General features: G+C 34.6%; 5 protein-coding genes, 3 long non-coding RNA genes and 1 pseudogene across 10 annotated transcripts; 1 reads left to right on the plus strand and 8 right to left on the minus strand.

The window, feature by feature from the left end:
- Positions 1-3,958: 3,958 nt before the first annotated feature.
- Positions 3,959-9,741, minus strand: LOC108834149 (CSC1-like protein At1g62320; annotated as a pseudogene).
- Positions 9,742-11,184: 1,443 nt separating this feature from the next.
- Positions 11,185-14,984, minus strand: LOC108815780 (K(+) efflux antiporter 5). Its single transcript, XM_018588273.2, has 19 exons — positions 14,825-14,984; positions 14,484-14,738; positions 14,322-14,389; positions 14,149-14,230; positions 13,937-14,074; positions 13,792-13,866; positions 13,612-13,683; positions 13,434-13,517; positions 13,289-13,357; positions 13,122-13,199; positions 12,921-13,009; positions 12,752-12,848; positions 12,624-12,677; positions 12,368-12,463; positions 12,081-12,269; positions 11,919-11,996; positions 11,776-11,820; positions 11,611-11,706; positions 11,185-11,528 (listed from the first exon to the last, which is right to left on the minus strand). The coding sequence occupies exons 1-19, from the start codon at positions 14,873-14,875 to the stop codon at positions 11,478-11,480; spliced, it is 1,767 nt and encodes a 588-aa protein (XP_018443775.2). The 5' UTR covers positions 14,876-14,984; the 3' UTR covers positions 11,185-11,477.
- Positions 14,985-25,582: 10,598 nt separating this feature from the next.
- On the minus strand, positions 25,583-26,840 carry LOC108839958 (uncharacterized). The gene is made up of 3 exons (XR_001947812.2): positions 26,346-26,840; positions 25,973-26,100; positions 25,583-25,899 (listed from the first exon to the last, which is right to left on the minus strand). It is a non-coding gene; the product is annotated as an uncharacterized LOC108839958 (long non-coding RNA).
- A 137-nt stretch (positions 26,841-26,977) lies between these two features.
- LOC108840956 (subtilisin-like protease SBT2.4) lies at positions 26,978-29,803 on the minus strand. The gene is made up of 5 exons (XM_057008133.1): positions 29,617-29,803; positions 28,325-28,692; positions 27,815-28,082; positions 27,467-27,739; positions 26,978-27,387 (listed from the first exon to the last, which is right to left on the minus strand). The coding sequence occupies exons 1-5, from the start codon at positions 29,801-29,803 to the stop codon at positions 26,978-26,980; spliced, it is 1,506 nt and encodes a 501-aa protein (XP_056864113.1).
- A 6,195-nt stretch (positions 29,804-35,998) lies between these two features.
- On the minus strand, positions 35,999-40,693 carry LOC108839771 (uncharacterized). 2 transcript variants are annotated; one of them, XR_008944297.1, is made up of 7 exons: positions 40,305-40,693; positions 40,002-40,226; positions 39,106-39,634; positions 37,682-39,036; positions 36,421-36,545; positions 36,241-36,331; positions 35,999-36,159 (listed from the first exon to the last, which is right to left on the minus strand). It is a non-coding gene; the product is annotated as an uncharacterized LOC108839771 (long non-coding RNA). The 2 variants fall into 2 exon arrangements; XR_001947752.2 differs by having other exon boundaries at positions 37,682-39,634.
- An 80-nt stretch (positions 40,694-40,773) lies between these two features.
- On the minus strand, positions 40,774-41,980 carry LOC108839772 (uncharacterized). Of its 2 annotated transcripts, XR_001947753.2 has the most exons (4): positions 41,569-41,980; positions 41,411-41,456; positions 41,040-41,150; positions 40,774-40,875 (listed from the first exon to the last, which is right to left on the minus strand). It is a non-coding gene; the product is annotated as an uncharacterized LOC108839772 (long non-coding RNA). The 2 variants fall into 2 exon arrangements; XR_008944298.1 differs by lacking the exon at positions 41,040-41,150 and having other exon boundaries at positions 41,569-41,979.
- A 7,980-nt stretch (positions 41,981-49,960) lies between these two features.
- Positions 49,961-50,836, minus strand: LOC130511234 (uncharacterized). Its single transcript, XM_057008134.1, has one exon. It carries the CDS (start codon positions 50,834-50,836, stop codon positions 49,961-49,963), a length of 876 nt encoding a protein of 291 aa, XP_056864114.1.
- An 11,414-nt stretch (positions 50,837-62,250) lies between these two features.
- On the minus strand, positions 62,251-64,192 carry LOC108841292 (peptidyl-prolyl cis-trans isomerase FKBP43-like). The gene is made up of 8 exons (XM_018614067.2): positions 64,070-64,192; positions 63,759-63,979; positions 63,447-63,569; positions 63,102-63,207; positions 62,916-63,003; positions 62,760-62,801; positions 62,640-62,688; positions 62,251-62,544 (listed from the first exon to the last, which is right to left on the minus strand). The coding sequence occupies exons 1-8, from the start codon at positions 64,100-64,102 to the stop codon at positions 62,463-62,465; spliced, it is 744 nt and encodes a 247-aa protein (XP_018469569.1). The 5' UTR covers positions 64,103-64,192; the 3' UTR covers positions 62,251-62,462.
- Positions 64,193-68,283: 4,091 nt separating this feature from the next.
- LOC108840148 (uncharacterized) lies at positions 68,284-69,162 on the plus strand. Its single transcript, XM_018612974.2, has one exon. The coding sequence runs from the start codon at positions 68,456-68,458 to the stop codon at positions 69,092-69,094; it is 639 nt and encodes a 212-aa protein (XP_018468476.1). The 5' UTR covers positions 68,284-68,455; the 3' UTR covers positions 69,095-69,162.
- The last annotated feature ends 2,927 nt before the right edge of the window (positions 69,163-72,089 follow it).

The following is a 72,089-nucleotide window of genomic DNA, read 5'->3' on the forward strand; positions in this document are numbered from 1 at the left end:
TAGCCGCCGGCGGCCACGGCCAGCACGGGGCTAGCCGCCCGGCGGCCACGGCCAGCACGTGCGCTAGCCGCCGGCGGCCACGGCCAGCACAGGGCTAGCCGCCCGGCAGCCACGGCCAGCACGGGCGCTAGCCGCCGCCGGCCACGGCCAGCACGGGGCTAGCCGCCCGGCGGCCACGGCCAGCACGGGCGCTAGCCGCCGGCGGCCACGGCCAGCACGGGGCTAGCCGCCCGGCGGCTACGGCCAAGGCCGGGGTTGGCTGCTCGGTTTCCTTCGGTTTACGGGTGTTCGTGTTCGTTTTTCGGAAGGTTTTTCGTATGACAAATAGACTTAGCCGTTGATTTCGAGATAACCGTTTTTGACCCCAACATGTCGTAATGTCAATCTATATATTCAATAATATATTAATATAGCATATATTTAACCTTCCTACTAAAGTCCTTTGAATTATTGAATGAAACTAGAATTTATTTCACATTACACTGTAAACGTAGTATACTATATCCACTATGTAGTATAGTATTATGAATGCATGTTATGTGTATGTGTGTGATGTGGCTTAATATTAGCCATGTTTAGTTTGACTGATGTGGTGTTACCTTCTTCCTTTCACCTGCTACCTGTATTAAAGAGGATCATAACCGGATAAAAAGAGACATAATTGTTAGTTATTTAATTATGTCAACATCATAGACATTCACTTAATTTCACTTATGATTTAGGTTATTCAGCAAATAAGCCCTTTAATTTTTAGCAAGATTCTTAGATTTCCATCACACGTTCATACCATAAAAAAAACTGAAATATTTTTCTTCAGCATTTGATCAAAAACAATTTTACTTCAGCAAACCAAAAACTTATTAATTGTGTTTGTAAAAGAGATTGATTACATTTTATATTGTTAAATTAACGTAGTTTAAAATAAAAATTGAGTAATTACATCCTATATACACAGAATAAAGATTAATTAGCTATGTGGTATGTGTACTGTTTTTATTTTAAATATACATGTCATACTTCTAAGTCTACATGTGTCTCTCTCTCCCCTCTCTCTCACCAACGCCATGGACGACGAAATCTAGATCGCATTCCTCTTCTAGCTCTGCTTCTTCTCCCGTTTCTTTCCAATAAAATTATAAAACTGAATGTATTTTCTTCTCCTAAAATAGTATAAGTGAGAAATCATTCTTAAGGAAAACAAAAATATGAATAATAATTATTTCTTTTTTATCAAAAACTCTTCGTTGTCAAGAGGGACTGTAATTACAAGTAGTACAACCAAACTAAAAATCACTTCTCTTTACTCTTTTTTTCTCCCAGATTTTCTCTTTTGCGATCATTATTTTTTTCAGTCTTTTTGATTTTTCCAGAGAATCATCTTTTATGTTCTCTCCTTTTCCCCAGATTCATCTCCTTTACAATCGTTTTATTAATATAGAAGCCAAATCACAGTGTCCGGCTTTGAAAGAGAGTAAGTTATATGCCGTAAGCTTTTTTCTTTCCCAAGATTTGTCATCTCAGTGTTTGGGTGACGTGACGGAACAGATGCGATTCAGTATTGTTGGTGGCCTTTATCTCTATATCGGTGGAGACTCTGGTCTGGCGGTACCCTATGAGCGCTCCGTCGTTCTGGTGGCTCGTCGGCGTTGGTTGTCACGGTTAGAGGGTGATGTCGACGCCGTCAGACTCTGCTGTTAGCCATGGGGGTGTTTGTCCCGATTGATGTGAGATCTTAGTTTTTCGATGGCGGCTTTCCGGATTGATGATCGATAGATTGATGAGGTGAGAGGACGTATAGAGGACAATGCAGTAACTTCTCACTCTTTCATTTAACCGGATACCTAATTAAAAAGTTTTTTGACTGGATTCCTAATTATCTTTTGTTTCTTGTATTTCCACCTAAATGACTCATAAAAATTTATGTTATATCATGGACAATTGTTTTACTGAAAAACTTAAACAAAGACATTAGACCTAATTAATATATTTAACCAAAAAAAATAGAGACTAAAAATATACTTGAAATGTAATATTATATATACATATTTTCTATAAGTATACTCATTACATATAGGATAACTAATTTTATAAGCTTAAAATTTAATTACTAAAATTTTTATATATATATATATAAATAAAAAATTGTTAAGGCAAGCGAATGAATCAAATGTTGTAGTACTCTTAATTGAAAAGGAAAATTCTTGTATACTTCTCTCCTTTTTCTTTTTAATTCTATATTTATTTAAATAACAAAAATTATTAAAAGACCTACGAACCACAAGAAATATACTTATTTACAACTTTTTTGATGAAATACTTATTTACAAATTTACCAGGCATACTATCCAAATCCAAACTGTGTCCACATGTTAAACTTGGATCCGGACATAAAAATCTAAATATCAACTAAGTATTTCAAGTTTTAATCATTCTTTCTATTTCTTCACTGAAACAAATCAATTTTATTTCCTTTCATCTTTTTATCACATGAGAAATGATAACCTTCAAATAAAAGACAAATCAAACTTTCCTCTAGAAAAAAAATAACGAAATAACAAATCACGAATTATCCATCGAAAGAGAAAAAAAATGAACCTATGTGGGTAAACCTTGATATAAATACAAAACTTCGTACAACTTAGTAAACTTTTGACTAGTTTAAATTGTATAACTTAGTAATACTTTGTGAATTTTATATTGATGACTTAATTTGATAGTTACGATACTATGAAGTGCTGCTTTTAAAGAGCAAAAATGAAACTATCTAACCTTTGATAGTGGAGATATGGAACAACGTGAGAAGGATGGTGGTTTAGGTAGGGGAGTGATGAAAAAAAGAGTGTGGATAAAGGTGTAGGAGAGAAGAATGGAAGAAGTAATATGGAAAAACCGTTGTGAGGATGAACAAAGAGAGAAAGAAGCAATAAAGAACAAATCAAGCATTGGCAATCAATACAAGTGGCAAAGAACCCACAATGAACTTTGTCAAAATTTCGTTTTTTATTTGTCAAATTTCGAAAACGTAAAAGAACCCACAATGAACTTACTTATAGAAGTTATGATTAATTGTACAACCAATATATCAGAAATACCAATTATAAATAGTTATACCATTTTCTTCATACCGAGTTTTACTACGTTTTCTAGTTGTTTAAATCAAAATACTAATCTGTTATAATTTTTTAATGATTATACCAGTGTTTGTGATTATCCAAATAGATCGAGATCCATTGTTCTTAATGCTCAATTAGTTAATTGTAAACATTAATTTAAAGTTAGAATTTCTAATTATCCACAAATGAATTAATGGAGAAAATGAATGCCAAATTGAATGGAGCTTGAACAAATCAAATATGAGTTGGAGATCTACAGTACAGAGAGAGAAGGGAAGAAGATAGAGCAGGAGAGAAAAGAGAAGAAGATAGAGTAAGAGAGATAATGATTTTGATTGGTTTAGCCAAAAGGGTAATTTAGATATTTATTACATTTTTAAAGAATATGAAAAATGAGGAGTATGTGAGAACCTCTGAATATTTTTTAATATTAGTAAATTTGGATTTTAATTTTTAGATTAAAAATATATAATTTTTTTCTACGCATAGTATAAGAAACCACCTAATAAGATATATTCTTTTGTCAGCTAACTTCAATTTTTTTTAAACTGTACATGTTAATATTTTTTAATCAATACGGTATTGCTTCTTCTACTCCAGTTTGGGTTTCTGAATGGTATCCTCTATAGATTAGATTTTATTTATTGTTCATTGTTGTCAAACCAAAAATCAACAAGGCCTTGCCATAACATTTTTTCATATTTTATATCCCAAAACAAGATTTCAACTACGTACTGTTCACATATTCAAATTAAAAAAAAAAATCTAAACTTAAAATGTTTAAACAAAAAAAAATTACAACATTACCATTGATGGGAAGATTTTTTTACTAAATTGGTCAAAAACATTTTATTCAATCGTGTATTGGTAATGACAACAAAGGCAAAAAAAACAATGACAAACATACAAAATATATAAAACCGTCCACAACAATCCAAACAAAAATATTTATGTGCATTAGTTTGTTTCTTCTATACTGAGAATAAAACAGTTTAGTGATTTATACTCATACATCAAGGATCTTGTTTTCCTTACCTGAGTCAAGTCCATTAGAAGGTACTACTGGTTGTGACAAGCCACTATTGCTGCTCATCACAATGTTTCTTCGAGACTGATGTTTGGTCGGTATAAATACACAATTTTCATCATCTGAATCCTCAATTAATTCCTCATGAAGGTCATCTTCATATTCTCTGTCTTTAAAAACTGGATGAATATATGCGTTTTTAAGAAACCTTTTCAGATTTAAGTTCGGTTCTCTTGATCGTTCCAATGAATCCTTAATCATAGTTTCCTGTAAACAGGTACTAACAAGATTAAATAACACATGTCAAACCGAAGCAAAATCAAACTAGATCCATCGTCAGTTTAAATAATGGGTATGCTATTTTATCTTGGTGATATTAGAAAAGTGAGCTGAAATGTTTTGCAAGCTATCATACTTACTTGCAAAGGGTTAATGACGAATGCCGATTCGTACCGGTCTTTACAAAACCGGTGGAAAACAATGGTGAGAATTGGTAGAACGACGAGGAAAGGTGTGGACTGAGCCTTTCCTTTTGTGCTCATTAATCCAATCAAAAGGATTTGTGAAATTATCAATGCCGATATTATACGTCCATGAACGTCTGGCCAATACGCAGCTGCGCACTCATACTTTTGATTGTACACATTTATGATCTGCAAGCAACCAGTCTAGCTAATAACTACACATAATGTACATTGGTTCAAATCGACAATCTTCAACAATCTTGAAATTACTTATCTTCTATCCTAATTTTCCTAATTCTAAAACTGAATAAATCATTGTTTTTAAGTAATGTGTTTTTCTCTTTTGATATCCAAAAATATCAATGGTTTGAGAAAAATACATATTTCTTGGACTTCAATTCACATTAGTTAGTCCAATGCGGATTCGCAATATACACACCTTACTCTCTAAATCAATAATCAGAAGTTTGTTGCCAAAAAAGAACTAATAATAATCATAAGTTTTTTTTTTGTTTTTAAAAGAAAAATTAAACATTACTTGTAATTTTCTAAAACCAGAAATCACAACTAAAGTACTAGGTGAAATTGTCCAAATACTAAAAAGAGTGTTTTTTCCTTTACCTGATGACGGAAGATGAGGTAAGCGAAACCAAAGAAAAAGATGATGAAAGGAAGTAGAACAGTGTGACAGGAGCATAGACAAGGCCGAGGAGGAAGTAGAGTTGAATCCGAGGCTCGTTTACATAGAAATCAATCTGTCCCGGATCCATTGCTTCTTCTCTATCTTTTTCTGTTTTCACCAATAACAAGTTCTTCAAATGAAAAATGATAAACGCTTTAAGCCTAAGAATCTCTCCCGCCACACCCGCCCAACCATCAACCATTATATACGTTATAAAGAATGTTGCCTTAATCGGAATCGCTACTCCAACCGTCCGTGGAATCCTAGAAACAAGAACATAAGAAGTTGAAAAACAAAAGTTCTTTAAGAGTGATATAAATTGTGGTTGAGGCTAGCAAGAGAGGTCGGCTTACTGATCCGCAGATTGTTTTAGGAAAGAATTTAGCTGTTCAAATGCAGATCCGGTGATTACACTACCGAGGAAAACATTCACAAGGTTGAATAGATAATATCTGAAAGCCGCTCTTCTCTCTAAGGATGAGATCGAAACAAACCCTTCGAATTTCGACATGATCATTAAAATCGTTGGCAGAAATAACAAAAAGAGCTTCAAGAAGATACCCGGAAGAAAACCTTGGATCACCGATTTAATAAACTTCCTGAACACATAAGATTTATCAAACATTTACCGAGGCACAATTCTCATTTTCAAATGCTAAGCAAGAAATATCGAAGAATTTACTTACTTTTCAACGAGGGGATTGAGGAATGGAGCATATTTTTTTATCCCTTCGATACTCGCAAGGAATTGCACAAATGCGATTGGGATGATGAAAAAGAAAGTGAGGAAGAAGAAGGCGACATGCATTAAAAGTCTCCTTACCGTGAGAGACACGTAAGGACTGGAAAGGTTTAGCCAATACACATCTCTTGCCTCAGGAGCCCATTCGGTTAACCACTCGGTTGGATTCTTTGTCTGTTGAGTCTGCGCACAAACTGCAGCTCCCCAACGCGTTTTAAACGAGACAAAAGCTGCAGGCATCACACCTTTCTCATCTTTCTTCACTCTCTTCCTTTCTTCCAGTATCTGTTGAAAAATCAAAGTTAGTATATTCAGTTAACTGAAAATAAGAAAACCAAGAACCGAATGAGAAACTGATGCAGCGCATCTTAACAATCAAGTCACGTCTCCAATTCTTTGATGTTAGAGTTAGGGTTCACGTGTTCACTAATTATTATGGGCTTTATTAATATTGTTTTGGGCTTTGCTTCATAATTAGATTAGGGTTTAATGTTGCCGTGACGTTTATTCAAGAAGGTCGTGATGTATTATTAAAAGCATCTTTTGACGTTTTAATAAAATACAGAGAGAAAGATTTATCTCTTTTGCCTTGTTCTTGGATAGAGATAGATTCTCAACAGTCTTAAGAAGGTAACTATTTTAGGTATTCTAAGAATCAATAGATTATCTGTATTCCGTAGCGGAAGGTATCAGAAACCTCTAGAAAAAGAAACAATACTTACTTGGCCGCTTAGTTTCTCGATCTCAGCTGTGAAATGATCCATTGCATCTACTTTCTTTCCCCATAGCCCGAGAAAGCCTAACTGCTATTAAAAAGATTTAGACAAATGGTATTTTACCTACACAGTGCTTAACTTTGGGTAAATATTTTACCTTTACCCTTGGCCTTTGTTCCTTGTTTCTTGTATTCTTCAAATGGTAGTAATCAAACCAGTTCTGCATTTTCTTCTTCTCTGCTACTAGTTCAGCCAATTTATTTGCATTGTAAACTACCTAATATATAATAAAAAGGGGGATTAACCTTAACCAAGAAAGTAGCGAAATATACAGAAATAACGATTGATTTCTTTAGAAAAATAAGCTAACTTGATTCATAAGATAATGCTCCGGGTGATTAACAATAAAGAACTGCTCCACGTTGTCACTAACTAACTCGTGTGAGTCCGGTGGTATATTCCTAACCAGAACCTGTCATAATGCAACCAATACTAAAAACTAAATTTTCTTATATATGTAAAGACCAAATATACTAATGAGAAGAAACATATATACCGTGAATTCATCTGCACGTCGATCTTCTGATTGGAAAAATGCTAACCTCATTGAAGCTATTTTCTCATATTCCTTCAATAAAACATAGCAAGTCCAGAATGTAAATGCGTACTCCATCATAAGATGAGCCCAAAACCTTTAACAAAACCAACATATTTTAACAGCTAGGGTTGTAAAATGTAGAAAATTATAAATTTTCTTTCTGTAACAAACCTGTCTGATCCACGCTCGACATTTGATATCGAAAGTTTATCAATATTGCTTGATTTTACATCACAAAGTTTTGCTAGCTGCAATCCATTGCTTGTCCAGTTGACGGGAACCAGAATCGACCATGAAAGTAATGCGATTGGGACAAAAATCTTAAGTCTGCAAAATAGTAGAAAACCATTAGAAACAAAGCTCAACAACGAGCGGAGATTAGGGATGATCGATGCCACACTATCTAGGGTTGGAATGCATCCATAAAAAGTGTAATGTTGATGAGCCGGTTGTAGCCGTAAATTTATTGTTGTAGTGATGATGTTATGCTGGTTGTAGCTGCAAGTTTTTTGTTGTAAATATTTTAAAATAATGTATACTAGGATAAGACTTTCGCTTACGCAAGATGAGCTTATATAATAAAAATTAAAAATATATAGTATTAAAAAGTTAAATATGTATATGTGTTTGAATTTTTTAATATGCATACAATTATGTTTTCTTTATATAATCATCTATATGTTGGGTTGAACATTTGTAATTGTAATTGTAATTGTGGACCGAAATCTATTTTAAATTTATGATGAACCTGATCGATTTGAGGTTAAATTTTTTATCACCCCTTTTATACCTATAAAAATCATAATGTAGTCATCAAGTAAAATTTTATTACAAAACAGGTTTTACAATTTTTTTTAATACTTTACTTTAACATCACTAAGAATCATTTTAATTGTTTTAGAACCAGCATCTTAATATTATTTCTGAAATCAAATTACTTTGACCTTAGTATTTCACATAGTTTTGAAAGGTTTCTACTGGACGTCTAAATTGATACAACCAATTTTCTTGCCTTAAGTTGTTAGTATATATATATATATATATATTTAATTTGAATATTTATTAAATAAAAATCCATATTAATACAATTTATGATCATTTATATCTTTTTATAACAAAACAAATTAAGTCATTGATCACAAAAATTTCAGAGTGAGATTTTAAAATTTCTAATAATTTATAGTCATTTAAAAAAAATTCAAAATATAACATATAAGAAAAAAAATCAAAATTTTCTTATTAGGTTAATGTGATTGTTTAATATCTTTTGATAATACAAAATTAAACAAAAAATAGACAGAATACAAATTTTTTTATCAAATATTTGTTATTCATAATCATTAATTGTCATATATACGTTAATCATATTAGGTAATTCCGTAATGTTCATTTAAATAAAATGTGAGACCTTACTTTAGTTAATAGGAGATATGATATCATATAGTTGGCATTCGATGTATCTAGTGAGATATACAAATCGAACTGGACCACCATATTTTTTGATTTGAATGTAATGATAACACATATGACTAATTGACTATCTAATTGATTGCCACATAAACAAGATGTCTTTTTTAATTATTACAAAATTGAGTTTACAATTTTTCAAATGTTTCTCTTTTAATATATAGGGGATGTATTTATATATAAAATAATTTTTATTAGTTAATTATATTAATAACCATTATTTATCAAGTTTACTATTACTTAATGTAATATGTAAATAACATTTACGTTATTCAAAAGAAAATAAAAAATCTCGTTATTTTTATGACTATATAGTAAAAAGAAATATTTAACAGATTAATTCTACGGTTAAAATAACATAGACATATGATTTTTGGTTAATACACATGGAATTTTGTTTGTTTTTTTTTATCTTTAGAAAAAAAATTACATTCTGAATATTAAAATCGGTAGAGGTCTGATGTAGACTTTAATTTTTTAAAATAAAATGATCGTAATTGGTTAGATTTGATAATTTAAAATATATGAAATTAACGAAATGAAATAAAATCCAACCATTCATGTAATAATATGTTGATTACCCTATCAAGTAAATCCTCAAGTAGACAGCAGAATCAAAACCAGCATGATCAATAAGTTCAGACTCTGGCATCTTTAGCGCAGCGGGCATCCAGTTCAAGAATCGTATGTAAGAACGAATATCCAAGTTCACTATTTTGCTCACGTAAGCACCTGGATTCACAAGATGGCTGCTTCTAAGACCTTTCAAGTACCACTTTGGGAAATAAATCCTATCATTGAATGGTTGGATCCTCAAGATTGCAAATAGCAAAAGGAATATCAAAGCAGTTATAATGTTAATCGCAGCTGCTACTCCAATATCTGCTAGTGTCGCCATCTCCTTAAAACTTTAATAAACTCTTATAATTTTTCTCCTCACCTGCAAAATCATGAGGGTTTAGACTATACATTCAAAGATTAAGTTTTCAAATTTTGACACAATATGAAGTATTATTCTTTAAATCAGAATATCTAAAGACTAAATCCGGATCCTGGAAAGATTTAATAATTTCAACATGGTATAAATAAATCAATCAAAAATACGCTATAGCAAAAAGAATAATTTCACCAAATTTTGACATATGGTACGAATATTATTTTTAAACTGAAATATCTAAAAAAAAAGACTCTCAGTTTTAGGAAGCTAAAATCGAAGTTTCCGCTACTGACAACTTTTTTCACTTTGCAGAACCGATTAAATCAAAAATCTCACCTTAGCCTATTAGCCAGAAAATTATATCCCTTTGGTAGACCGAAACTAATATTTCTCCAAGAAAAAACATTGCAGATACCAAACCAGTATTTAGCTTTCTAACTTTTACTTTTAGAGTTTACTTCTCCTTCCCCTGACACAATGTTAAAAAGAAAAGCAGAAACAGAGAAAACAAGAAGAACAGAGTATAGAAACAGAGAGATGGGTTCGGTAATGTTTTAACAACATACAAAATGGGAAGATAAAAGAAAGGGACGTCATGCCGTTTTTGGATGATACAAAAGCTGTAAATACTCGGAGAAGACGAAGAATACCGCATGCGGTTGCTAGAGGTGGTCGGCAACTATTCGTAGACTCTTCTGTCTCGAGAGTTATAAAATTATAGCCAAGACTAATTTTATTGGTCCGTCATTTGTATTTTATATTTAGAGAAGTAACACACAAACCTGATTTTTTTATTAAACTGGTTTTAGTCAACTGGATTTGCAATTTTAAAGAAAAGTTTATTTGCAGAATTGACAGAAAAGTAGAAAACTAATGAAATGAGAAAGTGATTGCAGTTATCAATCATGTATACAAGTTTTCATCTAAATTTGATGATGTTTTTGCACCAGGAGTACTCAAGTCCGTCTAGATCATTCTTCATGTGAACAATAAATACTCAATGAGGAACGCTGATACTTTTGGTTCAAGTAACATCTACTTATCGTGCTCAATATGAGTTTCTCAAGTTCCATTGAACTACCTGAATCCTCTGCTGAGAATGGAAACCAAATAATGAGCCAAATCTGCAAAGAATGCAATGCAACAAACTGCATCCATTAACAGAGAAAATTTAGCTCAGATGATTCGTAAACAGCTCTTAGATCTGAGTTCCTACCAGCGAGATCTTGATGTGGAGCACCGAAGATAAGAGATTCAAAGCCAAGAGTTGTGGCTTCTGTTTTCCGTTGCAGGGAAACAGAAGATGAGTGTTAAGCATTTGATTTGCTACCAAGCAGCTAATAAACAAATATAAAGCTCATTAGGTACAATCATTCTCTCTACAAAAAAGAAAGAACTTCTGCGAAAATGTTTCAAAAAGAACACCAAAGATTCCATGTAGTTAACAAAAACGTGAATACCTGTAATGTTTATCAGAGATTCAATACAATACTGGGTTAATATCGTTACACCAAATAATAAGTTCCGCCGCTTGGACTACACCGATGGCTTAGCTAGTAGTGTATACTAATTATATACGATTTTTATCACACAAAAATAATCAAGAAAACAAGTGGCAAGTCTTGGTAAGACTGATCTGGTCAACTGTTGTAAATTTGGCGGCCTGGTCCAGTTTCGTCGGATCAAAAATCTGTTTTGTAATCTTTCAGACTATATGTACAAAGGAGATGGTCACTTGGTTCTGTTATGTACTTCTATCATCGATGCTTTCTCCTGCATACTCTGTAAACGACACTCTCTCATCATTAGTCAGAATTATTTGAAACTCCTTACTATAACTATAAACAAAAGAGGTGAGAAGGACCTCGTTCGGGGAGCTATTGTCCGAAGGGAACCATCGAAGGATGACACCCAGGTTCATTGCACTCGGTATCAACTTGAACAGCAATGGAGTCGTCACCTGTATAAACGTTTTCAGGTGTAAACTATACATGTATCATTTAAAAGACTTGTTTGAGGTATAACTTACGAGACTCAGAGCTGTTGTGCCCAAAAGGAGGAGATACATTTTCCCCTACATTGTCAACGAATCCAACAGTCACAAATGTTAAAGAGTAACAAGCAAAATAGTAAAAGAGTACTCAAATTACAAGGATCAAAATAAGGTTTCACCTCGATAACGTGTAGGTTTGATGCTCGGCTTAGCAGAACAAAGGCAAACTCGCCAATCTGAGCAAGAAGTACCCCGACCTGTTACATTAATTGACAAAAAAAAACAATTACGTGATTTATGTGGATGATGAAGAAACTCATAGCAGAAGAGGTCAAACTTACATGGAAAGATATCTTGATGTTGTACCGAAAAGCCTTGACCACTATTGCTGCAATTGCCGTCTTAACAACTATGACTAGAATCACAGATGCCAGAAGGATATCCACGTGGTTCCATAGAAAGTGCACATTTATGAGCATACCGATACTTGACAGGAAGAGAGCGGCAAACAAATTACGAATTGGTTCCACCTACAATCACCAAGTCAGTCAGTGAGATTCCAGAACTGTTAATGACCTTGAGTATACTCACAGTGCATGTTTACGTAAAATTTATTATCAGTACCTACCTGCTCTAGTGTATGTTGAGCAAACTCAGTTGTGGACAGCATAACACCAGCCACAAATGATCCCAACTCAAGACTAAGACCCAGCTTATCACTGCACTGAAGATTTTTTTTTGCAAGGAACCAAAATTTGAGTCAAATTGGGAAAATTACATAGATATATGCTTATTATTACTCGGTGTCTATAATAATCATCACTGTTTTCCCATGGATCAAAAAGCTAACGGAATTTAAAAAAAAAGATGGACTATAGACTTACCCATGCAGATAGTAAGCAGAACGCCACAGCAGCTAATTGGTAGAGTTCATTTGTCTGCATTACATAATGACAAACATTGGCAAAGAATTCGGATGCTACTCGAAAGAAATTGAATCACTAAAACTTACTTGAGATGATAACTGAATCATTAGCTTCAGAAAGCGAGGCACAAATGACCACGTTAGAAGAGATGCAACAGTGAGATAAATGGACAATATCAGGAGCCTAAAATTAGACAAAGAAAATGTTAAGTATATAAGATTTCATGTACAAAATTCTTCCTATTAAAACACTTACAGCTTTCCCATTGATATAATTCCTTGTAGTAAACCACTGTTACCACCCAAGACCGGAAGCAGTGCGAATAATAAACCAACAACACAGTCCTGGAAACAAAAAAAAAAAATCAGAAGTAAGGAAGAGAATACCTGAAGATAGCAAAAACATTGTGCAATGAACTATTCGAATCTGTAAATATAAAATGTCACGAGTAAAAACCTGAAATATAAGTATTCCTATCGTGACTTGACCATGAAGAGAACTTGTACTATTCCGTTCCACCAGAAACTTTACCACCTGATCAAATTGACATGTAGATAAAAAAACAGCAACTTAGGAAAAGATAAGCTTTTGAATAAAACTCAAGAAAAGAAAATGAAAGGTACCACTGCAGTAGATGACATAGATAGAAAAGCACCAACAAAAATACCCTCTGACAAACGTGCTCCACATAACTGCAAATGTCATACAGATCAATTATAAATAGTCGTTCCAAATAGGTAATATATACATGATTGTTTTTGCACATACCAATGCAGTTACACCACACAAAAACATGAGTAATACGATTTGGAAAAGTCCTCCAAGGACAGCAACTGGGCCAACAATTTTCAGCTGCAGCATCAAAACACAAGAACAAACAATAGATTATCCAACTGAGATTGTAAAAGTCGACGACATTAACAGTCAACAGGCAACAGATGCTTACCTTAGTCATTGAGAATTCCAAGCCCAAAGCAAAAAGGAGGAAAACAACACCAAACTGGGCCACGGTTTCAACCTGCCATAGCATCAATAAACACAAAACCCATGAAACACCAGAACAAATTTTCGTTTATATAAAATTGATGAGAGTGACTATAACTGAATCAAAAGAATTAATAAATACCTGAACCATTTCACTGATGAATTTCAGACCCCCTGGGCCAATGATAGACCCCGCCAGAAGATATCCAACAATGACCTAAGAAACGTAGATAACATGAGAATAGATTATTGACGACAAGATAGAAGAGAAGATCTGTCCTTCATACCGGTTGTCCAAGACAGGAGAAGAGAATGCCACCAATGGCAGCAAAAACAATAATGACCACCAAATCCGATATCAATCTCAGGTCAACTTGAAGAATAGGATACTTAGATTTCTTGTTTGACATGACAAAAACATTGTTCTGCGGAAGAAGAAGAAGATTAGATTTAGGTGAAAGTGAAGAAATAGGGTGAGTAACCAATGCCAAATAACCACCTTTTTGTCAATAAGAGTCATATCATCAGAATCTTCATTTTCAAGGGAAAACACATCTTGAAGTTGGAATGGTCTCGTAGCGCTGCCCAAAACAAGAAGAAGATAAAAGAAGGATTAACATTAAAATAATAATCATAGAGGAGAACAAGAAGACTAGACTCTACTTGACGTACTTGTTTTCTAGAGTATCATTTCGTTTGCCCTTCTCATGCGTCACTTTTGCAACCGTCTCTATTTCAGCCTTGGAGGAGAGGAGAGGAGAGGAGAATCAATGAGAATGCAAATATGAATGAATTGATGGATCTAAACAAGTGTGAACTGAAACCTTTACTTACTTGTTGATCAGCAACACTGCTGTTAAAGCTCGCTCCTCCATCAGATCCTTCAGGCTGATCGTTTTCTGAGAACTCTTTCTCCAGAACTCTATCGAACATTTTGGCGATACTCCCTTCCCCGTTTCCAGGTGCCGTCGAGTTCACTACGTTTCCGTAAAACCGCTCTCTCGTTTCCTCATCAGATCTCGCTGACAAAGTTGTACCGACTAAAAGGAGGAGCGACAATCCAATCACCATCAACCTCCCCATTGATATCTAACATATTTGTTCAAAATCCCTAATCAGCTCAATTTCATTCGATTACAAGTTTTGACTTTCAATGAAGAAGAAGGGAGACGTACACAAGGATGAAAGTGAGGAGAAGCCTGTGGATTCTGGTCATCGGATAACATGGCGGCGTAGCTTCTTCCTCGATCTCTCGCTCTCTTTCTCTCAGATCCAATTTTGCTTTTCAATTCTACTCCTTTCTCTTGTTTTCTTTCACAACCAAAACTATCCTCCACTTAAAACTCCCTTTATATGATTAATTTATGGTCAATTATTTTTTCTCAACAATTTATAATCAATTTAATCAGAAAAAAAATTAGGGAAAATGTTTAAAAAATCATCAAATTAGCAAATGGTTGTATTTTAAACCTTGAAACTTATCTACTAATAAACACTTTAAACAATGTAACTTGTTTAAATAACATATTAAACATTGAAACTAATTTATTTGTTGCACACATGTTACTCTTGGTTAAAAGGCAAAAATAGGTGACATGGTGATTTACTTTTTTTTTTCTTTTAAACAAGATTTTTAGTTACTTTAACTAGTAAAAATAAATAAAATTAGATAACAATTCAATATAAATTCTAAAAATTGATACAATTCCAAAAATCAAGAAAACAAAATAAAAATAAATAAAATCAAAAAAATAAAAATAAAAATTGTAAAGATCAATAAAAATTAGGAAAATTTTAATAAAATATTTTAAAAAATTAAAATATTAATATACTGAAAATGAAAATAGTTTATAAAATCGAAATAAAAAATTATAATTTTATATTCTAAAAAATATTCAAAAATTTAATATTCAACAAAATGTTTTAAAATCCTATTATATATCGTAATATCTTTTTACAGTAATATGATTAAATTTGTTATTGTCACCGCTATGTCGAACCTGAACCGAAAATTTTCAAATGCTTTTTGGATTCAAATCTCTAGGATTCAAAGGATTCAAAATTGAAAATTAATAAAGATCAAGAAATTATAAAATTTATAAAATAGCTTGTTTTTCTTATAATTGGTTTCAAAAATAACAATGATATTATGAAAGAAACAAATTGTGATATGTTTATACCTTTATTAAGAAGTTCTTTTTATAACAAAAGAGAGTATAACTCTTTAACATTTTACTACAAAGCTTATTTGTATAGATTTTATTTTTAACCTTATTATAAACAAAGTTACACAACAACCCTAATTAATACTCATACAGAAGTAATCACGTCATTCCTTACATATAAATTTGTTATGAGAAAATTTTGTTATCTTTTGTAAAAAAACTCTCTGATTATAATAAAACTTTTTTCTCTGAATTTTGAAGAGATAGATATGATGTGGGACTGGAAGGTACAACGATACTCACCCCGGTGAGAATCGAGGTTGTGGAGCACCCAACGTCACGACATACAGTGACTATTCCCATTGAAGAATTTAAAGGATAGTGTACTCTCTCTAGAGATTTCATCGTACGTGGCACCTTTCATCACTCTTCCAACTTGTTATCAAGTTTATCTAAGCTTGTGTCTCTATCTCTTTATTGCCTTGTATTTAACTTTTTCATTAGGATCGCACATCAAGTTTTTGATGTTGCTTTTATCTTTGTAACTGGTAAAATTATGAATAAAATATGTTTTACAAAAAAAAAAGATATGATGTGGGACAGAACAGAAGATAAAAATTTAAGAAATTGAGTACGCTTAAAAATTGGATGAAGAAATAACAAATTTGTGAATGAAAGGAAGAAGAAACTATGAAACAAGAAGGAGAAAATGTTTTGTAAAGAAAAGACATCAAGACGCAGGAGAGGTTGTTTTCTTTCTTTTTTTCTTTGTTATTTAAATAAAAATTAAAGATATATTTTAACAAATATATTGTGTAGGTTTATTAATATTTTTTCTTTAGAAAATACCTATTTTTGTTGTAACAATTAAGTTTAATACTAAATAAATTATAATAGAAAATTCTGATAGATACAAAGTGTAGTTTTCAAAAGGGTGAATTGGCGAAATAACTTTTTGTGGAGTTGAAATTAACAATCTAACTATGATTTTGACATAATTGATTGAGTGACTCTTTGGCCTCCTTTGCGCCGGTTATACCCTCTAACGTAATAGGTTACCGGTTACAAATCTTAAACTAAATGGCGTGCCTTGTTTTTGTTTGCATATTAACCATCACATAATTCACGGAGCACGTGATTTATATTCAACACATATGATATAAATGTATGCATCGAGAAGAGTGGATAACAGTTGTAAGATTACCACACACGATGTTAACGTAACGTTGAAACGAAGATACTTACTGTGTAGGAATTCCATACTATGCACAATAGATAAAATAGTAACATTTCAAATATTTCAAATATAGTACGGAATGGAACGGTAAAGGCAACTCAAAATACAAGCATTTATATTCTATGTGGTAACTCAAATATGTGAGAAACGAAATCTAATTGTCCAAGTACAAGACAACTGATTTGCTATTCTACACCTCTCTCAAATGTTCATCTAGGTATGCCTTCATGGAAGTAGGTTATGATTTCGACAATTTTGAAATCCATTCTTCTAGAAACTAAAACTTATAAATAATCACTAAACCCAAAACAGAAAATGTGAACCCTAATCGCATGGCAACTCAAATATGCGAGAAATGAAACCCGACTATCGAAGTACAAGACCCCTGATTTTCTATTCTACATGCTGCATATGACATAGAAATGTTGAAATGACAATCGCAATATGATAACACTCTAACACCTTTCTCAAATGTTTATATGGGTAAGCCTTCATGGAACTAGGCTATGATTTCTGAAATTTTGAAATTCATTCTTCCAGAAACTAAAACTTATACATTAATCACTAAACCCTAAATGGAAACTATGAACCCAAATCGAAATATAAAATTTGGGAAATAGGTAAGACAAGTATGAATTTGGAATGTACAAATGTGAAAAGAAAAAGTCTAGCATAGCACACAATTGCAAATAAGATGAATTTTCATTCCATGTAGATCAGATGGAATGGAAACAGGGCCTAACGAACATCACAGAGAAGGTATGGGACCCCATCTTCAAGACCCACCCAAACTGCGTTCCATTCAATATCGCCAGATCCTCATCCTCTAATGCCTTCTTGATAACCTCAATCCAATAGAGGTTGAAATAGTTGTTAACCCGCTTCTTTCCATTTGGTTCAAAGTCCGGCTCAAACAATCTACATGGAAAGCTTAACTCGTCTTTGACAAACATGAACTATGATGGTAAGAACGGCACACGGTTAATACATAATGAACCAAATATAATGTCATAGGAACATACTTTTTATGTCAACCAGCCCAATTGATACGAAAGAATGGTGACACATGTTTTATATATCATTCTATGCCATTTCCAATATTATATTCCATCTCCAATACAATACGCTTTTTAGATTCCATAATAGGCAAGAAAACATATGTTATGTTCCATTCCAAATATAATTAAGATATGTTCTGTACAATTTCAAATAGAATAGAGCTAGAAGATCTCAGACTGGTTGCGAACAATATGTTCTATTCCATTCCAAATAAAATTGAGATATGTTCTGTACCATTTCAAATAGAATAGAGTTAGAAGATCTCAGACTGGTTTTCGAACGATGCATCCCTATGTATTGTAGATTTTTATTCCATACGACAAACTAGACTACTAAACTATGTTATGTCTATCTCCGATTAAAAACCTCAAATTTATCAAGGACTAAGAACACCCGGGGAAACTACAACCCTAAATAAACATTGCTAAGTTTCTGATGTATAGCAGATCCGACATGTAACGGCAATGAGGTGGAAGGTTTCACAATTATAGGTTTCACAATTATAGAATTCTAGGTGTAAGCGGCAGAAAGCAACTATAAAGGAGTACACAACCACCGGCGGTATTATTTTCCTCCGCCGAGACCGTAATAAAAAGGACAACCATGCGATTGGAAGAGAGACGGACTGAGATAGAGCAGACTTTGAGTAGATGCACCGTCGAACTGATTGTGGAGGAGCTATAGCGGAATTGCGGATGGAGATTTCTGAGAGGGAGAGACGGGGAGGATGAAAGCAAAGAGAGACTTTCTGTGGAAGGGAAAAAGACACGAGTTACTTTGCAGGTAAAATTTTTAATTTTTTTTTTTATTTCTATCAGGTCACCCGGTAATTTATCAAGGATAGCATAGTAATATTATGTATTAAAGACGCCGTATATCGTTCCGTTAGGTTAAAAGGCTATTCTTCTAATTAGTGTTTTTTTCATGGCTATAGCTCCTAATTTCCCTTTTCAAAAAGTATAAATAATAGTATAGTTTTCAAACTAAAACTTCATATAAATGTATTTCTACATTTTTTCTCATTTTTACCTCAACAGAAATAAATATATACTATTATTTATGAAGTGATTTGATTTATGTGTCAAGTCTCCATAGTTTTATGTTTTTTTCTTATTTGACAATATTTTTAATAATTTCAATTAGTATTTTTATTTATTTATTATGTTTTAAAATTTTACTTATATGTTATATTTTTAAACTTATCTGATATACTTTTTTAAATACTTTTAGTTGGTGGTTTGGCTTATGTGTCAACTTCCCAATAGTTTAAGGATTTTTTCCTGTTAATATTTTTCAATAATTTCAGTAGTTTTATTTATTTAATTTATTTTAAAATTTTACTTATATGTTGTATTTTAAACTTATATGTTACACTTTTAAAATATATTGTTTGATTATTATATATCAATAATTAATATAAACATGTGATAAGCATAGATTCATTGAATAATTAAATAATGTTCTAGAAAGTACTGATTAGGAAAACCATATATGTTACGTTAAAGACAATATTAATTATACCAACTCTATTATTATACCGACTCAATAGCTATTTATATCATTCAAGTTTCTTTCATTTACATATCACATATCAAAAGGTACACACAAATCTTAAAACATGTTAGCAAAAATAATAGCTCACAAACAATATATCTTATCCACTATTTTAGAATAATTTATTAGTTTAACAAATATTATTATTTAAATTTTAATTTTAAAATATGTGTATATATATATATATATTTTCATGATACTAAAATAATTAATAAACATTAATATATAATTATCATGATATTTAGAACATGTAGTTAATAAATAGATATTAACAATTGATATTAACACTATTTACCCATAACTAGGTGTTTAAACCACGCATGCGGGCATAAACATATAATAGTTACTTATTAGTACATATATTACTAATTAAAAATTATAATAAAAATTATTCATGTTTTAATTTGAAAATTATTTAGTATTATATTGTTTGAAACTTCTTTTTACATTATATTTCTTATTAATAAATAAATCTTAAAAATCACCCAATATTCTCTTTGTAATTATATAAAAATAAAAGTTTTACTTGATTATTATTTTACTAGGTAGTAACCCGCGCCTTGCGCGGGATGAGATGGTTAGATCAGTAATTTTTTGAAAATATTAGAAAGTATATATATATAGTTTGGAATTTGGGTTTTGTGTGTTTTTTTTTGTGTTTAATCTCGGTGGTGCTGATTTTACGGCATAGACGTCACTGAGATAGAAACATATGTAAATCCTTTATTTTAGTGACATGTAAAAATTTACTGGAACATAAGAGTAAACACAAAACATGTTACCTGGCAACTGCGAAAGCATGTAATCATTTATTTTATCCACTTCATCATTTGTGGGAGTGAGAATGGCTCGATGTCTATACAAATCCTTAACTGTTGAGGTTTGAAAAGCTTGTCCATAAATTTCCTTTTCCATAGTCTCAATGGTTTATATATATCACTGGTGTGATTTATCTTACTCTGATTCATTTGCATGAACTTGCGTATAAAGATATAATTATTATTATACAATTTGATTTTCATATGCATGATTTTTGTATAATAACATACCTTCCTCGTAGGTCATTGACTTCAAACATGTAAGGATTCCACAGAACTTGGCTGTATTCGTTGAACCATGTAAGAAGAACTGATTTTGTGTATAATATCTAATTCGAGTAAGATAAATATTATTAATATCTAATCAAATTATATGTACGTAAATATTTGTGTAATCACACTTATATATTTCTTTGCATAGGTTTTATGTATAAATATTATTAATATATAATCAAATTATTATGTACGTAAATTTTTTGTGTAATCAAACTTGTTCTATATTTCTTTCTTTGCATCTTACTCTCGAACTCATTTTGTTTATCTTTCTATGGCTCTCTCTCTCTCTCTCTCTCTCTCTCTCTCTCTCTCTCTCTCTCTCTCTCTCTCTCTCTCTCTCTCTCTCTCTCTCTCTCTCTCTCTCTCTCTCTCTCTCTCTCTCTCTCTCTCTCTCTCAGATTTTATCAGTATTGATGAGTGTTTAAAAAAATAAGATTAAGATTTTAACATATTTTTATTTTAAACATACGAATCGTATTAATGCCCGCACACGGGCATTAATACGATTCTTATGTTTTATGTATAAATATTATTAATATCTAATCAAATGTTTTATGTATTATTAAAAGTAAATTTGTTCTTCAGATGTTTTATGTATTATTCATATAAATATGTATTATTCAAATACGATTCATATGTTTTATGTATTATTATTTATTTCTTGTTTCTTCTATATATATTTTTATTTTTATAAAAGTCCTTTCGAGAAAAAGAAATATATTCACAAACTCTCCCTATAAGGAAAAATATATACAACTTACTGCCAAGAATGGAATGAAATCCATTAGTATTATTCATATATGTCTTTCTATATGTAGATTTCAAAATTATATTTACTTTTTCTTTAAGATAATTGATGATGCATTATGTAGTTAGAGTTAGAGCTGTGCAAATCAAACCAATTATGTAAGCAAACCAATTATGTAAGCAACTGATGATTTGGTTTGAGCTGTGCAAATCAAACCAAATCAAACCAGTTTGATTTGGTGTGATTTGTTTATAAGATATGGTTTACGGTCTAGATTTATCTAAATTTACACGTAATGACTATAATTATTACTTTTTTTTTTTACTTATCTATGTAACAATTGTAATTGAAAAGTCAAAAAGTGTTTTAATTTATATAATCGAGGTTACAATCTAAGATGGTCACTCTAAGCTTTTGTTACAATCTGGTTTATGCAAACTATAATTTTTATTTGTGTTTTTAATAAAGTAATTATAGTGTTTTAGTTTATATAGTTGCAATATTATTGCTAATAAGAAAGGCAATACGAAAGTAAATGCAAAATTAGATTATGTTAAATAGATACCTTATAAGTGCGAAGTTTAGATATTTAACATTTTTTTTACTGATTTGAGACTTGGTAAGCAAGACAAATATTTAGTAGGTAAATATGGTAACCAAGAAAAAAATTTATAATTTTTTTACTGATTCAATTAAATGCAAAAATTTTTACATGCACAACGTTCTCGTATGTATTAAACAAACATATGTGTTTTACAGAATCTGCTCGATATTATTATAATCTAATGTGATCTAAGCCAATGAAGTAGTTAAACAAATGTGTTTTCTTGCACTGTACGTCTATTTAACTTCTTTCTATAACCTTACTTGACAAAAAAATAGAAGAGAACCCTTTTATTAGTTGAAGTTGTTGTTTCGGTTATTAAACTTCCGCATAGTTCTTTATTTTTTGCTTCAAAGAATTCATACAACAAATAACTTACATACATGAAACATCAGTGTGCACAAATAACCAAACTATAGCATACAAAAAAATACATGACAGTCTATCAAACTTAACTATAATGTTACTGTTTCGTTCAATCCAATTTTGGCTATGCAGAGAAGCAAATGACTCCGAATATTACTTACATAAAACTATGGTTATACCATAGCAGCAAATGTTTGATCACAATGCAAGACTTCTTTTGAATGCTAGACTTCCTTTGAATAGCAGCAAATCACCATAGCAGCAATTGTTTCACCCACTTGCCTTGTCAAAATACACGACTTCCTTTGAATGTTTGATCACAACTTGATTACTAACGTAATGCTTGCGAGAAACAGGGATATAAACATTAGCTCCACGAGCAGCTCGGTTCTACAAAAACATGAAAATTGTAGATAATTATGGTCGACCTATAGAACAACAAAAAATAAGTGTAGAGACTATGAAAAACATAAAGTTTATTCTTCGTAAACGTATCAAATCTTTTCCTTCTCTCTCTCAATCTTCCATAGTTACTCGGGACTGATGTTTGCTCGTCCCTTAGCTCTCCCTTACCTCTCCGTGTTTGCTCGTCCCTTAGCTCTCCCTGTTTGCAAACGGCAAACTCATCCGATTTGGCCTTCGCAACTGAAGTTCAAGCCAGTTGTATGTTCTCCCTAACTTTTGTCTTCCTCGTCTACGCTAAGGGCTGCCTCATCGATCTCGAGGTCAAGAACACGCGACAGAAGACGGCAAGACTCGAAGGGAGAGAACGATGACTCGGATCCTTCCATCGTCGAGAGATAATGCTTCAAAGTGTTTCTGCTTCGTGGTGGTGAGTTTCGTACGATTTTATCCACATGCTGAGATGGGGATTCAAACCATAAGTTGGAAATGTAGTTGTTTCTAAACGTTTAACGTCAACGCAGCACAAAACGAATGTACAAACAAACAGTTCGCGCATGAATGAAAAAAAAATTGGTTACGTTTCTTGTAATGGAAGCAAATAAGGAAACAAATCAAATAATTAAATGATCCGTTTTTCTTAAACTCCCTCAGAGAGTGACACGTGGATCCGAGCCTTCTCATGCATTCTCACCAAAATCGTTTAAGGAAAGCCTTAAAAATGCTTCTCCTTTAATATATAGGGGATGTGTTTACTGTTTAGTGTTTTTGAATTTTTATTAAAATATATTTTCGGATAACATCACAATATATACAAGAATTTTTTTTTAGAATATACATTATAGAGTTTGGATAATTTTTATTATTATTAATTTCAATCGTTTATCTAATCAAATATGCTATTAATTTCAATATGGTGTTAGATAGTTTAGTTTTACCGGAACAACCTATGCTATTATTATTTGTTGACATTTATTTTTTAACGCTTAAAATTTTCATTGAGCTCAAGCGGGCAAGGAGATAAATGTTTTGTTGGTTCCTCCAACAAAAGAGAACAAAAATAGAAAGATAACGACATGCTTCAGAAAAAATCCAATAGAGAAAAAGAAGCAGTAAAGAAAACAGAGATGGCCAAGAAGGACGCAGAGTAAGTGCCTAAGATTCCTCTGCTATCGCCTGATGTAACCAGTGGGGACCAGCTCTTGCGATATACGATTGGTATAGCTGATTAGAAGTCACACTTTGTGCTATTCTTAGCGCAATAGAGCTCCTAGCAGGGAGGACGTAATCTAGACTCCATACATTCATTTGTTGAAGCTTTGAGATGATGACTTCAGAGATATGGGAAGATTCAAGATGGGATACCTGAACGTTCCAACGCTGTGAACAAGCTCGAGCCAAGCGAAAGGATGAATCGAAGATCACGTTGTCTAGCTTCAGGGTATGAACTCTTTCCACTGCCCATAAGAGAGCCCATAGTTCAGCTGATTCAGACGAGTAGACTGCAGAATATGATCGCCTGCTATGCATAAGGGTTAGCAACTGTTTATAATCCTTTTAGTGCCAATAGCTTTCTTTTCATTCCAAATACAATATATGTTTGATTTCAAATCCAAGTTTCTTAATTTAATTATTACTATACAAAATTGATCCAAAATCTACATTCCATAAATAAAAACTATGAAACACTAAAAAATCTTCGTGTCCTATTGGTTAAATGCCTGACCGGGATTGTGGTCGGGTGGTAAGGAGACGGGGCTGGGACACTAACACGTTTCAGGTTCGATCCACCTGCTCCACGAAACTAAGTCACAATTATCCTGGTCATTTTACACGGATATAAGTTTATGCTTTAAAGCCCATTTGAATACCTGGAGAGAGAGAGAGTCTATCCGTGAGCTACACCTCCTCTTAAGGATTAGTCTGGACTTCTCTCTGGGTCTGGGATACCTCCAGATTAATTAAAAAAAAACTATGAAACAAAAGAATATAATTTAATATATTAATTACAAATATGGATTTCATAAATAAAACTATGAAACAAAAGAACATAATTTAATACATTGACTACAAATATGAATATTGAATTTTTATAATTTATAATATTAATTTAAAATTTATTACTAATTTAATATTTTTTAGTAAAACTATACATTAGAATTAAGAATTGTTAGGTATATATATCTATAATAGTCCGCACAAGGTGTGGGACATCAGCTAATATATATTTATTTTATAATGTTGAACTTCAAACTTGTAGTGTATTAGATCCGCTTCGTTGAAAAGGAACAAAATAAATGTATGTGAAATAGAAGCAAACAAATATTTGTGAAATAATATATAGAATTTTTCTGGGTGGGCCTCTAATAAATCAGCAAGAGCAATGTTTTTAGAGTCGATTACATTTTAAGACACTTTGTGTCTTTCTTTTACATTTTAAAACACTTTCTACATTTGAGACACTTTTTGGTGGGACCTATATGTCTTTTTGACAAATTTACCCTTAATGAAAAAGAAGAAGAAATACATTTGTGGACATGAATAAATGAATGTTTGTGGACATAAACAAGTTGTGGACAAACAATTCTAACGTACATATTTCTTGTACACATCTACATCTTGTATGAATGATACTGATTTGAACCAATGAATTGTGGACATTCAAATTGTGGACGGGTTTGTTGTGGATATACTATCATAGATCTGTTCATGAAACAATTTTTGCCAACTAGTAAGAACTAAGTACATTAATAAAGCAATTTGAGACGCTCATCCCCTATATTCTTACAAGAACCAACGACACAAAAAGCAACAAAAAAAAAAGAAAACATGTTTTACATCATTTCTTAACTGAATCAGTAAAAGTGGGGGTACAGGGTATCAAACCAATAACACAACATTAGAGACCTAACCACAAGATGATTGAACTCATTTTATATACCTCACAAACATCGTCCAAGACAAAGACTTCACGATGCTCAAACAGAGACATGGTTCCAGCACCAGTATTTATATAAGGATCTGGAGATTAAGTGCTCCACATAAGTAAAAACATCAACCAGAGAAAGAGTAACATAGAGAAGAGAGGAAGTACCAATTTTTATAGAAGTAACTCGAAGTCCACAAGCTTTAAGGAGAAAACATATACTACATGTTGTTACTCTGTTGCCTGATCTGCTCACAACACTTCATGTTATTAGCACATACCGCATCTTCTTTCTCCTTAATAGTCAAAAGAAAAACCAAGAATTTGTATTTTTCATAGTCAACAATCAGAAACAAACATTTTCATTCAAAAAATTAAAAAAAAACAATCAGAAACATGGGAAAGTTCGAAGCTTTCAGGCAGATTTGTGGACAAAGAAGACTTCAGGCAGATATTCATAATGTGATACACACACCTTGACTACGCTATTATTCCCAGCAGCAAATTACTTTAAAAAAAAAAAAAAAATTATCAAACTAACCTTGAATCTAAATTGTTAGCCACTGGGCCAAGTACGAACCCTTTTTAGAGTTTTCAAAAGCATCAGACCCTCACTCAGCTTCATCATCACCGATGGCAACACGGCTTGTGGTTCCAACCATCGCCCCTGTCTTGAGAGGAGGCGAACAGAGGCAAAACGCAGCGGCAGCGTCGGAGAGGGCGACCATAGACGCAGTTGTGGTGTCGGAGAGCTTGACTTGCGAAAAGAAACTTGAGATTAGCCACTGGCATCATCCTCTCATCACTCCATCTCGAGTGTCTTCTCTCTGTTTCCTTCATCATCTTCTATTTTCACTCCATCTACATGTGGGTTTTCTGTCGATCGTCGGTGGGTTGACTCGCAGTCGGCGGGTTCGTGCGTGGTGGTCAGAGCACAATAAATTAGGGTAAAATTGAAAATTTGGGGATTGTGGATTCTCTACTTGAAGAATATGATTTTTCTTTTTTTTATTAGTTAGGATGAGGAGATAGAGAAGATAACGAAACAAATAGCATAGTGTTTAAAGGGTATAAATGACAATGAACAAGCAGAAAGTGTGTGGCAAGTGTAATGTGTGTCTGAGTGTAAATAGAAAGTCAAAATGTGTCTGTAGAAGTAATTTTTTCATGTTTTTATAACGGGATGGTCTTAACCGTCAATGGTATTCTTACAATATGATTTAAGCTTCCGGTAAGAACAATTTCACCAAACGTAAACTGGTTTAGGACTTCGGTGACATTGAACTCAATGTCAACATCTTGGATTTTCTGTGCCCTTATCGTAAACCAAGGTGGGATTAACCGTACGATTGTACCATTGGGAGGTAAGACTGAGCCAAGATATCTCTCGGTTTTGTTGGAGACGCTTTGGAAACTTCTTCTCACCACAAGTGGCCCTTTAAGCGCAGATATAGTCACAGATGGATGGTTAAGATTCGCCGGGTGGCTAAGCTTGGTGGTGCACAAGGCTCCGGTTGTGGCTCGAACTGTGATCGGGTTAATGTTTGGCAGTGAACACAAGAAACTGATGTAGTCTTCAAAACCTGGTCCAAAATGCTGAAAGCATTGATATTATGGAAAAAATACCCTCAAAGTCCAACATGAGAAGTTAAAAGAAATTACTTGTGGGTAAAACTAGCCCTGGATCTATGGCTCTAGTCGGATTAACATGGCCAGCGCCATGATCAAAATGATTAGAGGGAAACAGTTCATCGATTTCATAAGACTCCGCTGACATAATTTCACCAGAATTGTCATACTCTGTGGCTGTGGTGGAAATGGTGGAGGCAATCATGGCCGGGGTCCAAGAAGGATTAAGCTGCTTTATCAGTGCAGCAATCCCCGCTATATGAGGAGCCGCCATGCTGGTTCCGGACAATATTGCAAAGCTCCGTCCTGCTTATGAAAACAATTAAGTAGTAAACTTTTATAGGATACACAACACAACATGAAGGGTGTAAAAGTAAAAACCTGTGAAAGTAAGATCAAAGGCACTAGGAAGGCTCCAGGCTCCCCATATTTGATGACCAGGTGCAAGGATATCAGGCTTAAGGACATCTAAAGGATTCTGATTTGCATCTATAAAAGCCGGGCCTCTTGACGAGAATCTGCTCACAACCGGTGCTTCTCCAGAAAACACTGAGTTCCGGCTTTCACTGATCCTGGCTCGTGCCCCAAATTGTGTTACTACCCCTCCTCTGTTTCTGTAAGTTTTCTCTTCGTAGTACCTCATAATAAGCTAACGCAATAAAATCTTAATATTTGTAATAAAACTTCATTGAAATATTTTCATGCCAAGTATTTTTTTTCTTTGACAATACATTTTGATGCCAAGTCAAATGGTCTCTATTTGGTCAATGAATTTCATTTCTATATACAATTCCGAACTCATTAGTTGTTATATACTAAAAAGACGGTTATATACTGTACGAAATATTGTCAATTCTTCAAATATTTGATGGGTTAGCCATAAAAAATTACCTGTGAATCTAGTACTTTAGGGATTAGAATACCAGGAGATGAAAATATCGTTGGTTCTGCAACATAGTCACCAAAATTAGGGTTGGCCATGAGTATGAAACCCATGAACCGAAGAGTCGCCGCTGTTTTGGTGATGGCTCGAATTGTCGAGATTTGATTGAAGAAGCCCTCCGAAAACATACAAATCACAATACTTCCAAGAACCTTCGCCGGATCAAAGTTATCTGGCCGTTGACATTCTTCCACGTCTCCGGTTATGGCTCGTGGAACAGAGCCATTGGTTCTAACTGCGTCTCTGGCTAAGACTAGCCTGTGTCGAAGGAAAGGAGCTCCAAGAGTTGGGCCTTTAATTTCAAAATGAAGAAAAACTAATTATCCTTTTTGTTCCTTCATAAAATAGTAGAACTAAGTTAAACACAAATAGAAAATGTTACGAGTATGCAAATATGGACTAGAAATTTAGAGTATCTAATCTATTAATTTAAGATTCTATTTTTATCTACTGGTAGAAGTTATTATTATTATTTTTTTACCGGTAGAAATTGTCATTTAAATTGTGAACCCTTTCACATATGTAATAATAATATTACACGCTACATATAAAATGCTAAGTGTAACTACTTAAACTAAATTATATCTTTTATTAAAAAAACTACTTAAACTAAACCGACGCTACATATAAAATGTCAAGTGCAACTACTTAGACCACCGTACGATAAATGACTTATCTTGGTAATTTTTAGATCTTGAAAAAATGCCATTTTACTATCAAATATATCAATTAATACCATAATGCATTTTTTACAAATTAGAAAGTATATTCAAACAAATAATCTCAAAAGTAAATGATAGACGTGTGTGTCAATATTTTTGATATAACTAATTTGTTGCCCTAAGACTATTTCCCATGGTTTACTCTATTTTTTACTCTAAAATAGAGTTGGAGTTTACTCCAATTGTATTCTATTTTAAAGTAAAAAAATAGAGTGATGAACAAAAAAACAAGTTACTCTATATATGGAGTAAACCTACTTTTCACTCTATAATAGAGTGAAAAATAGAATACCATTGGAGAACTTTTACTAAAACTTTATTTTAGAGTAAAAATTAGATTGGAGTTGAAGATGCTATAAGTGTTTACTAGTGTTGCAACCTAATCCCATCCAACCTAAGCATTTAATCAGAAGACGAATTAGCTTTGCCAAAAAAAATTGAATGAAGTTTTTTTTTCCTCGGATTTTATATCGAATGCAAGTAAATATTTTTTTTGAAGATGTTAGTTAGATATTTACCTGAAATTCCGACGCCCTGAACGGTCTGGCCACCATCGAGGATGAGAGAGGCAGGATAAGACCGGTCCGTACTTCCGGCAGCGACGCCTACGACCCATGGACTATAAGACAGCACGGAAGACGGAGAAGGACCATGATTCCCTGCTGCTTGCACCACAATGACTCCAGCTTTTCTAGCCAATAGCATTGCGAGGTCGAAAATCCCGAGTACGGTCGGCGTATCTACCGGTGGTTTGTCCGGTCCTACGGACAGTGTCAGCACATCTACACCATCTATTATTGCCTGTGACAAATTAAGTTCGAAAGTAAAGAAATTTGTTTAATACTTTTGACTTATAAAGAAACAGTATTGTGTATCTTTTACTTGTTCGATGGCAGCAATTACATCGACAAGAGTTCCAATTGATGGGTAAATTGCCTTGTAAACGGCTATTCTGTCATGCGGAAGAATAATATCATTTGTAAACAATTTCAAAAAAATATATTTAGTCAATTCATAAAAACGAACTACAAGTATTTATTACTCACTCCGTGTCTAATAAGTGTTAATTTGATACATTTCACGGAGATTAAAAAATTAATATAATATACTAATTTATTTTTAATCAATACATAATTGTTTAAATAAAAATAATTTAAATAAAAGTCTATTGGTTAGTTAAAAAGGTAGTAAAAAGATTATGTATTTAAAATTGTATTGAAAATGTATAATGACATCTTTATATATAAAATAGAGTTTTCATCTCTCCCATGAAGCCACATAGGATGCCAGCACATAAATTAGTCTCACCAGGTCTTGACACGTCACTTATTAAAGACTCGGAGAATGGGTCGAAACTCACCGTTTCACTAAAACTCTTCTACTGTGGGCTTGGGTCGCGTATATTTGGTTTATGCTCTGAAGATTGAAGATTTTTCTGGGCCGACGGAGAAGAGGTCGCCTCTAACCCTAATATGGGTAAGGCGATGAAAAGCGGTTCGTCTTCGTCTCTACTCTTCGTGTGGCGGCGGCGATGCGGTGACGATTGTGTTTTTTCTCACAACCTGAAACGGTCGGTTTAATGGCTTCGTCTTTAATCCCATCGATTTGCACCTCCACGCTTCAAAGCGTTGCTTAAGATCTGAGTGGCGGTGTGGGTTCGGTATAAATATATGTGAGATCCCTCTCCTTGAACTCATCGTATTTCCGTATCACTTTCTTACGTGAAATCATCAGTCAAATCCTCTCAATCATAAGTTTTTACAAAAATTCACAGTCGCAAGGTTTGCAGTTTCAGTGACCTTTAGCGTTAGCTTTTGCATTTGACTAAGGTTTTTCGATTTATTAGATCAATTCATGGAATCCGTTTCATCTTCTCCATTTAATTTGCAGAGCTTGAGCAGAACCAGTGATTTTGTGGTGGAATTTTTGTTTGGATAATTTTATAATTTTGTTGAGGTGGTGTTAGACTGGAGCAGGAATCTGGTTCTTTTCTAATATTAGATACATCGCATAGGAAAGTGTTGCTGATGGGGTAGGGACGATTGGGATATATCTCACAGGGTTCATTAGGTCGATGATAACTGTTAATAAATATTTCTTTGAGAGTTAGAAGCGAAAATGTATCTTGCAGCTCCAGATTGTAATGATTCGTTCTTTGAATTAATGATATTTTCTGTATGTTTGTTTCAGATATGACCGAACAAAAGCTGCTGAAATATTAAGATCTGGAAGTTTTACAAAGAGATCACAGTGATTCTGACACGAGAGAAATTAAGGTGAATTTTGCTTTTGCCTTGATATAATTGAAGTATTGGATTATCGAAATTATAAACACTGTTAAAAGTGTGTGTGTGTGTTTGATACCTCCATAGGGAAAAAGGGCAATAGTCCAGTTATGGTGTTACAAAATCAGCCAGGTACGTGGATTCAAAGGTAGAGGTAAATGTGCATTGGATTTGTCTGTATGGATTTAACTGGAATGGATTTAACTTGAGTTATTGAAGTTGTTTCTATGTATGGTTCAAGATTAGCAAGCTCTGAGTTACTATGAAGAGTCCAAGAGTTATCAACGTTGATAACCGCAACATTTGTTCTTTCTTTATGATATTGATGACTCTTTGTTTTATCACTGATCCAGGAAGCTGCATTATTCTATGAGACCATCGTCTATACGTACATACACATATGGTGAAGTTTAATGTGTCTAGCTTGGGGTGTGTGTTTGTAAGTCATTATTTATTCAAAGCGCAAACATCAACTCAGTTGTTTGAGCCTAATACTAATTTGGCTACCGTCTCTACTTCTCTCTCAGGTTCATTGGTTAATGAAGTTATAAGGGAGTAATTTTGGTAGTAGTTTTACTGTCTTAAGCTCTGAGATGGGTGGTCATTCTCAAAGGACTCGAGTAGGAAGAGCAGCAAATCATCCTCAAAAGTTCCAAGAAAGCCCCGTACAACCATTTTAGGAAGTTTTACAGTTCAACACATTTCTCACATATTGTTTAGAAATTTATAATTTTCTCATCTAGCAACTGTAGACTTTTCTTTTTTTTCATAATTCTTTGTGTTTATTGTATATAGTTGAGTTTTCTTTCTTTCCATAATACAAAATAATCAAGTAAAAACACCACAAATAAACACACCATCAGTATTTTTAATTTTTCAAAGCTGTTTAATATATTTCAGTTGAGTTTTCTTTCTTTTCATTTGACCACATAATCAAGTAAAGCACCACAAATAAACATACCATTATGATTTTTAATTTTTTGAAGTTTAGCATATCTTTTATTCGTTAGTTATTTAAACCATATATTTTACTACAACACTTAATAGTACACACAACTTTTAATAATCAATGACATTTTTAATCCCCCGCAGATGTGACCGTTTAAATAAAATATTCAAAGTAGTTTCTTAATAAGTTATAATTTTAATAATTTTGGTATTAAAAAAACTTAGTATAAAATATTTTATAATCAGACATATTTTTTTCAATAAAATATTTTTATGATATAATTTAAAACTTATTAATTGTATTATTGCTACAAAATGTGTTTAATTTTTATGATTAAAATGTTATTTGAATCAATATTACATGCACACCAATTCACCTTACTACTTGCTAAGAAAAATTCCAATTCTCGCATTTGTCAAAAGAATGACATTACCGTTATATATACAACTGAGTACAAGTTATTAATCAATATTAAATATCGATTAAAAAATATATACCGACTCACTTAAAATATTATTCAAATCAATAGATTTAAAAGAAAATATATAAGAGAAAAAATAACAATACAAACAAATGTATAAGATAAAAAAATAATTTCTAATTATGGATTGAACTTCAAATTAATTTTGTATTTATGTATTGAAATTTAATTTATCATTCCAAGTAATTTAATACAAATATTTCATTATATAAGTAAAATAAACATTACAATGAAAATATTTAAGATATATATATAAGTAAAATATTTTTATTATTTTTCTATTTACTCACACGTCCGCCCGTAGGGCGGATTTACCCTAGTTTATTTTAAAACAAAATATGCTAGAATGACATTTATATTGAAATAGAGGGAATATGGATTTATGACTTACCGGGCTCTTGGAGCCATTCCGCTGGCTCGGCCGTAGGAGAATCCATCGACGATCACTGGAACTCCTGAATTTCCGGCCGCGATGGAGGCCACGTGACTAAACGAAACCGTCCAAGTTAAATCTCATATACAATCACTTAAGAAAACACAATTTATTCATCACACATTATATGTATAACAGTATTAATGTGCTTTTCTTTTTGTCAGCAATACTAATGTATATTGATAATCCACATATTCTCTATAGTTGCGAAAAACCGAATCATATATTTATAGTCGACCAAAGGGTAAAAGACAATAGAATATTAGGCTAATAATAATAAAAGAAACATGGTTATACCTTCCGTGACCGGACGCATCGAACGGAGAGAGTATATCCAAGGAGCCGTTGAAAGTGACGGAAGCTCGAGCTCCAGCGGAAAAGAATCTTGCGGAGATGATTTTTCCATTACAAGAACCGGCGGGAAAGAGAGGACCGATTTCACAGTCGCCGGAGAAATTTAAACGGGAGAGATTCGTTGAGTAAGGGTTGGTGAGATCGAGTGCGGCGAAGCTAGGATGAGTAGGGTTAATTCCTGTATCCACGAAACCGATTACGATGTCCTCTCCGGCACGTCTGTCACCTTGGTTGGATATCTTAGGCCAGACTTGTCGAGGAAGTTCCAAGAAATCGGGAGTGTAAGTTGTCATTAGTTTCACTCCTTTGTCTTCTTCCACTGCCTTCACTCCTTTTGCCTTCTTCAATTTCTTGGCCTGCATTATTAGGGTTTTCGGTTAAGCAAACTAAATTAGCCAAATGTTACAAGATTTAGCCAAATGTTACAAGATTTGGGTTACTGATTTAGCTGAACAGATTTTTTTGCAAAAGAATCGTAAAAAGAAATCAAAATTTGGTTCAAATAATTAGAGATTAATGACGTTACGTTTTCCATTTTTATGTGATAAGTTCATAGAATGTAACATCACTGTTTGACTCCCGAATTGCACTAAACTGGTCAACACTAAACCAAACCGGCCAGCAAAAGTAAATTAATTTCTTTCATTTTTGTGGGCAAGAAGAGGACCTGAGAAGGAGTAGTACGGACAGCGAGAGCATTGATAATATGTTTGAAGCTATAAAGTTTTGTATAACTTCCTTTTTCAAGTGTGCTTCCTAGTATTTCTTCATGAATCTCTTCTATCTTCTTAATATCTTCTATCTTCTTTGCTTCATATGCCGCTTTGCTGAGTTTCCGACATCAAATGTGATCAATTTCAGCACATAGAGTTATATTTTAAAATTGTGGTAGTTTTGTTACATTATAAATAGGTGATAGATAGAGATAATTCCCTCAAACTTCTTTTGGAAGAAACTAATTTGAATTTGAATTTATTTGTTTTAGATTGTAAATATGAATAGTAATGAACATGAAAGATGGGAAAATAAAGCACATATAGATGAATTAAACAAAGTAGATTCAAAAATTGGAGCTGAACCTCTTGATGTTACTTGCCGCATGAAAGGCCAATGGTACACCTTCAAGCAGAACAGAGTAAATTCTTGGTACATGATCATGATCATCGATATCATCGTTTCCGTCTTTTTCTTCTGCTCTGGATAATATTACACAAACAATTAATACAAGTATACATACTATGAGCCATATGAAACAATAGCCCCTTAGTTTTCTTGGATTGGTATCCATTAGATCTTTATTAGGATTCTCCATTTGCTTAAGATGCATTTATATATTTTCGAGGATAATGAGAATCATGTTCTTGAACAATACACAATACCAACGTGAACATTTTATATTAGAGGCTGTATGCGTTAAAATCTTTATGACTACAACTTTCCTATTTGATAAGGTGTGAATCTTGCTTATATGGAAGCTTCTTTAATATAGTTCTGACCAAAAGAGATAGAAAATAACCCTTTTCTAGAAAATTAAACCTTTTCCTTTGCGTTTAATTAATCTTTGGCTCTCACTGGTAACCACAAAAAGAATAAAAGAAATAGGAAAAATAGAATGAAAAGAAATAAAATAAAAGGAAAATCCATTCCTCTTCTAATTTCATAAGGAATAATTGTAGTCTTTTATTCCATAAATCTTAAGGAATGTTAAGGAATTATAGGTACCAAATATTCTTTGTAAATGGTGTAAATTGTAAGGAATGCTAAGGAATTAGTTATTCCCACACATTCCCTTGGTCACCATTTGGAGTTTACGTGCCGTGTCTTGATTCAGTTTTTTTGGGGTGGTGGGGGGAGTGGAGTTTGGTGGTTATGTTGACCCAATATAGAAGCCTCTTAATATAGTTTGACTGCTGATTCATCTATTCTATTAAAAGAGAAACATTCTGAAAAAAAAATCTACCTATGCAAGGTTACCGCACCCTTTCATTTAGGTAACCATTATTTGGTCTTACCATATCCAATAACAAAAATATCACCGTGTATTTAGCTAACATTTAAACAAGCAATGTACTAACTTTAAAAATTACTAGGATATGACCCGCGCCTTGCGCGGGGTGAAAAAAAATAATAAATTCTTTTACGTACGTAATATTTTTTTAAAATTATTAGTATACATGTATAGTACGAATATGTAAAATATGATAAAAGTGAGACAATGATAACACGAATATGTGCATTATAAGATACAAATAACAAACATCATGTCTTATGTTGAAAAGTTGAGGATCGAGATATTGGTTTAAAATAAGATTACTTTATGGATTTGTATTTGTTTCAAAATATAAGAATCTATCTCAAGTTTGGAATGGGTCATTCACTTGAAACTTATAAGACATAATTATTGACATAAAATAAATGCTGAATAATATTAAAAAACATAAATAAGACATTAAAGTACTATTAATAATAAAGCAGCAAAGGAGCGCAAAAAATTAAAAAAACATTAAAAAAAAAAACAGAATCGCCGCTCATAGAAATAAAACTCCATTGTCTGCAATCCTATAAAGAGAACAAACAAAGGTTAATAGCATAATTATTTACAAATTTAATTAAGAAATGCATAGAAATTAAATATAATACCTCTTCCTGAAAACATCGATTTCTGGAACACCGTTTGGTTCAAAAACAACTTTTGAAAATCCATCAATGTTAGTAAGCTTCTTGAAGCGACCTTGCAAAAAAAATACAAAAATGTGTTATTATAATTAAAGTATATATAGGGTTGAAATATTGTTTTTTTACAATAAGTATTAAACATACCATCTCCCCAATTAATTTGCCAATACTGTAAAACACATAGTACAATATTAGCATCTGTGGAATTCCATAAATCAGTGAACTCCTGAGCCATTGCACCATATGCAACACACTTAACGACGTCGTACCTGTTATTATTTACAACTTTCAATCAGCACGTTGTAAAGGTTGCAAAATCAGAGAACATTATTAAGTGATGAGAGATCCTGACTAGCTTTAAAACGTGTTGGGCCTTAACCCATTAAACAAAACAAAATAGTTAAAATTAAGTAAAAGCCCTTCTATAATAACTCTAATGACAAATATGTTTACAAAATAAAACATCTAACAATATTTTATCTTTTTAGTTTTATATTTTTGATAAAAAAGATATTTTATATTATTGGTTTTATTTTTCTGTATTTTGATAGTTAATATACAGAAAAATATTTGTAAGTAGAATTGTTGTCATATAGATTTACTTCGGTTTACTAATATGTTTAAAACTAAATATACAAATTTCAATTTTAAATTTGAACACATTCCATAAACGTAAGTTCGCTCGAATCCGTATATACCAATATTGTTTATTTAAAAAAAAATCAAGCGTCTGTTCATAATCGTAATTCCGTACAAATGATTATGTGTATGTATACACATTATCTTACAAAAATTCATTAATTTGTTTTTACGAAAACAAACCCGGACTTTCTAAGCGCGGATCAAAATCTAGTTAATGCTTTATATCATGAGGTTCAGATTTTGAGTATTGGAAAAAATGAAAATTAGAGTTTGATTAGTAGAGGCCATAATTAGTGTTTTTTGTTTGCTTTAGAATATTAACTTTAGATTTTTTTTTTGTTTCAACTGTAGACTGTAAAACTATTTCAGAAAAAATTAAAGCAACATATGTAAAATCGTATAAAAATTGGTTTCTAGAGACAACATATGTAAAATTAGTGTTTTTTGTTTGCTTTAGAATATTAACTTTAGATATTTTGGTTTCAACTGTAGACTGTAAAATTATTTCAAAAAAGTATTAAAGAAACATATGTAAAATTGTATAAAAATTGGTTTCTAGAGACAATATATTATTTTAAATAAAATAAAATTGTAGATTTAGTTTTTTCTTAATAGAGCATGATTTTTGTAATTTATTGTGTTTCTGAAAGGAATAATGGATGTGCAAAGCATTCAGATCACTTACCAACAACTCATTTTTATACTATAAAACAAAAATCATTTATAAAATTGTATAAATGTTTTCAGTGCTAAGAAAACTCACCAGTGGCCTGTGATCTGTTTCTCCTATCTCCAAAATCTCAGTCTCAGAAGCTGGGAATACTTCAAACCATCTTGTATTTGCCATAGTACGATCTAGACAACATTTAACTAGATGTCGTCCTCTTTGACCAACCCAAGAAAAGCGATTTCCAAATGACGGAGGATCACTTAATTCACATGTTCTCATCATCTGTCGAAACTCGCAAAAAGAATTTTTAGGTCTTAATCTTCCTCCATCCTTCTCGTAATTTCCCAATATCTCATTGAAATCTCCTAAAAGAAACCAAGGGTGGTGTCTTCCGGTAAGACTTAATCTAGTCAAACGTTCCCAAGTATGATGTCTGAGCGCAGGATTAGGGTGACCGTACACAAAAGAAAAATTGAAACTCATTCCATTAAAAACACCATTATAATCTATTAGTTGATCAGACAGACTGATCACCTGCAACTGAACTAATTGCTGAAAGAAAATAACAAGGCCACCTCCGATACGTACTGGTGGTACAATAACTGAATCGGGAAATCCTAACTGAGCTCCCACATCTCTTACATAATCATCTTGCTGCTTAGTTTCTGATAAACACAGAATGTCCGGGAGATACTTGCAGCATATCTCCTTTAGGTGTCGAGTCTGTGCCTAGCCCTCGACAGTTCCAGCAGGCTGTCTTCATGGTGGAAGAGGTGGTTCAGGGCCCACCGCGCCTCCCACTTTGTTGGAAACAAGCATTCCTGTATCGTCTTCTGTCATCGCTTTTCTCTGCGCTTCCTCACTTCCTTTCTTTCTCTTCATTCCATTTGCTCCACTCGTTTCACCTCTGTGGAACTTTGCTGAGTTATCTGTAGCAGCCGAGATCCAAGCTTTCCTCTAAGAACCGATTCAGTTGAAGTCTCCTTTGGAATATGTTGTCCATAAGGATGTAATGGGTTATACATTTCTCTCATTTCCATCTCGCTTGAGAACATCATTTGCATTCCATCTCCACTCCAAAGTTGATCATCATCATTTTCCTCTTCCCACTCTCGAATTTTCATTTCATATTCTTCCTGCTCAGGATCCACAGGTTCCGCTTCAGCTTCCATGTTTGCCCCCTCCGCCCCAGCATTTGCAGCAGCCTCTCCTTCTTCTTCACCCTCATTGATCTCTTCAATGATTACATCATGATTTGGAATGAGTTCTATATCTGCATCTTCACCACCGCTATCATTGCCACCATCATCTTTTCTTGTACCTCCATTCTGAATCTGACAAGCACCGGAATCATGTGTGATCAGACCACACATTTCACAGAAGCCACGCAGACGCTCATACTGGATCCTGAGGAGAGTGTTGACTCCAGGGTTGAATTGAAAGTTACGCTGAAATTTAAGAGGGTTGTTGATGTTCCAGTTCAAACAAACCCTTAAAAATTCAAGCTTGCTACCAACCTCCTCATTGTAATCCATCTGAATGTACTCTCCTAGTACTCTCGCAATGTTAACAATGACCGGTCGGTTCATGTATTGGAGAGGAATACCTCTAATCTGAATCCAGAACGGAATGTAGTTAAGCATTGCCATATCCATCAGGGGTGTCCACCGCTGAAGCACCAGCATACGCTCTGCATACGCCCATGGGCCTCTCCTTATCACCATATACATGGCTTCCTCTGATGGGAAGACGAACTGGGAACCTTCGGTGTTTAATGATCCTCCCTCGAACCAAACCTTCAAAGCCCCAATTCCGTGGCATGTTGCCTACGATTGCACTGAGGTTTTGTTTTCGCGGCATCACTGGGCGGCCAATAAGGATAAAGCTGTTCTCTTCCTCCGCCTGTCTCACAATGTCTGCCGGTAAGACGAAAGGTTCATCATCGACACCAAGGTTGATGTCTTGTAAAGATCTTCTGATGTTGTCCGCCATGAGGATAAATAACGAAATTAATAATCTCATTCTGCCCAAGGCGCGGGTTATTACCTGGTAAAAATGTAAACATCAAACTAAGTAGATAGTGAAACTGATACAAACGTCTGAATACGAAATCAACATGCATGAATTATTTATTAGATACAAATATATGATATAACTTTATCTAAAATGAAATTTAAATAATGGTTAGAAGGCTCCAAATATTGAATCATATAAATTTATTTATTACAATTAAAAATCACTAGATTTTTCACCGTGTTACGCGTGGATTATATATATTTTAGATTAATATAATTATATAATGTTTCTATTTTTTTAATTTAATGTTGTTTTTCTTTTTCATGTCTTATTTTCTCAAATTGGGTGATACGATTGGTTGATTTTATTAAGTGACGTGACATAGCTAGCTGATCACCTTATTCCCCAACAAAACAAAGCTGATCTGTTCTTTGCTTTGAAGCGAGAGAGTGAAAGTTCCTCTCAAGGCTGCTGGTCTCATGGGACTATTGATCTCAGCTCGATTTCATCATCACCTTCTTTCTTCTGATTAGACTTCTACTTTCTACTGACATGCGATGAACTTCCTTCTCAGGTGAAGCTTCTTGCTTGCAATTGCACTCACCTGCTCCTCTCCATATAGCTGCAGAGAAGTAATGGAAATATTATAAAGCATATAACTGTACTCACTTTCTCCTCTCCATATAAAACATTAGTCTACCAATGTTCGAGAAAACATTCTCCACAAATTGCAGTTTGAAATCTTGACGTTAACCAATATGCAAATTGTTAGTCAAATCGGGTGATACGATTTCTGATATTTGGCTTCTAGAGCTGCCCTCTCCACTCAACTTTGCTTCCAGTTCATCATGTTGGTTCAACGCAAAATGAAAAAGGAATAAGATAATATTTACTCAACCAAAGATCAGCATAGATAGTAAAGAAGGACAAACAAACCTGAGAAGAGTATGGTACTCATCAGGTCTTGAGGGTAATAAAATATCTCTGGAGAAGAAAGTTAACTCATCATTTCATTAACCCCTCGCCTAACCGCTCCGTGCCTCCATCTCCAACCAGTTTTCTTTCTTTTTCTTTTCCCCAACCAGTTAATATGCTGCCAAAAATAAAAAGGTTAGACAAATTAATTGGGTAAGGTTGAAAGTTAAACAGAAAAGATCTTTGTAGCTTGCCTCATGTATCCATGACCTTGATAGACAACATCATACACCCGATTATCAAACAGCCGGAGCTCCTCTAGCAGCAATCATTCATTTTCAAATTAGTTGCTTCGACTACATCGATACAAACATGTAAACAAACATAAGAATGGTCACCAAAATATAGCTTTGATAACAATAACAATTGGGCCATATCTATCATTCATTAACTTCAAGTCGAGGGTTAAAAAGAGGGACAAAGGGCTGCAAGCATTCAACAATGCTGAAAAAGTAACTACCGTTGATTTTATTATCTCCGGCTGATGCGTTTAAGTTACAATTTACTGGGGAGGCTCATGCATACACTCTTTACAATCTCTCTCCATCCTATTAATAGTCTCTGTGGTTAACTGCATATATATTTGTACGACCCAGTTATCCTCTGTTTCAGTCAATTCACTTAGAGAAGAAGGAGAATATGGTCCCCCTTCTCCAGAGAAAATCTTCTTTTTTTAACCTTAGAATATAGCGACTAAGCTTTCTTGATTATATATCGAAGGTAATGAATTGGATGAAAGCCAACCCTTTTTTAAAAATATCAGAGTCAGACTTCAAGTTCTAGCTACAATGCTATAAAATTAACCTGGGTGGGCCAGTAACAGTAAATTACCTGAACTGTGTTATTTAACTCCTGTCATTCATCCAATTCATTGCCTCTGATGTAAATCCCAGAAACCCATAAAGAAAAAGGTTTGAAAACAAAGTATCAGTAAACGAACCACAACAGTCTGAGGGAAACCAAAAGCAAACAAAAGGTGAAGCAGATACCTTTGATTCGGATATTGGACTCGAGTAAACCCTTCCAGAAATATCTCTGTATTCATACACCACAGCAGACACAAAAAGCCACTTAAAATTTCGGGAAGAGCGACTTTTTCACTTTTGGATTCTTGGAAGCCATTACTGGTGAAGGTATGTCTGCGTTGATAATAAGAGGAGTATGGTATGGAATGAATTCTTTGGGTTATATAGAAGGGGTGAAGGGAAGCCAACTAGGATAGTTGTGGTGATTAACAGCATTAGATGCTTCATAATCGTAACAAACGTCTGGCTAGAAGGGGAAATGTTGAACTGAAGGAAGAGGGGGAGGTAAAGAATCGGGTACTGCAGTGATGTAGGTTGAACCGGTAAACTCATGTTTTTTTCAGATTTGGGCATAGCTTGTGTGTTTTTCAAGTGAAATGGTTGTTGGATATTGGGTTGAAAAATATGGTTGACGTAGCCCAACAAAACAAAGCTCCTTTTTGATTGGTTGATTTTATTAAGTGACGTAGCATAACTAGCTGATCACCTTATTCTCCTTTTACTTATTGTTAGATATTAAACCCCGTACAACCGTGCATGCCGTCCATTTAGTTCTAAATTAATAGATAACTAGATTTTGACCCGCACACCCGTGCGGGTGTATATTTCAGAAATATATTACTATTTATTTTTCATGTCAATATCAAAGCTGGATAAAAAATTCAAATCTAAAGAATTGAACCGATCACGATCCAAAAAAGTAATACCAAACTCTAACCAAAATTGATTAAATATCTAAACTATCAAAATTTTAATATTTAGACAACCGAAACCATAACCAATACGAACCAAAGTATCTTGGATATTTGTTCTGTATCCGAAAAAAATTTATATACTTATATATATTAATTATTTTTAGTTTTAATGTATATAAAAAATATCCAGAATATATATGATAGTTTTAGGTTGGTTTAAATACTTGAAAATATATAAAAATAGTCAAATATAAATATCTAACATAGTGGGAATACATTCAAAACAGCAAAAATATTTAAAATAATTTTTGATTTTTGATCCAAAATTTAAACTAAATCAATTTATATGTTAAGTTTAGGTATTCTGACATATGTTATTCAAATTTATATACAATATATTATTTTATTTATAGAATTTAAGAAATTCAAAATATATAGTGAATTTAAAAAAATAATTTAAATGGGTTATCTAAACCCGAACTGAATCCGCAAAGATCCGAATGTAATTCAAACTGAAATTTAAAAATATATGAATGAGACTGAAATTTTTGATCCGAGAAATCCAAAACCCAAACATATCTGAAACGAACCCAAATGGATATCTGAACGCCCAGCCCTAGTGATAATTCGAACTGAAATTTAGAAATATATGAACGGGGTTGAAATCTTTGACCCTGGAAATCCGAAACTCAAACAGATTTGAAACGAACGGAATGGATACCTGAACGCCCAGCCCTAGTCACTATTATGTATCCTATATATGTCATCATATAATTAATTGTATTGGTCCATCATATAAATAATCATATAATTAATAGTATTTTATATGTATCATCTTATAAATAATCATATATATTATATTCTTCAAGTTTAATGTCAAATGTAAAAACTATAATTTAAGTTAGTATATGAAATTAATCTTTTTGTTGTATTTTTCTTATATATATTGAAAACATTTTTTTAATAATGGTTATTGATTGTTTTGATTGTTTTTAATTTATAAAATCATTATAAATTTCTAAACCATTGGTAATTACTGTGTTTTATAAATGATTAAGTGGATCCTTATTTGATGACAATTTTGAATCTATATATCAACCCAAATGTTAATCTATTTGTGCAAGTATTACATTGTATATATAAAATATTATGTAATGTAAATGCTATTATTAAAATTAAAAATACAAATGCGGTGACTCACTAACATTTGACAGGTGTTTTTTTAATGTCATGTGTATAATATATAAGATATAAAACTACAATGCACAGGATATTAAACGTACATTTTAAATTTTTGGTAAGTGATGTGAGAAAAAAAAAAGTTTGGTAAGTAAATCATCCAGCCAAATCTGGCCAAATCCTGTTAGATAATAATAGTAATTTAGATTAATTATTTGTTTTAAATGCAATGGCAGTCCTTTGTAATATTTGAGCAACTTTAAGGGGACATAGTTAAGTGTACTTCAGCCTTAATAGTTTAGATATACACTTTGAAAAGGTCCAAAAATAAACAGTAGCTAAACATTAGGTCTAAAATAAGATTCTAAGTCAATAAATAAGATGGATATTCACATCCCCTTATAAATAAATAAATAATTCTTTCAAGTCTGAAACATCAACACAATTTTTTTTGTGTTTATGAATGGAATAAATTTTCAGACGACTGTGTTGGCTACACATCTTATTGCACCAACAGTTATAACATGCAGTAGAGTCGGTTAAAATTTTTTAATAACTATAATTTTCGTTACTACGCTAGAAGCAAGATTACTATTAAGAATGTGGCACATACAATTTTCTCTTATTGTTTCCTTCACACGAGAAAACCAAATATGTAATTTTCAAGGAAGTTTTCTAAAATATTAAGTAGTTTTAATTGAATGTATGTTTACATATTTAAAAGAAACATTTGAGTATTTCAGATTAACAACATTGATTAAAATGATAAATCTCGACTTCAACTGATAAATTTAATGTAATGTTATATTTTAAGTAATACAATTTTAGACTGGTTTTAACAATGTGTTTTGAAAATTTTCAGTTTGTTAATTTATAAAATTTATAAGTGGTTTGTGAGTTTTCAGATATGTACATTCCTGAATTGTAAACCAAAATAAACAAAATACAAAATTATAATTAAAATAACTACTAGCGATAAGAAATGATTACACCAAATTAAAATAAAATTAGAATTTAAGAAACAAACTAGATTTTGACCCGCCCTTAAAAGAGCGAGTATATTTTTTTGTTTTAAATTCAATTTTTGATATTTTTTTGTTTTTTTTGAGTATATTTATATTTTTTGTAATCATATTTCTGTATAAATCTTAATCAAAATATATTTGTTAAATAATAGCAATTTAAAAAATTGATCCGGTATACGCACAGTTAAAGCTGGATTGCGGGTCGAATTCACCCCACTGACCCGCCAACCCGTGGATTTTCAATTTTTTTTGGTCAAAAAATCTGACCCGCACAACCCGCAAACAGATAATTTTGTACCCGAACCCGCTCCGTTTAATTTTGTGGTTATCTGCGGGTAATATATATATTTTAAAAATCATTATTTAATTTAGTTATTATAAAAATATATTTATAATAAAAAATTTATACATGTTTTAAATTTTAATTTATTATTTTCAAATTCCTGTATTTCTAAAAAAGATATTTACTTTTTTACTTTTTATTTTTTAAATATTTTGCGGGTCGACGGGCAGTCGCGATCCAAAACTCGCCAACCTACACTCACTCCGCATAAAATATTCATAATCCGTACCCGCAAATCGATTTTTTAAATAGTTGGACCAAATTTATGATCCGTCCTTAAAAGAACAGATATATTTTTAGGCTTCGAATATTTTAAAAATAAATAACTTTTAGTTGATTAAACTTACAAACAAAAATGAAGAAAGTAGTTGACGTGTGAATTAGAGCGCAAAATGTATTAAAGAACATGCGGAAGACCTAACTCACACGTAGAGCCGGCCGTACTTTTTTGAACACAAAAACGGTTTTGAAGATCACAACAGCATGGGTAGAAATAGTTATATATACACACGCATAAGCAATTACATATAGTAATAATATTTATTTTAATTAGACTCATCTAATATCAATAGAACATACTTCAACTTTAATAGTATTGATAGTTATTAATTTTATTTATAAAAAATAAACTATAGTTATAATTTTGTTTAGTAATAAAATAGTAATTAAATAAAAAATTATATGTTTTTCATTAACGTTTAATGAGATGATTTTATATAGTATGATATAAAACATTATTATTACACACGTAATATTATACCAAACAAAAAATATAACACATTATAATTTGTCACTGAATTTAAAATGAGTATTGTAAATCAAGGCCCATGATCCTATTTTTTTTTCTACATTCACGTGTGCTTTGAAAAAAAAAGTCAAAGCCTCATATTTTCTAAAGAAAACCGATTATTATGCAGTTGGAGTGGTGGTTACAGCCACGATATATAATTTGATGAAGTTAGTATTTTTTAAGTATAGATCATTAAAAATAATTAGTTGGACTGAACCTTTATCAACTGGTCATACAGGAGAATTAATAGAATAGATATCACAGAAAAGCTTGATATTTTGAAAATCAGGTTTATTAATTCATCACAAGTCACTAACGCACTGATAACAATACTAACTAAAATAATATAAAAATAAAAAATAAACAAAACAAAAAAAAATATTTTTTATAGATTATTGCACTTTATTTTCTTCGTAAATATTTATTTCCTATGTATACATAAGGATGAGTCACCTAATAGTAGATATAGGTCAAAAACATGTCATGGTCAAATTTTAGACAATACTAAAACAAAAATATGGAAAACTGAAATTTTTTATTTTTTCTCGTATCGAAACGACACACAAATCAGTCTTCAGCAAAACGATGGATCGACCTCAAACCAATAACATTAGAAATTTAAAATCCATGCAACCTATTTCTCTGCAAAAGCCATCTTAAGCATTAGAGCTTCCAGAAAATTTCACTCCACAAGATCATAAGCCTTGCACATATCAATTTTGATAGCCGAAAATTTTGATTTGCAAATCGGGTTTGTTCTCATCGCATGAAAGATCTCTTGGGCAACCAGTATATTGTTCGAGATAAGTCGTCTAGCCACGAAGGCCGATAGTGTCTACGAGATTAACTTCGGGAGGAAATTTTTTAGCCGCCTACACAAGATCTTGGAGATGATCTTGTAGCTGACATTACATAAGTTTATCGGTCGAATGGTATCATCTCCTTTGCCCGGTCTGTCTTGGGGATCAGATCAATGTGCAATATCCCGAGTTGTGATATATGGAAATACTTAACAGAATTGATTTGGCTACCTATGTTATCAAAGTGAGCTTACCTTTTCCGACACACTATACAGAAAATAAGTGTAGTAATAGCGGACGGAAAACACTATGAGTCATGTATAATAGTGCTTCCTTATCCGCTCTAACAACGCCCGCTATAATATGTCAGACACTTTTAATAGCGGTCTTGGTTTATGCTATAACAATACAACAATAGCGTTGTTGTTTACGCAATTGTTAATATTTATAATAACGTGATATAAATGTTATTAAAAATAATTTATTTGATTATACCTATAGAAAATATAGCAAATGTTTCGTGTTATTGATTAGTTTTTTAATTATCTGAAAATTTACCAAAAATAATTATAGATTGTTTTTATTGTAATATTTATTTTGAATATTTGTAAAAATTAAAAAAATATTTAAATGTTTACAAAACCATAAAATATTTCCTTATTTACACAAACCATCAAAACCTATCAAACATATTATTTCGACTACTGATAAGCCTTCACAATCATTCCTAACATCTCTGCTCTTCCACCACCACCAAGCTTCTCAACTATCTCTTTTCCCTCGCTTCTGAACCAACTCCATATCATCTCTTCTATCTCGCTCGACTCCAATCCATCTAATGTATCTGCAGCTAGCAGCAGGAAAAAAACACAAATCTGCTCAGACCAGTAACAAACTCAGGTAAAAAAATGCAGTAAGCACAGTCAAACAAAAAAATCTCACCGTGTCAACGAGGTGTTAAATACCCATTCAGCAACACGGGTTCCAGGAGCACCAAAGGACTTTTTTTTTTTGTAAACTTCATTCTTAATTTAAATAAAAAACAGAAAATGTTACAGCCCATTTGCTTTAGTTTTTCAGCCTTAGTACATATCAAGGAAAAACCCAAAGCCCATTACCCTATAGTTTGAATCTAACGAAGAGTCACAGAAGATGTTTCAGAACGCAAGAGAGCTTTCTAGAGCGATGGCGATGGGGATCACTGTAATCGAATCCAACTCTGCATCATCTGAGAAGATCTGGTCGGGTTCGAGTTTCTGAAGGATTGAATCTTGTTTATCAGCTGTCGGTCCATTAGTCGAAAGATTTGATCCACCGATCGAAACAAGTTTGCATGCAGGCGCGAGTTCCGTTCAGCCAGAGCCAATACACAGAAGCTTGCCATACTAGACGAATGAGGAGCCTTTGGTATTGAGGCGGGGGAGTAGTTATCATCTGTTGGATCAATCCTTGCCAATCTCTTGTCGGAACGAGTTGAAGCCTTCTAGCCACGATTTGCCACAAGTCGAAACTGTAGTTGCAGGCAAAGTACAGGTGATCGCGCGATTCCTGTCCTGAGTTATACAGCAAGCACTTCTCATCCACTCGTAGTCCCCAGCCAATCATTCTATCCCGTGTAGGCAATCTGTTCTGCACAACCAGCCATGTATGGAAACTGTGGCGAGGAATGGCTCGAGAGATCCATACAGCGGAGTGCCATGTCACATCTGATTGTGGTTCACACATGTAATCATAGACAACACCAGTGTTAGAGGATGAGTATACCTTGCCATTTATTTCCCATTCGAAAAAGTCTTGATCCGTGGTTAGTTGAACTGTAGTCAGGAAGGTGTATAGCTGCAATTGTGCTTCCGAACGAGCTGGAGGGAGCCGCCAAGTCCCATCCTCGAAGAGTGAAGAGACAGTAGCACGGTATGAGATCCCCATTCTTGAATTAGTTCCTGATAAAAAAGTGTTAAGATCACCAAAAGGTGTCCAATTATCTGACCAGAATCTTGTTGATTCTCCATTCTGCAGTCGCACTTTGATGAGGGGAAACACAACTTGTTTCATCTTCAGTAGCTTATTGACAAGCCAATAGTAGGATTGCTTGGGTGATGTCGTCCAGTAATTGTGAATAGATCCTTTCAAGATGACTTCCTTGAACCATTGGACCCAAACCAAGTCTGGTCTGAAAAAGAGGAGCCAAAGGAGTCGTAGTGTGCACGCTCTGTTCCAGGTACGTAGGTCCTTTATTCCTAAACCTCCCTGTCTTTTAGTAAGAACCACAATTTCCCAAGATACTCTTGCAGAGTGATGACCTTCAATGTTGCCCTTCCACAGGAATATACCACATAGAGAGTTGATGCGATCGATGCAAGCTTTTGGTAAGATTAATGCATAGCACCAAAATATTGTAATCCCTGCAATAACCGTCTTGATGAGTAGCAGACGACCAGATAACGAGAGCGTCTTGACTGACCACGAGGAGAGCCGGGACTTCACTTGATGGATCAATGGTTCACAATTTGTCAGGGAGAGCTTCCGAGAGTTTAGCGGAACCCCGAGATAACGGAAGGGAAGAGAGCCGAGGGTCATTCCAGTAGAAGCTTGAATAAGGTCAGTTTCTGCTGTAGTCAAGCCTGAAGCATAGAAACTTGTTTTCTGCATACTGACTGCTAAAACTGATCTTTCTTCGAACTCTTTTAGGACTTGTAGCACCTGCTGAACCGAGCTTACCGAACCATCAATGAAGATTAGAAGGTCATCTGCGAATGAGAGGTGAGTAAGTTTAGTTGAGGAGCAATTTGAGTGATAGCGAAATATGTTTTGTCTTTCTGCTCTATTGAGCATGTGAGATAAGCAGTTCATCGCAATGACAAACAGATAGGGTGATAGGGGGTCTCCCTGTCTGATCCCTCTCTTCCCTTTGAAGTATCCGTGAACAAATCCGTTGTACCCAACCGTGAAATTTGATGTGCAGATACAGGCCCTGAGTTGGCGCAGGAAGCGAGTTGGTAATTGGAGACCCTCAAGACATGAGAACAGGAACTCCCAAGAGAGAGTATCAAACGCCTTCGCTATGTCGACCTTGATGGTAATCTTTTTACTCCCCTTGTTTTTGTGGTATCCATTCACTAGTTCCCCTGCAAAAGTTGTGTTCTCAACCAGTAACCTCCCCTTCACAAACTCTGTTTGGCTAGGTAGGATTAGCGTTGATAGCAGAGGCTTTAGTCGCTTAACCAGTAGCCGAGATATGACCTTGTAGATTGTGTTAAGGCATGAGATAGGACGGAAGTCAGTAATCTTTGTAGCACCAGGGAACTTCGGAACTAATGAGAGGATTGTTGAATTTGCTGTTGCAGGAAGGAAGTTAGTAGCAAAGAAGTTTCGAATAGCAGAGAGTACCTCTGGCCCAATAATTTCCCAAGAAGCTTTGTAAAATGCTGATGTTAGGCCATCCGGACCCGGGGCCTTATTTGGGTTTAGCTTGAAGAAGACTGCTTTTATCTCCTCATCAGAAGGGATGGATAACATCAGCTGAGCTAAGTGCTCCGGAAACTGAAAGGCCGAGAGGTCTTGATCCAGATCGGTGTAGTGTGCAGGAGCGGTGGATAGTAGTACTGAGGCCCTAGCACTGCTGTGAAGTGACTTACTGCTAGCTCACTCATTGCAAGAGGATCTGTTACCCATGTTCCATCAACTAGCGGGAAGGCTCGAATAGCGTTGTAGCTGGCTCTCGTTTGACAGATACGCATGAAGTAAGTCGTGTTCAGGTCCCCCTCTCTTAACCAGTTGATCCTTGATTTCTGTCTAAAGAATATTTCCTCTATCTCCCTTAGGAAATTCCACTTTTGATGCAGATCTCTCTCTGCCTGAAATGTAGCTGGAGTAGGGTTTTGAAGAGCTTGTACATGCGCAAGTTGAAGCAAACTGTTAGTTTCATTTACTCTCTCCTGAATTTTAGAGTAATTATCTTTGTTTAGAATTTTTAGTGCACTCTTTATTTGCTTTAGTTTCCAACACAATTGAGGCAGAGTTTGACAAGCATTTCTAGTTTGAATCCATGCATCATGTATTAGCTGGGCGAAACCAGGGTGTTTGATGAGGTAGTTTTGGAATTTGTAGGGTTTGGTACCAGCTGAAGGGAGGCTAAAGGCTAGGTCCAGGACACATGGTGAATGGTCTGAGAAGAGAGGGGCTTGAAAGGTGGACAGGGCGTGGGGGTAGGAACCGATAAAGGCATTGTTCACCATCAGTCTATCAAGCTTCTTTGAGATGGGATTATCAGGTTGCGAGTTGATCCAGGTGAAAGTGGGGCCAACGTACCGAAGATCAAAGAGACCCAGTTGAGTGAAGCAATCTCTCAGCTGATACATGAGATAATCTGGCGCATAGATATTAGGATCAAAGTGCTCCATCGGGTGGACTATCTGATTTAGATCTCCACCTAGTACCCAGCTGCTACTTTCCAAGTCAAGAGTAGATTGTAGATGAATGAGCTCGGTCCAAAGAGCAACTCGCTCCGAGCTTGTATTAGCAGCATAGATAGCAGAGTAATAGGTGGTCTGTCGATTGGGGAAGCAGAGCTTACATGTGATGCATTGGCGAATTTGAGAGAGAATCTAAACATTAATGGTGTCTCGCCAGATTAAGATGATTCTTCCATCAGGATCAGAGTTATGATTCGAAGTATACTTCCAGCCAGGGCAAAGGCTAGACAAAATAGGGCTTAGAGAATTTTCCTTGATATGAGACTCTAGGATGGCTCCAAAAAGAGGTTTAGTAGTATATAGCCAAGAAGCAAAGGGTCTATGCTTGTTCGGGTCATTTAGGCCACAAACATTCCAAAAAATTAGCTTTACGCTCATTGAGAAATGGGAGGAGGATCCTCCGAAAGAATGGAGTGATCCTGAGTACCAGAAAGAAAAGCAAGCTGAAGAGAAGAAGAAGGAGCTAATGGGTCTATTTTGTGAGAGGAAGAAGAGTCAAAGAGCAAAAGAGGAGCAAAAGGATTGGGGTTAGTGTTTAAGGGGTTAGGCGGGGACAGGGTAGGAAAGGAGCGAGATCGTTTAAGAGATGGTCTAGTAGCGGGTACAGGAGTGATAAAAGGATTTGAGGGAAGGGAGTTCGAAGGGGGGCAGGCGAGAGCAGAAAAATGATTGGATAAACGTAAAGAGGGGGAGGGAGGAGGCAGAGCCGGAGGCAACTTGGAGGAGCCCGTAGCAATAACAATTACTTCAGAACCAGCAACAGAAGGTACATGCACTATCTCACTTGGAGGCTCCGACTGAGTAGCAGGTGCCTCTTTTGATTGAGAAACATGCCTATATTTCTTGTTATTCTTCTGAGCATCTTTTCTTGACATTTGTTTTTTCTTTGTTGCTTCTCCATCCAGTGGCGGTGGGGTGAAAAGGAGACAGTTCCTCACAATATGTCCTAGCTAATGACAATGAGAACATGTTGGAGGGACCCAAGGATAGTGAACCGAGACTTCTACTACTTCACCATCTTCCCTTTCAAGTTCCACAATCGAAGGAAGCTGCTTTGTAAGATCCACCTCCACCTTTACATGGGAAAGAGTAAGACTGACTAGGTTTTTTGTGAACTCGTCCATTTCTTTCGGTTCACCAATTAACCCAGCAACCAGACTCATTCCTTGATCATGTCGCAGGTCCAGTGGTACTGCAGTGAGGTGAGCCCAGATTTGGATAGCCTTTAACGGTGGCGTAGACTTGGAGTGAGCAGAGGACCATTGGGCAGTATGAAACATCGAGTCGCCAACATACCAGATGTTCTTCTCCAAGATCTTCTGTCGAAGGTAATCACTTTGAATACAGACAATGACAGAGCGATTTAACAGGTTGTTGTGAATTTCCAGTCGTTTTCCTTTCCCCCACATGTAATTAAACACACTTTGAATTTGGTGGAAAGGAGGAGATCTACCATTAAAGTAACAGATGATAAAGTCCTTATGAATCTCTGCTCCTCTTTGGAATACAATGTCAGGAATGAGGACCCGAGGCCTTCCATTTGGAGCAATGGTGACTGGAGCAAGACGCTGAAGTGTTTTATTCTCAGAGAGACGAATTCGCTCTACCAGAGAGGGTGGAGCAGTCTGAGTTTGAGATTGGTTGTTAACAGGGGGAAGAGGTTGTTAGTGGAGGTCAAGGTTTGTATCGGGGGCTAACGGTTGTTGAGATGGGGTTTGGTTTGTAACTGACTGGGAAGTGGGATTTGGATTAGGGTTTGTATAAGTAGATAGTGAACAGAAGGCTTTTTCAGTTTGGGCTAGGGAGGACGAGTTATGCGGTTTAGTTGAAGAGGCTTGGAGGGTTGAAGTTACAGATCCAGGTTCTTGAATGGTGTTCTTTACAGAGTCACCTTCAGAATCAGTTAACATCGGAGTTGTATCAGCTTCCTCGGTTGCAGAGGGAACAATTGTAGCAGAGGCTAAAGTTTTGAGGCCAGCTGCAGTTTTTTGTTTAGTTCCCTTGCTTGCCACAGAGGGGACAGTTTTAGATCTCGAAACAGTATCAAAGCGATAGTTGGGGAGAGGTTTGGGGGTGGATTTAGCTTCAGAAAGGGTTGGAAACTCTTGAGGAGAGAGCGGGGAGGTAGGGTCAGGTGGGTCTGGTGGTTGGAGGGGGATGGGTGGTGGTTCGCCAGCTACTACCGACGACGGATTCTCGCCGGAAAGACTCCCAGAAACACGCCATTTCGATTGCATTGGGAAACGGGACATGGAGAAAACTAGATATTTTCTTTTTAGCACCAAAGGACTTAACCTCTGCCTTCTTCCAGTATCAAGATCTTCATAAAGCTATCACCAAAAAAATAAGAAACATAAGCCATTCATACGACAATTCATAAGTCAAAACTCTGGAACACAACTCATGTCAGATTCATTAGTACCTTCGCCTTTTCATACTCCAACAAGATAAAAGTCTAAAACTTTACACAAGATATGATCGAGGCTTCAAGCTTCTTGTAAGATGGGTTCAGTTATCTTGTCTGAAACAGACATGAAAAAACAGTTAAACCTTGTTCATAATCAGACCATGTAACAAAGCTAGGAGCAAAGCAAGAAACTCACATAGCTTTCTCAATCAAAGATGAAAACTCACATAGATGGTTCCTGAAACACAAGAACGAAGAGTAACAAATGGAAAATCAGACACTTAGAATTAAACACAACACAGAATCATTGCAGGTTTTTGATTTTATGAACAGAACAGTTTTGATGAAACTTTTACACAATCAGAAACTGATCAAATTGAAAATCAGTTCCTAAACAACTCAAATTAATTTCGAAATTGTCTTAAACTTAACAGTATCAATTGAAATAAGATAACACAGATTCTCCACAAGCAAACACAGATCTCTACAATCATATGAAAAGTCTAGACTCAGAATTGTGATCAAAGAACTCTGTTTTATCAGATTTCAACACCACAAAAAAACAGATTGATCAAATCTCAGCAGAATATGAAAATACCAAAAAAAAATCAAAAGAAATCAGAGAGAGACTGAGAGAGAGAATAGAGAATAGAGAGGGAGTTTGTATAGCTTCATAATTTAGTATAAAATAAGTGTTCTAAATTTAAAATGTTATGATTTAATACTTTTTTGTATAGAGTTTGGAATATGATACAGGGTTTGGAGTATAAGTAGGGTTATGGATATATGTAGGGTTTGTATTATAATGTTTAAAGTTGAATATTTCTGTATGATATCTAATCTGAGTCTTTGAATTAAAATGTTTTAAGTTGAATAATTATGTAAAAAATGGAATTTAAGATATAGGGTTTAAGATATGTATTTAGGGTTTAGTGCATGTTTAGGAGTAAGGGCATATTTAGGATTTAGAACTTACGGTAAAAATGTTCTTTTGTTTTTTTTTATTATTAGTGTTGAATTTTCTTTTTTTTTTCATTTTACTTTTGGTGCTATATTTAGATTTTATGATGAGATATTAAAAATTTAGAACTTACTCAAATTTTATTTATTAATTATTGCTTTAAAAATCATTATTAAATATAATTTACTCTAGTAAAATGTAAGTAAATCATTAAAAGTTAATGTGGATGTGATCCTCAGTCAGCAACTCTCTCGGTGCTATCAGCATGTTCCAAGCACTTCTCCACAATGTTGGATGCGTAGCGTATGCATACTTGTGCTGACTCATCTGAACAACATTCCCCGTCAACTTCTCAGTGATCTTTCTCCTTCCATCAGGCTCCCCTCTCTCCAGGACATGCTGTAAGAAAATCATCAAGCCAAGACTAAGAACAACATGATAAGCAAACGATACACTGATCACTGAGTTAACCATACCTGAGTGACATAGTTCCCATACTGATCATGAGCTAGAGCAAAAGCAGATTCCAAGATTTCATTGATTATACAACGAGTCTCCTCATCATCTGAGCAATGCTCCAAGGTTCTCTAAACACATACACAAATAGAGTGAACATTTCAAGAAGAAAGCCTCACTCTTAATCCCACAACTTACCTGGATCACTCTGCATCCACAAGGATGAGTAGAAAGAGTGGCAACTTGACCACGGATGAGTAAAATGAAATATTTCATTTTCAAGGAAATTTTCTAAAATATTAAGTAGTTTTAATTGAATTCATGTTTACATATATAAAAGAAACGTTTGGGTATTTCAGATTAACAACATTGATTAAAATGATAATCTCGACTTCAACTGATAAATTTAATGTAATGTTATATTTTAAGTAATACAATTTTAGACTGGTTTTAACAATGTGTTTTCAATTTTTTCAGTTTGTTAGTTTATAAATTTTATAAGTGGTTTGTGAGTTTTCGGAAATGTACATTCCTAAATAGTAAACCAAAATAGAATAAATACAAAATTATAATTAAAATAACTATACTAACGATAAGAAATTATTGCACCAAATTAAACTAAAATTAGAATTTAAGAAAAAAATATCACAAAAAGCTGGATATTTTGAAAATTCAGGTTTGTTAATTTATCACAGGTCAGTAACGCACTGATAACAATACTAACTAAAATAATATAAAAAATAAACAAAACAAAACAATTTTTTTAATAGATTAATGCACTTTATTTTCTTCGTAAATATTATTTCCTGTGTATACACAAGGATGAGTCACCTAGTAGTAGATATAGGCCAAAACATGTAAAGATCGAATTTTAGACAATACTAAATAAAAAATATTGAAAACTGAAATATTCATTTTTTTCTCGTATTGAAACGACATTCAAACGAGTCTTAAGTAAAACGATAGATAGACCTCAAACCAACAACATTGGAAATTTAAAATCTATACAACCCATTTCTCTGCAAACCCCATCTTAAGCATTAGAGCTTCCAGAAAATTTCCTTCCACAAAATTATAAGCCTTGCTCATATGAGTCTTGATAGCCACAAATTTTGATTTGCAAAATCGGGTTTGTTTTCATAGCATGAAAGATCTCTTGGGCAACCAGTATAATTTTAGAACAAGTAAAATACATCTTATTTTTAGAACCATGATTATGAGTGTGTGCATTCCTGGACATGGAAACAATGCTGAAACTTTGCTCTTTTGAGTTTTATTTTACCTAAACGGTTCAGCAATTGCTAGGTATTGAACGGTAGGTAGATCACGAAGTTTCTGACATTATAACTGGATCCTTTTTTATCAGAGCAATTTGGTTAGGAACCTCACGAGCGCCTCATTTAAGATCTCCAACGTTACTACTGAATTAACCAAAAAAAAAGTTACAACTTGTCAATAATAACTTTTCTCAAAAAAAAAATTGTCAATAATAACACAGCGCATAACATTAACAAACGGAATTATTTGATTTCCTTCTCTCTCTAGTTTCAGGGTGATTTTCTCGAGAATCAAACGGGGAAGAAGGAGAAAATACTCTGAGGCTATTCATTCGTCCTGCTGCTGCTGCTGCATCAGCTACTCGCTCCGACTGCTGGATCCCAGAGTATGAGGCTTCCTTCCCCTAGTCCCGTTGAACCAAGGCACCAATTATCTAGTCAAACGTAAGTCTCCGCCATTTTCTTCTTCCATCTTTCGATCATTCGTTCTCTCTCGACTATACTAGGCTAGACTAGTTAACTGGCTAAAGCTTCAGCACTTGGTGGATGAAACAGCGTCGGATCACTATGTTAAGTTTTCCGTTTCCCGTCCCCGTTCCCGCCCCCGTTTCCTGTACCCGTTCCCGTCCCAGGGCTGCTTAGGTCGCTGTTAACATCTTCATTTTTTTGTGCTATACGTGATTGAAATTCGTCTTCTGAGTTAGCTGTATAAGCAACCTCAGAAACACACAAGAGAAGATAAAGTTTCAATCTTTATTTCATTTCAGCATGGGAGAACTCTGTTACAACGCAACCATATTTATACAAAAGAGTGAAAGCCCTAGCTAAGAGACAGATGGCTTCATCAGACGTCAGATGCTTGATCAAGGGCTGAGAATGCGTTGGACAGCTTTAGGGTGAAGGCTTCAGTCATACGAGCTCTGCTCTGTGTTTTGTCGTGACTTGAAGCCAGTGACCGTTGATCTTGGATCTACAAACTTGAGTCTGAGCTTTCAACAGGTTTGTCTTCTTCTGCTACTTTAGCTTTTCCCTTTTCTTCACGCGTAAGCCTTGCTTTGGCGGGAGTCTCAACTCTGTTTTGAACTTGAGCTCTGTTTGAGCTTTGTTCACTAATATCCCCCCTCAAACTTAGTGTAGGTGGGACATCGACACCAAGTTTGAACCGAATAGACTGGAAGGGAGCAGTAGCCAAAGACTTGGTGAAGATATCGGCAATTTGCTGATGCGCCGGAATATGATTTACAACCAAGGCTTTAAGCGCAACTCTCTCCCGAACGAAGTGATAGTCAAGCTCAAAATGCTTCGACCTCTTATGATAGGCAGGGTTTGCGGTGAGGTGAACAGAGGAAAGATTGTCTCCATAGAGCTCAGGTGTATCAGGAAGTGGAACGCCAAGTTCACGCAGAAGGATGCAAAGCCAAGTAATCTCACACGCTGTTTCAGAGATACTCAGCTTGTGTAGAGCTTCTGGAGACTGTAAGTTGTTTTTGCGAAGACCAGGAGATCAAGTTACTACCAAGAAAGGTGCAGTAACCGCCGGTGTAGCGCTTAGTAGTAGAACAACCTCCCCAATCACTATCGCTGTAAGCACAAAGCATGAAATCAGTTTCTTTGACTATGTTAATGCCCATAGAAGTAGTGCCTTTAACATAGCGTAGAATACGTTTCAGCAGGTTGAAATCAGAGAGCATAGGAGAATGCATTTTCTGACACACGTAGTTGACCGCAAACTGAATGTCGGGTCTAGTTAGGGTCAAGTACTGCAACTTGCCTGCAAGAGTTCTAAAGAACTTTGGATTGGAGAACGGAACATTATTCTCGATAGGAAGATTGAGCTGAAGAGGAAGAGGTGTAGCGACTGGCTTACAATCTGCCATAGAAGCGACTGCTAAAATATCCTCTGCATAGCTCTGTTGACTCATGAACAGACCATCTTTGTGATGTTAGACTTGAATCCCGAGAAAGTAGTGCATAGGTCCGAGATCAGTCATTCTGAACTGAGTGTCGAGCTCAGCAAGCACTGAAGAACTGTTGCCAGTGATTAGCATATCATCGACGTAGAGACGGAGCATGATCACATATTTTCCTTTGGAGAAGATAAAGAGCGAGGGATCTTTAATACTACACACAAAGCCAAACTGAAGGAGATAAGAGTTGAATTTGTCGAACCAAGCTCGAGGAGATTGCTTGAGACCGTACAGTGACTTGTGAAGCAAGCAGACATGGTCAGGTTTGGTTTTGTCAACGAAACCAGCAGGCTGCCTCATGTAGACAGTCTCAACAAGATCACCGTGTAGAAACGCGTTCTTCACGTCCATTTGCTTAATGTCCCAGCGCAGTGGAAATATGCAGGACAGTGCGAACCGTAGCAGAGCGAACTACTGGACTGTAAGTCTCAAGGTAGTCTACTCCTTCAGATTGCTCGTTTCCTCTTGCAACAATACGAGCACGAGGCTTCTTGAAGGAATCATCAGCGTTGAGCTTGTTACGATAGACCAAAAGACAGCCAAGAACATTCATATCAGGTGTACGAGGCACTAGAGACCAAGTTTTGGTTGCCTCACAGTTGCCTATCTCCTCTCCCATTGCGTTGTTCCAGCCAGTGTGTTTAAGAGCCTCTGCAACAGACTTGGGAAGAGGATAAGCAGATTTCTGAGTAAGCAGAGCATAGCGAGGATTAGGCTTGACTATGCCAGCTTTAGAGCGAGTGATCATGTGATGAAGCGGTTGAGGAGAAGAGAGAACTGTCTGAACCGGAGATGATACTGACCGAACTGGTGAAGGAGCAACGCTGTTGCCTATAGAAACAGGATCTAAGCCTGACGTACACCCAGTACATTGCCCTTCACTAGATGTAGTATCACCAGAGGTTTGGACTGAAGCAGCAGAGTCTTGTTGACGTGATGAAGAAGGCAGCGGAGGAAAATCAGTAGGAGCAAAAATACTCGAGCTTGATGAACCGATAGAAGACACATCAGGATGAGGTACATTGATCAGACTGATAGATTCAAGAGGAGGTGGAACTACTCGTTGAACATCAGGTGGCTTCTGAGGTCGTATAATAAAGCTGTCTTGCCAAGCTTTCAACTAGGAAGATTGAGTTACCGGGTGGAGTTGAGAGAAAGTTGTGGCAAAAGGGAATGAAGTCTCATCAAAAATAACATGGCGAGTGATATACACTCTGCCTGTAGTAGGAAGGAGACATCTATAACCCTTAAACTTCTCGTTATAACCCTAGAAAACACATTTGAGCGACCTGGGATCCAGCTTGTTTGAAGCATATTCACGAAGCATAGGAAAACAGGCGCAGCCAAAGACACGAAGTGATCTGTAGTCAGGTCGCCTGCGATGGAGAAGCTCATAGGGACTCTTGGAGTCAGCAAGAGTCTTGTGAGGCAGCAGATTACTGAGAAAATTCGCTGTGAAGAAGGCTTCTACCCAATACTTTTGTGGAACCTTTCCATGAAACATAAGAGCAAGACCAAGCTCTGTAATCTGTCGATGCTTTCTTTCAGCCAAGCCATTTTGCTGGGGCGTGTGAGGACAAGAGAGCTGTTGCTGGATGCCATGAAGTTCCAAGTGTTTGAGGAACTTATGACTTACGAACTCGCCTCCACCATCACACTGAAAGGTAGTTATTTTTGCTTGACATGTATTTTGAGCAAGTGCTTGAAACTTTAAGAAAATATCATAGAAATCTGATTTGTTTCTTAAAAGGTAAAACCAACAGAATCTTGTGTAGTGATCAATGAAAACTACCTAAAAACGAAAGCCTTGGATAGAAGCAACAGGAGAAGGGCCCCAAAGATCACAATGGACCATTTCCAAAGGTCTTGTAGCTACAAAACTTGAATAAAAAAAAGGTAATCTAGAACTTTTTCCAAGATGGCAAGCTTCACAGACAGTCTTGGAACTCTTATTAATGAAGATAGCCTTATTTGCAGAGAGCTGTTGCAGAACCGAAGGGTTGGGATGACCAAGCCTCTGATGCCACACTTCATCACTCGCACTGATCTGCCTGTTGGAGAAGAAGACCCGAGGTGATGATGATCGCAGAGAGTAGAGACCACTAGTGTGAGGTCCTTGAAGAAGAAGCCTCTTTGTTGCCTTATCAAGGATTCGCACATTATCACAGTCAAAATCAACAGAGCAAGGATAATCTGACGTAATCTTAGAAACAGAAAGCAGAGACTTTGCGATCTTAGGACACACAAGCACATCAGAGACAGGAATCTTACCTGACGTAGAAGCCAAGATTGTGGAACCGGTGTGAGTGATAGGAAGAAACTCTCCATTTCCTACCATAACAGAGTTAGAGCCGTTGTAGACCTGAGACTGTTGGAGATTGTGTGGAGAGTTGGTGACATGAGCAGAAGCTCCAGAATCAGGAAACCACTCGTGACCAGTAACATCAGTAATACGCAGAGCAGTGAGAGCAGCAGGAAGGTCATCCAACTGATAGCTGTTGTCAAAACGGTGCCAGCAATAGAGAGCATTGTGTCCTGGTTTTCCACAGATCTGACAGATGGGTCTGTTTTCAGAATCTGAAGAAGCCGAGGAACCAGATGGAGAGCTGACATGTTGGTGAAAGCCTCGGCCCCGAGTAGAGTAGGAGCCGCGACCTTGACCTCTTCCTCTGGAATGGTTGTTTTGACCACGTCCACGCTGAGAGTAAAAAGCGAGATGTGGAGAGACATCAGACTGAGTATTGTAACTCTGCAGCCTGTCATCAAAGCTCGTCAGTCGTGGAATAACATCTTCAAACGTAGGCGTAGGAAGAACATCCATGGAGCTTTCGATGGTAGTCTTGATGGGCTAATAGTCTCTGCCAAGACCATGAAGAGCAGCAAAGACTTTCATACGTTCAGGAACTGGGCTACCAATAGATGAGAGCTGAGAGCACACCGGCTTGATTTCTTGAAGATACTCAGCCATGGGTTTGGTCGACTTGAGTATCGTCTGAAGCTTTCGCTGAAGCTCGAACAGCCGAGAAGAGGAGGAGCGATTGTAGAAGCGAGCAAGAGATTCCCACACCTCCTGAGAGGTTTTGCAATCGACAACGAGACTGAGAATATCTTCAGAGAAGGAACCCAAAAGCCAAGACTTTACCACCTGGTCCGTTTGAAACCATTTGATAGAAGCTGGATTTGGGGTTTCTGTTGCAGCGCGTCGATGCCGGTGACGGTGAGAGTAGCGGCGGGCTGAGGGGACAGACCGGTGACGTAACCAAGAAGGCCTTGACCATTGAGAAAAACTTCAAACTGTGATTTCCACAAGATGTAGTTTTTCTCGGTCAAGGTAACGGTGACGCTGTTGGCGATGCGAAGTGACGGAGGATGATAGACTTCTAGGTTTTGAGCTTCCATGGCTCTGATACCATTTAAGCAACCTCAGAAACACACAAGAGAAGATAAAGTTTCAATCTTTATTTCATTTCAGCATGGGAGAACTCTGTTACAACGCAAACATATTTATACAAAAGAGTGAAAGCCCTAGCTAAGAGACAGACGGCTTCATCAGACGTCAGATGCTTGATCAAGGGCTGATAATGCGTTGGACAGCTTTAGGGTGAAGGCTTCAGTTGTACGAGCTCTGCTCTGTGTTTTGTCGTGACTTGAAACCAGTGACCGTTGATCTTGGATCTGCAAACTTGAGTCTGAGCTTTCAACAGGTTTGTCTTCTTCTGCTACTTTAGCTTTTCCCTTTTCTTCACGCGTAAGCTTTGCTTTGGCGGGAGTCTCAACTCTGTTTTGAACTTGAGCAACTCTGTTTTGAACTTGAGCTCTGTTTGAGCTTTGTTCACTAATAATCTGTAGCAAGTTGGATTTTCCATGATTTGAATTTCGATGATTACTAATCCTTATTGTGTTCACTTGATTCGTGTTGATAGCGATGAGACAAGCAAGAGGAGATCTCTGAGAAATCGAGATGCTAAAGATCTCGAGAAGGGAGGCTCCTTTCACTATAGAAACTAGAGTGGCAAGTTCTCTACTCTGAAAGTTGTTTTGCTTCTCATTGTCCTTGGAACTGTGTACAATCTCTACCGTTCAGCAGCAGTACACATTGCAGATCATCCCTCCTTTAATAACTCTAGGTATCCCATAAAGAAGAAGATCTTTTACTGTAACATACTAACATGTATTTGATCTCATCGATCAAAACTTAACTTGATAGAGTACATCAATGACGTAGGAAACAATAAAAAACGAAGTAAAACAAATTCATATACTGTAAGTAACTTTCCATCTTATTGAAATTACTCCAAACCAATTAAATTATATGACAATAACCGAGTGACAAACTTAAAACAACGAAGAGAGTTTTCAGTTATTTGAAATGCTAAAAAATCCAAAAGAAAAATATCAAAAAAACTCGAAGCAAGAGGTAGCCAACAACACACTTTTCCATGGAGATAAGTAACTTGAAGCAAACTTGTCTCAAGACGTCAAAAACTCATCTGACTCTTACTGCCTCCACTTCATACACTAACCACGCATTTTTAGGCACAGATTCCATCAGACCCTCTTCTGAATACCTGTGTTTCATCACTAGGTTAGTTACAGCAATATAAAATTGTACAATGAATAATCTATCTTGACATGCTCAACTAAGACAATTTGTAATTAATACCCGAGGGACGGTGGAATTATGAGTCTTCTCTTATCACCAACACGCATCCCTAAGAATTAGAAGATGCATCCATATTCGTTAAAACAAAGAATTAGAGTTAAAATATCCCATTATTCATACCTTCAATACCAATGCTGAGACCTTTTATGACTTTTTCTCCACCTGCAATCAACATTATAATTAGAGAATGATAAAATAAGAAAACAAATCTGATTATCTTACAATGGGAGAAACAACAATAACAATGAGGATTCCGCAATAATTTAAAGTCTTTACCTAAACGAAATCTTAATGGAGCGTCTCCCAGGTTGGAGTCAAACAATTTCCCACTGGCTTTTAACCTCCCAGTATAGTATATGCTTACCTGAAACAACCTTCAGTCCCTTAATAGAAGCCGCAGTTGAGACAACATTACATGATGTATAAAATTAAAGTAGATAAGATGTAAAAAAGAATAGATACCTTTCTGTTTAGTACAGCCACTTTTCCATCTAATTTCACATTTTCAATTTCTTTAATGATCACTGGTTCTATTAGTTTCTTAGTACCATAATCCTTCTCCATGTTCCTATTCGGTATAGAAATAAAATTTAGAGGACAATCTTATAAACCTAACACAAATGCACTTCAAGAGAAATAAGAATAAGAAAAATTATATGAGAAATCTATAGCGAAAGTTAATAATATCATACATTTATACTGGATAATAATATTATAAGAGAAATTACAATCTGCAGACTGTAATTCCGGATTTATACTATATATTTTCGACAGAAACTAATCTTTACATAGTAAAATATGACTCACCGGCCGTTAGGATGTTTCTTCATCTCTGTAGTCTCCTCTCTCATAACGCCTTTTCTCTTTTTTGTTGAGAGAGTTCCATCACCATTTTGAATGGGTAATACATCCCTTGATGATCTTATATCCCTGTCATGTCTCATGTGCAAGACATGGTGGTATGTTAAGTCAAATTTAAAACACAGAGTTACGAGTTGCCACAATAAACCGTAATGCCAACGAGAAGAAAAGTGCTTTTTGCCAATGATATCAAGTTTCTAATTAATAGCGACTAGTCAACTCTATACGAAAAATAAACTTCTGAATCATAGGAGTAACCTTTTCAGTATGAATGGATAAGAACCACGTAGTAAGCAACTAATACTTGACCAATTACATAAAACGTCAACTTCAGGTTCTTCACAGTTGTTGCATTCAAAAGACTTGTTCACTGATTCACTTCTGATGTTTGTATACTCTTCTTGCGATTGAATGAATCTCCAGTTGTTGCATTTTGCACACTGTGCAGCGTATGCGTTAATTAATCTCGATGTTTTCCCCTGCATACATGAAACGACAATAAACAGATAGATCAAGAAAAAGAGTCTACAGAAATGAATCGAACATTTCCTCAATATTTAAAATGATACATTGGGAGAAATGTCGTTAGTGGTCTCCTCCATTTTCAATTTCTGAAAGAGAGGTGAAGAATTTTTGGGAGAGAAAAAGACTCTTCTGGGAAAGAGGTCTCGTGTCTTTTGGGTTCTTTTTAGTTAATAATACTCTCTCATGTATTGTTAGGATTCGAATTAATAAAGAATCAGAACGGTCCAATCAGCAATTTAGGATCGACTTCCCAAAAGTTTGGTTATTTGCGATTGGTGAGTAACCAAAACTTTGCTTATTTGTGATTAAATAGTAGATAGGCAGAAGTTTTTTTTTTCAGTTTGGTTGAAGATAGGGAGAAAATACCATGAAAATACCTTAATTAAATTTTGTTTAGAAAACAACAACTACGTTTAAAAATCCTTTTATTTAAAAAATAACAACTACGTTTAAAAAATTTGAAAAGATCCTCGAGTATACTCAATCATCCTTTCTCAACATCTAATGTTGACCATCCTGAAAAATATATAACCTAATTATACACCATAGCTTCTTAAAAATGGATAATGGAAATTTATTCATGTTGCCACCATAGTTTGGTTAACAGACACGAAAATATAAAGTCCATTTCATATGTTCCGTTTACCAACCTCGAATCTTATCAAAACGTCACTTGGTCATCCTAACACCATATATAACAGTGATAAAGAGCAAGACTGAAAATCTTCTTTGAGTATATAAAATCATGGACGTTAGACATCAATGGTATTTTTGTGAGTTGATACTCAAGACAAATTTAGGGGTGAATATTTGGATACCGTTCGGATTCCGATCGGGTTTTTCGGATTTTTCGGTATAAGGATATAGAACATGTTCGAATATTTTGTTAGTGCAAAGATGACACCACAATAAAGTGAATACAGAAGGTAAATCAGAGGCACACACTAATAGCTTTATTAGAAATCGCATTTTACAATTCAATTACAAGTTCTGCTTAATCAGCCTCGCTAGCCTGTTAACACCCTAACAGCTGATACTGAACAATTCCTAAGCTACCCGCTTGTGTCTGTCCACCGTCAAGTACCTCAGCAACTGCTTCGGCACGACCCAAGAACACCCTAATGGATTTTCACCCTTCCTCTATAATAATAGCCCCCAGTGTCTTATTGAAATACCCACGACTCCATAGCTTTTTTATAGTGATTTCCACGTTCCTGAAACCCAAGTCTCCAAGGCAACATGGATATATGGACAACTTCCATATTAATAAGTACACTTTCCTTTTCGTGGAAAGTACTTATTCCTCAAGGCATAAACTTGCTCCCCAAGTTTATCTCTTGCCTTTTCTCCATGGTATAAACTTGCTCCTCAAATTTATCCCATGCCAGCTCAGCATCTCGCATCCACATGGTCTCTACCACTCCGCATGCCTCCTGATTCACTCTCTGACACACACTGCATCAGCAACTACTTCAACGACTACGTCAAGACATAAACCCTCAGTTTATTCTTTTCCATCTCAGCATATCCTTCCATTCACATGGTAACCCACCACTCCACATGCCTTATGTAGTAACGACTAATGCCTCCAGCATCAGTGACTTCGCCGCCTAGTTAGTCACGGAAGACTATTGACATCTGCAAGCTCTTCTTGCATCTTCATATTTCTCTATTTTGTGTCTGGTTCGGGTATTTTTAGTTCGGGTTTGGTTATTTCGGGTCGGGTTCGGATATTTATAGTTTGAAACAAAAAAATTAATTTTTCATTTTTTAAAATTTATTTGTATTTAAATATAAATTTCACTTAATTGATTTTCTTATTTTTAAAGATTGAATTATTAATAGACTGTGAGATAATATTTCAACAATTAGTTTTGCTATTGCTTTTAAAATTTGGAGGTAATTTTTGTTAATACATGAAACCAAAAGCTTGATATACATTTAAGTGAATATCAAATCATTTTTCTATAATTATATGTATATTATATGATCTTAAAATATGTGTAACATCAATATAGATAGTTTTTAATAAAATAGGAGATGTAAACTAGAATTACAAGGGTAAATATATATAATATATATATATATATATATATGTTCCGATATTCATTCGGGTTTGGATATTATCCGTTCGGATTCGAATATCCAGTCTCTCCTAACTTAATACCGTTGAGATATTTGCTATTTTAGTTGGATTTTAGTACGGATTTTTTCGGATCGGTTTGGATACGGGTTAGAGTAGATAAATGCCCACCCCTAACAAATTATAACCAACTTATATACATCATATTCATCACAACATTATATAAAACATATATATATACATATATATATATACACACATATATATATATATATATATATATATATATATATTATTTTGACTATATCATTATCTATACTATTAAAATAGAATACATTTTTAAGATGCCATTTGTTTCAACAATATTTACAGATCTCTGCCATTAAAATATTTTAAGATTTTTATTAAATTCTGTTTCTGATTTTTCCTTTATTATACAGCAGAAAATCTTTTTATTTTAAAATTCCTTCATAAAACAATTAAACAAACTTAGATTGCTATAATCTATACTATTAAAATAGAAGTCATGACTTTTTCATGTGTGATTTTTTTATTTGGACCGTCCCTAGAAAATTTATTAAATGTTACATAACTTAATTATAATATCTTTTAGTATCTTTATTTTATTTGAAATACTAATATATATCTTAAATAAATATCTAAAAAATCTTCCAAACATCTTTTAGAATCTTTTTAAATATATTTTCGAAATTAGTTAATTAAAATTTTTGTTATCACAAAGTATAATTAGAAAATAAATTTTAGTATTGTTTTCATTGTAAACACAAATTAATAACTACAAAAATACTTTTAATAATATTTCAATGATAAGAAAAATTTAAATTGATTTTATTTTCAAAATTTAAATCCTGGCAATAGGGGTGATAACCAAACTTCTTTGTAGTTGCAGCTCTGTCAAGTAGTTTTGACAGAACTTCCATACATATAACAAACAGGTATGGAGACAACGTACAGCTTTTGTCTAAACCTTCTCTTACTGTTGAAATAACCTGCTAACTCACCATTGACTTGAACCGAAAAAGAGGCAAGAGAGATACATTTTCGATCCATAATATATAATCACTAGGGAATCCAAGAGCCGTTAACGCAGATAGGAGGAAAGGCCATTGGACCGTGTCAAAAACCTTTGATATGTCGATATTACAGTGACATAGTTTTTATGGTAGCTCTTGACTAATTCTGAAGCCATTAGAACATTTTCCATCAATCGGTCTTTGGCGAATACAGACTGATTTGCAAAAATAAGTTTAGCTAGGCAGGATCAGCTTCAACCAGTTGGCTAAAATCTTCCATATGACCTTGTATATGACGTCAGAGCAGAAAATAGGCCTGTAATCTTTTATAGTTTTTGACGCTTCTGTCTTCAATATTGGCGATATCAGGGCCAATATCGTTGAGTTTATCCCCTTTGGCAAGAAATCAGTTTTGAAAAAAGATTTGACTGCAGTCACGAAATCCTCTCCAATAATGTCCCTTTGGTGGGTTTTGTTTCGAGTGTTACATTAATGACTTTATTTGTTCTTCTACCTTTATACATTAATATCTTTACAACTTTGGATAATTATGCCTTCAAACATTGATTAATAAAAGAAATTCAGTTCGAAGAAGCAACACAATTGACAATTGAAGCTTCCCTAACGAGCAGATAATTTTATCAAAAACGAAACCAAACACAAATGATTGATGACACATGTTTTGATTTCTGCCAAATTAAAAATTTAACTTAATGCTCTAAATCTCGAAAGATAGCATCAAAAGTTGCCTTCAACCATTGATTAATATAAGGGATTTGGTTCGAAGAAGCAACACAATTGACCATTGATGCTTCCCTAACAGACAGATAACTTTATTAAGAACGAAAACATAGCCCAACCAATGACAATAATTAGATAACAAATTAATATAATAAGATTATAAGATCATAAAAATGAGATATACGTGCAACTCATATTACAAAATATAAGTCAATACGTTACTGATGAGTGGTTCCCACTAATTGTTAGTTTTCTCCATAATTTTTTCGCTTACTTTTTGTCATTTTCTCCATCTCAACAATGTCTAATACCAGAATAGAAATTAAAATAATTTTTAGAAAAGAATAAAATAATTTTTAGTAGAAAATTAAAATAATTTTTATTTATATAAAAATTTGTGATCATCTCAATCTCAAAGAACTCAGAAAAACAACCAGAGTCCTGCATTAGCATTTATTGACTGGAGCCAATTTAAAGCTTTTATATTTCTCGTGAACTTGAGCGGAGTTAAAAGCTCCTTAAACGGTTACTTACTTCTCTGATTCTTTATTTTTATTGGTGTCCGACTCAAGATGAGTCAACTCGGTGATTTGCTCAGAGAATCGGCGGACGAAACGGAGAGTGGGAGGACGATGATGCTGAGTTTACTCGAGGAAGCTCGAACCGACGGTGAAGATCGAGCGACGAGCAAGTGGAGTACGCTGAAACAACGGCTGAGATTCGACTGGGTTGGCTGTTGCGGTGGACCCACCTTGCTGCGTCTCAGAGGATCAGAAGCGCCAATCGCCGAGGAAGACGAAGATGACGAGGAGGAGGAGGAGGAAAACTCGGGTCAAAACCGGGTCGTTGACTTGTCGAATTCGGTTCCGGATCCGGGTTTAGCTGTGGAGACGGATTGTTTAACACGTGGCACAAGGAATCTCGCGGAGGCTCTTGCAGAGGAGAGACTAGCGCGGGGCGAGCACGTGACGGAGGCTTCGGTTGCTAAGGTACCGTTGATGAAACTGCTGGCGGAAACGGAAGGTTGCGATGTGACCACGTGGACAGGTGCTGATCCTTTGTGTTGCGTGTGTATGGGAAGGGAGAAAGACGCGGCGTTTATCCCATGTGGGCATACGTATTGTAGAGTGTGTTCAAGAGAGATTTGGATGAACCGTGGATCGTGTCCTCTTTGTAACCGTTCCATCGTTGACGTTCTTGATCTTTACTGAAAAATTTACATTCATGGATTTGTTATGTTCTGATCGACGGTAAAGTTCAGGTTCTTTGTGCATATTTCGATTGTTGTTTCAAAAGATGGATGATGTATTGGTGGGTCATAAACTTTGTGGTAAAAAAATAATTTGTTTAGACAAATGGAATATTTGTTGGATTAAGCTTGAAGAGAAACTTAAGAAACAAGTAACCTAATCCTATTGAGTTATAGATTAGGAAAATATCTATTATACTAGATGATAACCCGCGCCTTACGCGGGGTGAACTTTTTTTTAAATATGTTGTATCTAAATAAATAATACATTTTTTGTTATCAATAATTTTTTTACATTTGATTAGGGATGACATGTGGGTAGGTATCATTTGGTTTGGTTAGGTTCGGTTTGGATCTTTGCAAATTTGGTTCGAATCTTTATATGTTCGGTTTGGTTTTAGATTCAGATAACCCATTTAATTTTTTAAAAACTTAAAGTTTATATATACTTTAAATTTCTCAAAACATAAAAATAAAAATAATATGTTACATATAAATTTGAATAATGTATACCAAAAACTTAAATTTAACATAAAAATTGGTTTAACTTAAATATTTGGATAGAAAATGAATAGATATTTTCAGTATTTTGGTATTTTGAGTAATGTTTAGTTATTTTAAATATATAATTTTTACTATTTTTATATATTTCTAAATATTTTGGACAATTTAAAAACATCTTAAGTATTTTGTATATTTCTTTGAGATATTAATTATTTAAAATAATATATTTAAGTATATAAATTTGATTCGAATATACTCGGATACCCAAAATATTTTGGTCCGAATCGGGTTCGGTTCTGGTTTTTAGATACCAAAATTTTAAACATGTTCAGATATCTAACCAAATTGATTAAAGTTCTATACTATTTTGTAGATTGGATTTGGTTCGGTTATTTGGATTCAGATTTTTTTCCCAACCATATATTTTTTATTGTAACCAAATTTTAAATGAAAGTGACGATGGTTCATACTGATTTTGGATATGCAACAATTTTTAAACCAAAACTCTTTCTTTTATGTACATGATTTATTTAGTTAATCATTAAAAAAATGTTCAAGACCCATTAAAAACGATAGGCTGAACTGAAAAAAAATTACCATTTATCACAAAATTTTCAATGTGAGGCTTGTACCATTTTTAGTAATTTATAATCGTTTTAAAAAATTCGAAATACAACATATAAGAAAAAATATAAATTTTTTTATTATATGCTTAATGTGATTGTTTAATTTATTTTAACAAATAAAATTAAACGAAAAGTATAGAGGATAAAAATTTATTATCAAATCTTTATTATTCATAATCATTAATGGTGATATATATGTCAATCATATTAGGAAGTTCCGTAGCTTTTATTTAAGGAAACAATAGAGAATATTCTTTTGTATATTAATAATTGATTTAATAGTTATTTAATAAAAACTATAATATATGTGTAGATGGACCAACTTATTTCTCTAACAATCCTCAGAATAATTCTCATGATGACACGTGGCTACCAAATAATGTTGCAATGTTCCAGGATTAATATATAGGGGATTATTCCTAATGAGTTTAGGAAGTTATGAGTTATATATAAGGAGATGTAAGAGTGTTGCATAACTTATAAGAGTTTGAGAGTTTGAGGTTTTGAGTTAGTTTCCTCGAGAGATAATAAGATGAGTTTCTTATTTTGAGTTATTATCTTGTGTGTTCTTGAGAAAGAGGTTCTAGATTTGGTATCAGAGATTGTGACGAGCAATGGGATCGATTGATGTTCTGATGTTCTACGGTGAAGACCCGGAGAGGTGGGTTGAGTGGATTGACGCGTTGGTTGAAGCTCACAAGACAAGACAGTTTGTGTATGGGTTCATTGAAGGTGATGCTCTGTCGTGGTATGGAGTTGAGATTTCACGATATGGCTTTAGTAGCTGGGATGATTTGAAAGTCAGATTCCTCAGTACATCCGTAAAACAAGAGAAGGAGCAACTGGAACAGCCCAGCTTGATGGATAGTTTGAAAGAGATGAGTTTACTTCTGAATCGTTTTGAAGAGAATCGGAAAGGAAAAGAGGATACAAAGAAATCTCAGGAGAAGAAGATGTTATTAGCAGATGACGCAACACAGACCTCTAGCTATGACGGAGGAGATGAGATAATTATTTACTCAAATTGCCTGATTCGATATGTGAAGAGCGATATGTTAATTCTAGACTATCCAGTGATGGTGCAGGAGAAGGATGATTCTGAGACTGAAACCCCTTTGTTCGAAGAGGATAACAGTTCAAAGACAGAGATGGATAGTGGCGCCTACCAAGTGTTCGAGCAAATTCTCTCGAGAGAGAAAATAATAATAAAGAAGAAGAAGGAAGTAAGTGTTAAAAGGCATGATTCTGAAGCTTATGATGATGGTGGAAAGAAATCAAAGAAAAGGAAGAGGGTATCTGGTGGTGATGAGACAGTAAACACTGAAACCTCCGTAGTTAATCAAAGCCATGAGAAAGCACTTGTCAACAGTGATGATAATGGTGTTAAGAGAGATAAGAGAAGGCGTGTTCTTTGTGATGAGGGAAATACAACACACAAACCTAATAAGAAAAGGAGTATGCTTGCAAAGATTGTGATTAAATGCGGTCTACAGTTAACGGCGCGTGAGAGAATGGCTGAAGATTTCAAGAAACTACCAGTAGGGATACTGCTCTCTAGGAACAAAGACTACTTGGTTTTCTACCGAGGAACGAACGTTTTGTTACGAGAAGTAATTGAGGCATTGGTGGAGCAAGATAAATTTGTAAGAAGTTTACAAAACGAAAAAGAAGAGGCACGTTTAAGAGAAGGATCATCGGCCCTGATTGTCACAAGTACTAAACCTAGTAATGAATTTGTTCCTGCTAGTACCATTGGTGAAACACGAGACACAACAGGTAAGTGGGGAATGAATCTGGACGATGGTCACCATGCAGAAGAAGTGAAAC

Source organism: Raphanus sativus, chromosome 4 (assembly GCF_000801105.2).
Source record: "Raphanus sativus cultivar WK10039 chromosome 4, ASM80110v3, whole genome shotgun sequence".
NCBI classification, from domain to species: domain Eukaryota; kingdom Viridiplantae; phylum Streptophyta; class Magnoliopsida; order Brassicales; family Brassicaceae; genus Raphanus; species Raphanus sativus.

Bases quoted from the DNA above. Each gene is read 5' to 3' on its own strand.
- LOC108815780 (XM_018588273.2), bottom strand. From the start codon at position 14,875: ATGTTATCCGATGACCAGAATCCACAGGCTTCTCCTCACTTTCATCCT. The intron at 14,231-14,321 runs GTACGTCAAGTA...TGTTTTGGGCAG, and splicing joins AATGATACTCTAGAAAACAA to CGCTACGAGACCATTCCAAC. The intron at 12,849-12,920 runs GTAAGTGTTTTA...GTCTAATTTTAG, and splicing joins ATTATATCAATGGGAAAGCT to GCTCCTGATATTGTCCATTT.
- LOC108840956 (XM_057008133.1), bottom strand. From the start codon at position 29,803: ATGCTATTGGCTAGAAAAGCTGGAGTCATTGTGGTGCAAGCAGCAGGG. The intron at 28,083-28,324 runs GTAATTTTTTAT...TTATTGCGTTAG, and splicing joins CTAAAGTACTAGATTCACAG to CTTATTATGAGGTACTACGA. The intron at 27,740-27,814 runs GTTTTTACTTTT...TTTCATAAGCAG, and splicing joins CTTTGATCTTACTTTCACAG to GACGGAGCTTTGCAATATTG.
- LOC130511234 (XM_057008134.1), bottom strand. From the start codon at position 50,836: ATGGAGCACTTTGATCCTAATATCTATGCGCCAGATTATCTCATGTAT.
- LOC108841292 (XM_018614067.2), bottom strand. From the start codon at position 64,102: ATGGAGGAGACCACTAACGACATTTCTCCCAAT. The intron at 63,208-63,446 runs GTGAGTCATATT...TATACCGAATAG, and splicing joins AAGAAACATCCTAACGGCCG to GAACATGGAGAAGGATTATG. The intron at 63,004-63,101 runs GTATCTATTCTT...AGGTTGTTTCAG, and splicing joins TGGCTGTACTAAACAGAAAG to GTAAGCATATACTATACTGG.
- LOC108840148 (XM_018612974.2), top strand. From the start codon at position 68,456: ATGAGTCAACTCGGTGATTTGCTCAGAGAATCGGCGGACGAAACGGAG.